This window comes from Podarcis filfolensis (assembly GCF_964270895.1).
Source record: "Podarcis filfolensis genome assembly, chromosome: 8".
Classification (NCBI taxonomy): domain Eukaryota; kingdom Metazoa; phylum Chordata; class Lepidosauria; order Squamata; family Lacertidae; genus Podarcis; species Podarcis filfolensis.
In genome coordinates this window covers 4,720,075-4,790,308 of record NC_139611.1, presented here as the reverse complement: position 1 = coordinate 4,790,308, position 70,234 = coordinate 4,720,075, and the positions used below count along the sequence as shown (strand labels likewise).

General features: G+C 45.7%; 4 protein-coding genes across 14 annotated transcripts in view; 1 reads left to right on the top strand and 3 right to left on the bottom strand.

Annotated features, from left to right (window-relative positions):
• TIA1 (TIA1 cytotoxic granule associated RNA binding protein) overlaps window positions 1–11,966 on the bottom strand; it is a 24,742-nt gene extending 12,776 nt beyond the window's left edge. For 4 of the 9 annotated variants that reach the window (XR_014551821.1, XR_014551822.1, XM_083629564.1 and 1 more), the window contains exons 1-6: window positions 11,576–11,926; window positions 3,468–3,564; window positions 2,948–3,046; window positions 2,491–2,545; window positions 2,285–2,317; window positions 980–1,067 (exon numbers count right to left, since the gene is read on the bottom strand). Coding sequence is in view for 4 of the 9 variants with exons in the window: in XM_083629564.1 (XP_083485690.1) it covers window positions 980–1,067; window positions 2,285–2,317; window positions 2,491–2,545; window positions 2,948–3,046; window positions 3,468–3,564; window positions 11,576–11,601 (398 nt within the window). In the remaining 5 variants the exon portion in view is untranslated. Of the gene's footprint in view, window positions 1,068–2,284; window positions 2,318–2,490; window positions 2,546–2,947; window positions 3,047–3,467; window positions 3,565–11,575 lie in introns of those variants that run through there. The other 5 variants (XR_014551820.1, XM_083629566.1, XM_083629567.1 and 2 more) reach the window with 5 other exon arrangements.
• A 5,260-nt stretch (window positions 11,967–17,226) lies between these two features.
• On the top strand, window positions 17,227–30,726 carry PCYOX1 (prenylcysteine oxidase 1). Its single transcript, XM_083629499.1, has 6 exons — window positions 17,227–17,345; window positions 20,194–20,400; window positions 22,413–22,587; window positions 24,129–24,340; window positions 26,986–27,141; window positions 27,454–30,726. Exons 1-6 carry the CDS (start codon window positions 17,243–17,245, stop codon window positions 28,101–28,103), a joined length of 1,503 nt encoding a protein of 500 aa, XP_083485625.1. The 5' UTR covers window positions 17,227–17,242; the 3' UTR covers window positions 28,104–30,726.
• On the bottom strand, window positions 29,264–32,159 carry SNRPG (small nuclear ribonucleoprotein polypeptide G). Its single transcript, XM_083629793.1, has 4 exons — window positions 32,026–32,159; window positions 31,655–31,677; window positions 30,936–31,060; window positions 29,264–29,423 (listed from the first exon to the last, which is right to left on the bottom strand). The coding sequence occupies exons 1-4, from the start codon at window positions 32,055–32,057 to the stop codon at window positions 29,373–29,375; spliced, it is 231 nt and encodes a 76-aa protein (XP_083485919.1). The 5' UTR covers window positions 32,058–32,159; the 3' UTR covers window positions 29,264–29,372.
• Window positions 32,160–33,274: 1,115 nt separating this feature from the next.
• On the bottom strand, window positions 33,275–39,326 carry FAM136A (family with sequence similarity 136 member A). 3 transcript variants are annotated; one of them, XR_014551827.1, is made up of 4 exons: window positions 39,165–39,326; window positions 37,004–37,144; window positions 34,513–35,686; window positions 33,275–34,448 (listed from the first exon to the last, which is right to left on the bottom strand). XR_014551827.1 is itself a non-coding variant. In XM_083629762.1 (3 exons), the coding sequence occupies exons 1-3, from the start codon at window positions 39,249–39,251 to the stop codon at window positions 35,498–35,500; spliced, it is 417 nt and encodes a 138-aa protein (XP_083485888.1). In that variant the 5' UTR covers window positions 39,252–39,326; the 3' UTR covers window positions 33,275–35,497. The 3 variants fall into 3 exon arrangements, 1 of the variants encoding a protein (XP_083485888.1); XR_014551828.1 differs by having other exon boundaries at window positions 37,004–37,750; window positions 37,891–39,269; XM_083629762.1 differs by having other exon boundaries at window positions 33,275–35,686.
• Between the last annotated feature and the right edge of the window lie 30,908 nt (window positions 39,327–70,234).

The window sequence follows — 70,234 nt, the reverse complement described above, 5'->3', positions numbered from 1 at the left end:
TAGTGACAGATAAGAACAAACGTCCAAGAGATACACTACATCAGGGGTTGCCAATATGGTGCCCTCCAGATATTGGGACTCCAACTTCCACCAGCCCCAGCAGCCAGCATAGCCAATAGGACAGTTGTAGTCCAACAAAATCTGGAGGACACATTATGTATCCCTGCACTACATCTTGCTTCCATTTAAGCAGGTCTGGCTGCATACTAAAACAAGTAATTCATAACATGCTGCACTGATCTCCATACAGAAATCTTGTTCTCAAGTTGCTGCAATTATAATTCAATCACTGATGAGGATTTACATCAGATCTATCAGGAAATGCTACCAATGAAGTACTTACAATATACAAATATTACCTTGCAACTCAGCCTAATTGGTCATTGCTATCAACAGCAAACTTCCAAGTCCTAAAACTAAAAAAATGTTTCTCCACGGAAACAATACAGCTGGTTCCCTGGTATGTTACACACTTTCACATGCCTTCCAAACTAAGACAATGACTGAAACCGAGAAACTATACTGGAGGCCGATTTCTAGTTTATTTTATTTAATAGAGCACCCATTTCACAAAAAGCCAAAATCTTATAGGCCATAACTTCTATGAAATCTGATATTTATTAAAGCTGCTTTTATAAGACTATGCAATGCCTTTTCATTGGTGTAAGTCACCCAGAAATCAGCTTTCCCTTAGAAAACCCCTTCTAGATTATCTAGTAATTGGATAATGAAATGAATCAATACTGTTTTTAGAATTAAGTTGCAAGTCTAAAATACAGAAATATAAATCCAAAGTCTAGAAATTCACATTCAAATAAAGCAAGATGAACTGTTTGATAGCTCTGAATAACTACAAAAAGATACAACTCTTTAGAGAATATAGGTATCCTTAAATATACTGACACTCTTAATCAGCACATTTTCCTTAGTTTTAGCATCAAATTCTTGCCCCCATTATCTTTCATAAGGCATTACTTACGATATTCTTCCAAATGGTGCAAAAGCTGCTTTAATATCTTCAGTTGTAATTTCTGGGCTGAGGTCTCCAACAAAGACATGGAAGTGGTCTTACCAAGAAAAAGAAAAAGAAATGTACAAGTTTGCAGAGAACTCATGGAAATACAGGATAGGTTTGCTTTTTTAAAAAAATAATATTGTATCAATTTCCATACATCTGGAAACTACATGAGAACTAGAATGTTTTTACCTAACAGATAACAAAATACATTATGGTTTAATATATAACCATGAACAGACATGATAGTACACAATTATAGAAAATTACATATAACTAGAATTTTTCATTAAATTATATCTGTAGTTATTCATAACAGAAGCTATACTTCCATGAGAGCTAAGTCCATTTAGTCCAAAGCCAAAAAGTTATATTACAGCCTTATTTAATTATGCTAGAGTTTAGCCTTAATTATACACAAGTTTAACAACAATGAGCTAAATATGTCTACTGGTTCTGTGAGCAGAACAGAGTAGGATTTACACAAACCAGTATGGACAATATAAATTACAAGCAACTCAATCTTAGTCATATTTGGTGAAGAACAGTCAAAAAGATACCTTGCATTGCAACAGTTTGATGTTAAAGTATTTGACAGTTTTCTGAAAAGCCAACAGTTTTGGTTGCCCAGCCTTTACACCATGTGAATCCATGTGAATTCAAAGTATGTGAAATCCATGAGCAAGTGAACTAAGACTGAAGGCAACAGAACGGAAACAGTAATCCCTTCACAGTTTGTTAGAGCCATTTACATAAGAACTGGTTGATACAAAGATCTCATATCTAAGGACTTTCTTCATACTCACATAAAGCCCATTTTAATTATCATCACCTCTAACTGATTTCAATGCACACATGACACTTTACATCTCCACCTTGGAAAGTCTACTTTAATCCTTCCCCAAAGTTTTAAAGTTCTAAGGCCAGACAAGTAGAGAAGCAACACACTGGGTTGCATAGGAGCAGAAGGGAAAATGATCCAATTGGAATAGCAATTTTGATATACCACAAGGGGGGCTTATGGCCCAGCACAGCCAGCAGCCTTGAAGGAAGCTGGTTATCTCACCCTCACAGAGAGGGAAAGAATTCTTACAGCAATAGCAGCTTAATGGGGTCAAAGGGCTTAAGAGTCAGCAACAGTCCACATCCTGATCCATTGAGAGAGGAGGGAGAAATCTTGTGACAACAGAACAACCCCCCCAAATAGCTTCAGGCGGTTAGTGAATACCCCTGAGAGATTTCATTTTATGTTTAAGAAGATACAATTACCTTGTGAACGCAGTGTGTTGACAACGGTACTACCTGATGACAAAGATTAGATTTGTTCTTAAGTTTATTAACACAAACACATTAAATAATATCTTAGGATAATGATCAAAACAATAGGGCAAATATTTGTATGATGCTTATTGCTTAACATTTAAAACACTTTTGTGCAAATAAAGAGTAATTACTAAGAATTGTAAGGAACTTACTGCTGGTATCTTTCTTCTGGCTGCTGGGGGTTGTTGCCCAGTTCACTTTGACCTCCTACAAATAATATTTGCTAAAATTATATTCAAGGAAGTTATGTTTAACCCACAAACCCTCAAAATGTAGTGTGTTTGACAAATGTGATTTATGTTTTATATTATTTTGCCATATTTAATGCAAAATATGTGCCCACCCTAATGAAGTTGAGTGATATTAGGTATTAAATAACCCTTATTACTTTGCCGAGCTATTTTATTTGCAAAATGCAAAGAATTTCATGATAACTTTCCACTGTACTTGTATTTATTTATATGGTGTTTTTTTAAAAATTTAAAGTTCTACTATATACAACAGGATAAAAGTTTACCTTTAGATCTTCTTCTTTTTACAAAAGCGGTTTCATCCACAACCTAAAGCCACACTTCTGCTCCAACTCACCCTTTAGACCTGAGAGCTTACCTTACCCATTATCTTCCGTCCATTCATAGCCGCTAAAGCTGCAGCTGCATGTCGATGCTCATAGAACTCCACAAAACAGTATGGATCATTTCCAGCTGTCTGTGTAACACAGAAGGAAAGCTATCAGAAACCATTGCTGAGCCATCTCAATGTCTGTGTTGATTTTGTTTTATGATATCTCCCAAGCAAGCAGCATCATTTAAGTCCGCAATCCTAGGTACTATTACTATTATTTTGTGTTTAGGATTAGCAGGAAAAGAGAGTTCCACAGCAATAAGTAAGATTTTATGCCTAAAGTGTTAAAAAAGTGGATTGAATCTTTAGACCTTGTAAATTATACACTGATTATTTTTAGTGGAAACAGAGTAATTTGAAAACTACTTTTAGCTTACTACTTTTTTCTTAGTTCTTTTACTTGTTATTTACCTTAGTTCTTTTACTTGTTATTTACCCTCAAAACCACAATTTTTATATGAAAAGGGTTTTTTTTGTGCAGAACATAACCACTGCATTAACTTACATCCATGATCATTTTGCAATTTTTGCATGGTCCAATCTGGCTGAAGAGCTGGAGAATTAGGGCTTCGGTAACATCTCTTGACAAATTCCCCACATACCTGCAAAAATTATCCAAATTTTAGATCCATGGAGGTCTGAGTCTCAAACAATGAAGACCTGTTTGCCCCGAGGGAAGGGAGAAGTGAGGAAGTCTAGGCCATACCACTAGCTCCTGACAGAACTATCAAGGAGAATTGTTGGGTTAGTCCTCACCCATCTTCCCTGGAGCTACCTAAGAAAGACCTGTGTGAGCAACACATAGCCTGAAGGACTCTGTCACACTGTGTTTTATTTGTTTTTGTATTTCAAACCACTTTGGATTCCTTGGCAGAAATGCAGTAAGTAAACTAACCAACATAGTCAGACTTCCTTAATAAAAGAAAAGTAACTGTACCTTTCAAAGCTAAAACAAAAATCAGCACTCAATCACAAAAACAGGAAGCTCAGAAGTTAACAAAAGAGGGAGAAGCAGGCTTGAAAATGTGTGCAGAACAAGGGAGGATTTTTTCACTGTTACTAAACCTAAAGGCTGAGAACAGGTGAAACCACAATACAGTATTACTCAAGATATTTGCTGCACAAATTACAAATGCTATAAAAAAGTTTGCAGAGCAGTAGTACAGTGCATTTATAAGAAAAGTAAGGTATTTGTATCCCTTTCTCCATTTATATCCCTCCACAAAATCCTTCCTAAGACTCCAGGTTTACCTAACCGCTATCAGCATCAAGTGACCAAATTTAAAATTCAGCACCAAATGCAACCCCATTTTCAGCACGCATCAATTCAATCCGGGCTTACCAAGGAAGAAGAGAAAAATAGACAGCGCACTTAATAATGTGCACTTGATTCTTCTTTTGAAGTATGAATCATGTGATGTCAGATGACTGACAGCTGTCAACCCCATCAACATGTCAAAAGTGACCTGGGGTGGGTGGGCCAGATCCATCCACCACTGTTTATGCTTAGGTTGCCTCTAGACAACAGGCAATCCTCGTTCTGCATGGGGGTTACGTTCTGGACCCCCACACGTTGGCGGGGCCTGCGTAAAGCATTCTGCCCCTACTCCATGCTGCCCTTTTAGTGACATTTTAGGGTCACTTCTGGGTTTGACCCCAGGCACACGTGTGCAATTGCGGGTCAATCAAATGCACATAAATCGACCCTTGCCTGTACAGGGGTACCTCTGGTTACGTACTTAATTCATTCTGGAGGTCCGTTCTTAACCTGAAACTGTTCTTAACCTGAAGCACCACTTTAGCTAATGGGGCCTCCTGCTGCTGCCGCGCAGGATTTCTGTTCTCATCCTGAAGCAAAGTTCTTAACCCAAGGTACCATTTCTGGGTTAGTGGAGTCTGTAACCTGAAGCGTATGTAACTCAAGGTACCACTGTATATGTATTCAACACGTAATTGCCTTTGAAGATGGTTCAGAATTTTCATGTGGTACAAAATGCACTGTCTCAATGGTCAATGGGATCAAGACAATTTTCATATCTCATATCTAAAGCCTATTTTAAAACAGTAGCAGTGGCTACAGAACCAAAATCACAGTATTGATTTTAAGCTTTAATGACCAAGATAGTATGAGTCCTGATTATCTCAGAGGCCACCTTGTCTGTTATGTGCCTAACCTGAATTAAGAACTACCAGTGAGGCGCTGCTAAAACATTCCACTATATGGGGGGGTTACCGGTAGTTTAAGGAGGTCAGAGCTGAAACATCCTCAGGAACGTGGTATGATTTCCATTTTTACTTCTTTATCAAAAGGCAAGTTAAAGCTTTCTCTTTTTCATTCTGCCTTTGCGAGTTGAATTATTAGCCTACACTGCTTTATTATCCGATACACACTTAAGCTGGTGTATATTATTTTGTTCACCATTTTGATAATTTTGAATTGAAAAACTGCATTAAAATGTTTTAAAAATCAAGGGTGGAAAACCAAAAGTTGCATTCCATCTTTGCCAACCCTCCCTGGGTCTGCAAGCTGATGGTGGGCGAGACCAAAACAATAATGAGCAGGCCATTGCACCCTCTCACATGCACACACTCCAAGTAAACCCACCAGCACACGGTCTTAATCCCCAAACAACTGTCCAAGGGGATATAATATTTATGGGGATTTTGGCTAGGGAGGGTTAACCCTTTTCTTACCAGTTACACAAAGATGATCCACCTGCATTGCAATTAGGCTTGAAAACAACCTTCCAATGGTACCAACAGAAGGTTGCTTTCAAGCCTAATTGCAGTGTGGATAGGATGGTTAACTCTTTCTTCTGCAGCTGGAACCCAACCCACAGAACAATCCCCAATGCCACAAATAGGCTTTCAAACCTGCCTCCTACTGGCACTAATAGAGCAGCAAGGCAAGTCCCAGCACCATGGAGAGCTCCAAGTGAACATTTTGCTTCAAAAAGAGCTGCAAACCTTCTGGGGAACTTTGAGCCACTGCTTTCAAACCTGCCTCTCCTCCTGGCAACCCAGTGTCTCCTTAAGGGCCAACCCTCTGGCAATTCTCCCGTGCTCCTGTCTCCCACCTACTGCATCAAGTAGCTTAGGTCCTCAGGCCCAGGGGGAGATTCCTGTGAAAGTCCTCTATGGAAGCTGGTGCTGTGGGAGCTGGGTCAGTTGGCTCCTACCTGCCAGGCTCAGTGCTCCCCTGATCTCCAACATCAGGCTCATAGTCTGGACTGGCTCATGAGCTAGACACTGTAGCCCCCACTTGGCATCCTGATCACAACACACTTGAACTTTCATACTCTTCTCTCAAATGCCTTAATTTGTACTTTCCCTGAAGTGGGATTCACAATTAATCAACTATTTGAAGGCCAATACTTGTCATATAACCTAATCTTCTTTTCAGTGTTGAATGTTTAAGAAAAATAAAAGCAGTTTATTCCCCCCCCCAGTTCAAAACAGATGGCTTTGCTTTTTAAAATGATTAGGTTAATATTAAATAAACTGGATATAAGCATGTCAGTCATACAATTACTCTCTTAACCAAATCAATGCTTCCACCAAATATATTAAGTTAAATGAGGCTTTTTTATATAGAGAATCAATATGATCAATCCTAAAATTTAATTATTTATACCTACTAACATAGGCATTTCATTTTCGCCTTGTGAAAACAAACTGCTTTAGTCTCTCTAGTAACTACGAGGCCTTCATTTGACCTAGGCATTTAACTTTTGTTGCTACAGAGTGAAGCAGAAAGGGGCGCCACTGGAAAGAAGAAAAGACAAAAATGTCCAATGCAATGGTTCCTGCATTTCCTCACAATGTGCTAGTCATAAGAAAGACATTGTTATGAACCTATTTTCAATACACCCCCCAAAGGTAAAAAACAGAAAAGTGCATAAAATGTGTAAAAAAGTAAGGCAAAGGACCATTGAAATGGGACATACAGTCATGGGGGGGGAGTACACCCTCTTTGAATTATGTAGTTTTACATATTAGGACATAATAACAATCATCTGCGGCCTGACAGGTCTTAAAATTAGGTAAAAGAACCTCAGATGAACAACACATGCCATTACACAGTATCATGATTTACTTAACAAAAATAAAACCAAAATGGAGAAGCCATGTGTGAAAAACTAAGTACACCCTTACTGCTTCCATAGGAATAAAGAAGCTAAGTAGCAGAAGGTGCTGCTAATCAAATGCACTTGCTTAACTGATCATCAGTAAGTGTGGCCGCCTCTATAAAAGTCAAAGTTTCAGCAGTTTGCTGGTCTGGAGCACCCAGGTGTGTTTTCACACAATGCCAAGGAGGAAAGACATCAGCAGTGCTCTTGGAGAAGCAATTATTTCTGCCCATGGAACTGGGAAGGGCTATAAGGCCATCTCCCACCAATGTAAAGTCCATCATTCTACAATGAGAAAGATTATTCAAAAATGGAAAATAGATGCCCCAGCAAATTCACCCCAAGGTCAGACCGTGCAATGCTCAGAGAAATTGCAAGAAACTCAAGAGTTAGGCTCTACAGCCACAGGAACTGGGAGCCTAGCAGTCACTGAGTTGACCATGAATACTGTATACCAAAGTATTTGAGAGTCAAATATGAGGCCATCTGCCCAACAGCTGAAGCTTGGCCGAAACTGAGTCGTGCAACTCTACAATAGAATGGCTGAAAAAGAAAATAATCAAGGTGTTGCAATGGCCCAGTCAAAGTCCAAACCTCAACCCAATTGAAATGCTGTGGCGGGACCTTAAGAGAGCTGTGCATTGACAAATGCCAGCAAACCTCAATGATCTGAAGCAACGTTATAAAGAAGAGTGGGCCAAAATTCCTCCACAATGATGAGTGACTGATGAAGTCATACAGAAAACAATTACCGTACTTAAAGTTATTGCTGCTAAAGGTGGTTCTACAATCATAGGGTATTCACACATGGCTTCTCCATTTAGGCTTTATTTTTGTTAAATAAATCATTACATGGTTTAATATGTCATGTTTTGTTCATCTGAGGTTGTATTTACCTAATTTTAAGATCTGCTAAGGAACAAATGTTTATGTCCTGGTATGTAAAACCACAATTCAAAGAGGGTGAACTTTCTTTTTCCCATGTTGGTAGCCTGAAGAAGCACCATCCACCTTGGGCCTGCCTATAAAAAGAAAGTCTTCTAGAGTGACTGACTAAGGCAATGTCCACTGTTTCCAAGAACTCTTCTGGTTGTGAGATTTTTGTGGGTGAACTAAGAGTTTGTTTTGGACCCTGGGTGAGAACTCAAGAGGCTGTTAGGGAGGGTGTCAGAAGGAAAATGAAATGATATTGATATATATTAGGAACTTTGTATTAATGTGACATTTTTATACGTAACTATTTTTGTAATATTATAAAGTTGTCACTTCAGTTTTCTGTACAATGCTTAAATATATTTTTAATATATTAAGCGGTCCAGAAACTGTGCAAGCAAGCAAACGGTCCAAAGGGCTGAGGAAGGCAATAGAGCTGCAAAACAGAAAATGGTGATGGTGGAGAAGAGGGCTGATATAGTACAGAGGTTAAAAGACAATAAACAAGCCACTAGTAGTTCAGCCACAACCCTTATCCGCAGCATGAAGGTAATACAGATCTCCTTTACAGAGTTAGTCTCTAAGGATTATTCATGTTATTTAGAAAATATAAATATGTCCCTTCAGTATTTATTGCCAGAGTGGCTGACAAATTATAATAACAGAATAAGCTACCAAAACAAACAGCAGACAGCGTAATAAAATAGTTGATTAACAGAATTAGCAAAATTCATATGGTATTTCATAACACCAAATAAAAATATAAAAGGTCCTGACACTCCGGGAACAGTGTACCAATAATGGTGCAGAACTGAAATGCGCCCCCTCTATGGCCATGACCTGCCTCACCCTCAAAAGGTGGGGGCACCCAGAAAATATCATTACATTAATAAACAAGCAGTAGGGGACACTTCCCTGCCATTCCATTGGGGAAGCCCCAGTTAATAATTGATCAGCTACATTTTGGACTAAAGAAACACCTTCCATTGGTGGTTGCATGCTGTTGGAGAGAGGGAGATGAAAGATGATGGTCTGCTCTACTTATGCAGTAAAATGAGGCCTCTGCCACTCAGAGCTACAAGTGGATAACACTGTATCACTTTTGAATGCTGCTGCATATTTTGTTTTTAAACTGCAAGTAAAAAATCAATTACTGTACCCAAACCTAACTATGGGCAACAGATTCAATCTGACATTCTTCCTCCGTTTACTCCTGCCTTCCACCCCCTTCATCCACTGGCTCTCTATCAGAAAATATAGTCTGTTTACTAGTGCTGTAGCCACAGGAGATCAAAAAGTGCAAGTAGGTGAATGGAATTCCATGCAAATAAGGAGTGGGCTAGCAAGGGAGGATGGAGAGCTCTGTCATGGGAACACAGGCTAGCGCCTTATATAGTCAGACCACTGGTTCACTTCGCTCAGTACTGTCTACACCACAGGTCTTCAAATGGTGTGTCAGGACCCTAGTGGTTTGTGGCCTAATTGAAGATGGGTCACAACAGTAGCACTGCCACCCTGCAAATATATTGTAAAAGATTAAGAAATTGGTCCCCAAAGGCATGTTTGAGATAAAAGTGGGTCCTGGGTCTTAAAAGTTTGAAGATACTTGGCCAATACTGACTGGCAGTTGCTTTCTAGGGTTTCAGATGCTCCACCTCTGTGTCCACTATAGAAACCAAGCAGGCTATCAGAAGGAAAACCTCCTCCAATGTATTCAGCACAGAAATGAAGCTGTCCATGGTGTTATGAGGTTTTGGGAGGTGGGTAAGTTGCACGCACCACTAAAGATGGGTCCTTAAGGGAACAAAGGGAGTGGCTCTGTGCCAGAGGGGAAATGGGGGGGCGCTACCTCCCTCAACTGTCTCTTTCTTAGAAAGACAAAAGGCCAGAGTTGAGAGTGGAGTTATGTGAGCTTAGAAACTGGATGCAAAAGCTGTAAACTGGAAAGGCAGAGAGAGCCAGGCCTGATTTCTGCTGAGAGAGAGCCATGTTTAATTTCTACCCACAGGCTGTGGCTATGGGAGAAGCAGGACTCTCTTGGGATGTTAATGCTATGAACCCCTCCATCATAGGCTCAGGTTGTATATTTGCGTAAATAAAGCATAAAGATGCCACTGTCTCTGCTGTTCCTCACTCCAAAAGGAAACACGAACTCTGAATAAGCGTCTGGAACCCCTAGAATCTCACACCACTCACGAGATTGGAGTAATATGCAACAATACGTTCTCTGCAAACCCTCAGGCAGGCCTATAAGACATTCTAGTCACTTCTTTAAGTTCCCTGGGGACCAGAGACTTGCCTATGGAGCATGCGGTGCTACAGAGATAATAACCAGTGCAAGGATTCTAGCTATGCACACACTCATTGCACTGCTATCAGCTGTTCTGTTTTTCACAAGGAATTGTTTTTTCAAATCTGAAATGGAGACTAGATTCTATCCTAGAACCGGGAGATGTAGGTTTAAATCCACACACTCCATCAAGCTTCACTGAGCGATCTTCAGCCAGTCACACTACATGCACCCCAGGCTCTCTCTCTGAGCCCAGCCAACCTTACAGGGTTGTTGTGGACAAAATGAGTGTGCTGTGTGGGGGTGGGAGAACCCTATCTGCTGCCCTGAGCTCCTTTCAAGAACAGCAGAATAAAATACTGTATATATATTAACAGTCATTAACATAAAAGAGCAGGCCAAAGTGGGCCCATCCAGTCCAGCAGCTTGTTCTCACAGTTGCTAACCGGATGCCTCTTTTGGGAAACCCACAAGCAGGATTCAAGCAAAAGAGCAACTCTCCCTTCCTGTGGTTTCCAGCAATGGGTATTCAGAAGCACTGCTGCCTCCAACTGGGAGGCAGAGCATGGGCTGGTTAATAGCCATCTATTGCCAGCTCCTGCCAGAATTTGTCCCACTCTTTTAAAGCCATTTAGGTTGGTGGCCCTCAGTGCCTCCTGCGGGAACGAGTTCCGTAGTGCCAACATTAGGCTTCACTGGCTGTACACGAGCTCTCCGTGTTGAGAGAGGGGGAAAACTTCCCTCGGTCCGCTTTCTCCACGCCATGCGTGGCTTCATGAACTTGTCGCTTCTTTCCTTCTCCTTTCCGCCACAAAGCTAAAAAGGCTCAAACGCTGCAACCTTTCTTGGGGGGGGGGTCGCTCCACCCTCTTGATCATTTCGGTTGCCCTTTTCCATCCTTTCTCGAGTTGAGGCGAGCAGAACTGTGCACCAGAGTCCCACTGCGTTCGCCCCATAAGATCCATCTAACAGGATTTGTGGTACTAGCGATTTTCAACACAGAAGCTCGCCCCGCTGCCTGAGAGGAGAAAAGGCCAAGGCCACCCCCCAAAAAATAATAATCCAGGAGGGGCGAATGCTTCCCCCTTCGCCTCCCCCCGCCCCGGTTTTTATGGGGAGCCGAAGGGTTTTATTCGCCCGCACAAAGGGAGAAAGAGAGGCAGCGGGGGAGGGGATAGCAAGCGGGAGGGGGCGCAACGTGGCTCGACCCCTCCCCCTCACAATAGGCCTCCTCACAGCCTCCCTGCCGGCCCAACTCACAGCGTCTTGGGCATTTCGTCCTCCATGGCGGCGGCGGTTCCTCTCCCTCCTCAGCCCTCCAGCCAGGCCCGGTCACAGCCGCGCCCGGCTCGCCGCAGGCCAAATCCGCGCGCGGGTGCGGCGGGGGTGCGGGGCGGGAGGCCTCCGGGGAGCCCCGACGACGGCGCGGCGGACAACAAACCCGCCGCTGGCCTCTCAAGATGGCGCTGGTGGGCAAAGAGAGGGCCCGGGCCGGCCGACGGAAAGGACCGTCGGCGCATGCGCCGCAAGAAGGCAACCGCGACGCCGCCGACAAGCGCGCACGCGCGCTGGCGCCTCCTCGCCAACCGCGGCCGCTCTCCCGCGCCCGACGTAATCCTCCGCCGGCCTCTTCGCGGCTTCGTCTCCTTTCTCTTGCGTACTCTCGCGAGATTTTTAAGCCAGTCCGTGCGTCTTAGGTGCGGTTTAAATCTTAGGAAAGCTTAACCCTCAGCCCCGCGCGCGCAAATCCGGCTTCACGTCTCCTGTACAAATAAAAAGAAATGCAGCTCCGCCCGCCCCGCCAAACTAGGGGAATACTGAATAATAATATTGCTTTGATTAGTTGTGGTGGTGGTTTGTTTTTGTGTGTTTTTTACACAAAATGCTTTTGCGCCGCCCGGGAATCGAACCCGGGTCGCAAGAATGGGAATCTTGCATGATACCACTACACCAGCGGCGCCGACGAGAAGAAGGCTGGGAAATAGACCTTAGGAAGCAAAACATTTAACAACAAATCACAGGTATGCAAAGGAGCGGTGAAAAAGATGGCAATGGACACGCGCCACTCTCTTGCCAATACTAACCCTTCTGAGCCTGCGTTCATTGTACCTGGGAATAAACCTCGCTGAATTAAATGGGACTGACTTCAGAGCAGACATCTGCAATCCTACATTTGGAGTAAGATCCAGGGGGGTCTCGCCCCCCCCCAAAATGAGGAAAACAGTGTTTATCTGGTTCTTTGATTATTTGCAAAATGCATACGGTACTTTTTATGCAAATCCAGTAGCATAAGCTCTCTGTGCAGCTTCCACTGACAATCAAAACAAAGGAATGCAAAGCAAGGTAAAAGACTATGAAATTAAGACCAGCATAAAATCCAATACTGTACACTTTTCAAAAACAGCATGAAACGAGCGCAGAAAATTAAACTAGTACGAGGAAACTCTGAGTAGCACCCAAAGGAAATAAATCTTAAAATTCTAAGAATACCCAGAATATTCTGAAATCACTAAGTTTTCCCCATTTATTTCAGTAGGTTTCATTAGTAGAACCTTCAACAGTCAACATTACTAATAGCCACTATGGTTCATCTTATTCAAACTTGTTTTCACTGAGTATGCAGAGTAGTTTAATATATTACAGCAATCTCCGTTGCAGGCACACACTAAATATTTTAAATTTTCAAAATGTGCCAAGGGCTGCAATCCTATGCAGAAGTGGGGTCTAGTGGGGCTGAAGAAGAATTGGTGATACGCAGCTTCAAATCTTCATTCAGCCATCAAGTTCACAGGGGAGACTTGGGGCTAGTTGCTAAGTTTCAGTCTAGCCAGGCCTACCCTATAGGGTTGTTGCTCAACTGAGATGTCCCCAATATGTGTGTGTCTCCATTTCACCAAACCCAGGGGAGATAGTTGTGCAGTTCTGTTTTTGTTTTTTTTTAAGATATTTATTGAAGTTTTACAAAAATATAAATTTAAAAAGGTCATATAAAAAGAAAGAAATACAAAAAATAATAATAGAAAAATACATAAAATAGAAAAAAGAAGAATAAAAACAAATCCATTTTTTGTAACCCTAACTCATTATCTTATTTCCTTGGCCTCCTCACACCTCCCCTTTTTGTATCCCCATTTAAATAATCAAATCAGCAAATCCTTACCCTCTTTCGTTTATCTTAACTCTGTATCTTAACATATTATAACTCTATATTTTCATCCATTATCCATCCCTTTTTGCATATTCTTATTAACTTTGTTGCTAATGCCACTTATTTTCAATCCAACATCATTTTAACATTCATTAATTTTACAGTGTTTCTGCAGATAGTCTTTAAATTTCTTCCAGTCTTCTTCCACCAGCTCTTCTCCCAGGTCTCGGATTCTGCCAGTCATTTCCGCCAGTTCCATATAGTCCATCACCTTCATCTGCCACTCTTCCAGGGTGGGTAAATCTTGTGTCTTCCAATACTTTGCAATCAATATTCTTGCTGCTGTTGTTGCGTACATAAAGAAATTTCTGTCCTTCTTTGGCACCAATTGGCCGACTATGCCCAGGAGAAAGGCCTCTGGTTTCTTCAGGAAGGTATATTTAAATACCTTTTTCATTTCATTATAGATCAGTTGTGCAGTTCTGGTCCCCTCATCTGAAAAAGGAGATTGTCGAGCAAAGGAGATTGTTGAGCTTGTGCAGTTCTGGTCCCCTCATCTGAAAAAGGAGATTGCCGAGCTGTCGAGGGTTTGGAAAACGGCAACCAAATTGGCCAAAGGGATGAATCAGCTCACCTAGGAAGAAAGTCTGTTCCGCCCGGCCTTTGGTTTGGACTCGGTCTGACTCTTATGTTTCCCTCCCCTTATGGTCTTGATTTATCAGCTATTTTAAAATGAGGCTGCATTTTAAATTGCATTTTAACCTTGTATTTTAAATTGGTTTGGGTTTTTCCTCCCTCTCTTTTCCCCCTTTTCCTCATGGGCATCCAATGAAGCTGAATGTTGAAAGGTTTGGGACACCTAAAAGAAAGTCCTTGAGCAGCACACAATTGATTATTATTATCATTATTACTGTGTTAATTTATTATTATTATTATTATTATTATTATTATTATTATTATTTATACCCAGCCACTCTGGACGGCTTCCAACAGAACACTAAAATACAATAACCTATGAAACATTTAATATTATGATGATGATCTGGGGAACTCGCTTCTGCAGGAGGCAGCGCCGATGGCCACCAACTCGGCTCTGCTCTGCCTCCAGGGTCTGGATCCCAGGAAGGGAGATTCCAAAGAGCTGCTCTTGCGCTGGAATGCTGCTTGCGGGGTTTCCCTTGGGAACATCTGGCTGGGCCCCGATCCAGCATCCAGGCTCTCCTTATGGAGCCTCCGGGCCCAGAGGCAGTCTACCTAGACCCCTAGGTCCTCGCGGGTATTTGGCCAACTGAGAGAACAGGAGGCTGGAATAGAGCGCCCACTGTGGCGCATCTAAGGGTGATGACTGAGCCAGCCGAGATGAAGCTCCTCCTCCAGAGGCAGTCTACCCGCAAAGAGCAGATGCTTGTGTTGTAAACAAAAATGCCCTTTTCCCTTATGGGGTATCCAAGAGCCCATATAGAGTCCTTACATTAGGTTCCCTATTGGTAGGAGAAAATAAGAGGCCAACCAGAGAATATTGAGAAGCAAAGCAGCTAGTAAGCCTGATCTTTATTGATCTTTTGCAACAGGGTGCTCCCCTAACCACATGCAGGAGGGAGGAGGAACCCAGAACAATGATGCACAAGGCCTTATAAAGACATTTGAAATTGCCACCCTGTAGATCAAGACCACCCCCAGAAACATCATACCTACATCACAGAAAAGGCGGTCTAAAACATAAATTTGAATGTTGTTTCCTGTTTGCCATGTTAACTGATTGCCTTTCCTGGTTGTCTTTCCTGATAGTCTGTCACCCATTAAAATGCTGATTACTCAATTCCTGAGACAATGGGAAGGCTCCCTGACCCCCCTCCCTCCTTGCAGGGAAAACATTTGGTCAGTTTGGGAATCAAAATGGTTCCAGATCGGTCTTCCTGTGTTGATCTATGTACGTGCTTGGTTGGTACACTTATGAACATTACCATATATCTAAGCAGAGACATCACCTTGCCAACAAAGGTCCGTCTAGTTCAAGCTCTGGTTTTCCCAATAGTGATGTATGGAAGCGAGAGCTGGACCATCAAGAAGGCTGATCGCCGAAGAATGGATGCTTTTGTTGTTTTTTAAAAAAAATATTTATTGAAGTTTTACAAAAACATAAATTTACAAAATGTAAAAAGGTCATATAAAAAGAAAGAAATACAAAAAAACATAGAAAAATACATGAAAAAGAAAAAAGAAGAATAAAAATACAAAACACAGAAGAGAAATAGCTAAAAAAGAATTAAAAACAAATCCATTTTTTGTAACTTTAAACTCATTATCTTATTTCCTTGGCCTCCTCACACCTCCCCTTTTTGTATTCCCATTTAAGTAATCAAATCAGCAAATCCTTACCCTCTTTCATTTGTCTTAACTCTGTATCTTAACATATTATAACTCTATATTTTCATCCATTATCAATTCAATTTTGCATATTCTTGTTAACTTTGTTGCTAATGCCACTTATTTTCAATCCAACATCATTTTAACATTCATTAATTTTACAGTATTTCTGAAGATAGTCTTTAAATTTCTTCCAGTCTTCTTCCACCAACTCTTCTCCCAGGTCTCGGATTCTGCCAGTCATTTCCACCAATTCCATATAGTCCATCACCTTCATCTGCCACTCTTCCAGAGTGGGTAAATCTTGTGTCTTCCAGTACTTTGCAATAAGTATTCTTGCTGCTGTTGTTGCATACATGAAGAAAGTTCTATCCTTCTTTGGCACCAATTGGCCAACCATGGCCAGGAGAAAGGCCTCTGGTTTCTTCAGGAAGGTATATTTAAATACCTTTTTCATTTCATTATAGATCATCTCCCAGAAAGCCTTAATCTTTGGGCATGTCCACCAAAGGTGAAAGAATGTACCTTCATTTTCTTTACATTTCCAACATTTGTTATTGGGCAAATTATATATTTTTGCAAGCTTGACTGGTGTCATGTACCACCTGTATATCATTCTCATAATATTCTCTCTTAAGGCATTACATGCCGTAAATTTCATACCTGTGGTCCACAACTGTTCCCAGTCAGCAAACATAATGTTATGACCGACATCTTGTGCCCATTTAATCATTGCAGATTTAACCGTTTCATCCTGCGTATTCCATTTTAACAGCAAGTTATACATTCTTGAAAGTATCTTAGTTTTAGGATCTAACAATTCTGTTTCCAATTTTGATTTTTCCACCTGGAAGCCAATTTTTTTGTCCAAATTATAGGCCTCTCTTATTTGATAATAATGAAGCCAGTCTCGCACTTTATGTTTTAATTTCTCAAAACTCTGCAATTTCAATTTATCTCCTTCTTGTTCCAGTATTTCCCAATATTTCGGCCGAAGAATGGATGCTTTTGAATTCTGGTGCTGGAGGAGACTCTTGAGAGTCCCATGGACTGCAAGAAGATCAAACCTGTGTCTTCCTGTGCTGATCTATGTACGTGCTTGGTTGGTACACTTATGAACACTACCATATATTTAAGAGCTCCAAATTCCTATCGCACCTGGCGGCAGGGAGCCACCCCTTGCGGGCTTTCTTTCCGCGGGGTGGGCGAGAGACACGTGCCACAAACGCGCGTCCGGAGGCTCCTCGCCGCCTCGCGTTGCCGGAGGAATCCTCCCGGCGCAGCAGCAGTCTATCCTCTTCGCGCCGCGCCGCCTCCCTCCGACGCGGCCTCCCGTTTCCTCCGCCGCCCAGAGGCCGCGGGGCGGGGCGCGGGCCCGGGAGAGTCCCTCCTTCCCTCCTTCCATCTTCGCCATGGCCGCCCGCTGCCTGCTCCGCGCCCTGCCGCTCCTGGCCGCCCTGTGGCAGGGAGTCGCGCGGGGGAACCAGGAGCTGCGCCCCCCGCCCGCCAGGATAGGTAGGGAGGGGCGGAGGGGGCTGGGGGGGGGAGGAAGGGGACCCTCGGCCGCCTCGTTACTTTTCGGCAAGGCGCTGAAGGGCAAAGACGCAAACACACACATCTTTCCAATTGCACCTACGCGCACACTCGTGCATTGATGCAAAGGTGCCTTGAAGCATGTGCAGAGCGCTCAGCTTCCCGAGTGCTACACGCATAGAGGGGAAAGGCGCTCCGCATCTTGCCTTTAGGATCTTGATTGCAATAGCCTTTGTTTTGTTTTTGAAGTTGGGGTTCTCCACACGGATTTTGACAAAGATGAGATATAACAGAGTCGTCCCTTCATTTCAAAGGGGGCTGGCTCCCTGGCCACACATTCGTCCTTTGAGATGGATCTGCTTTCAGGAACACCCAACTCAGTTTGGAGACTGAGTTTGAGATCCTGAGATGGATCTTGAGGAGAACTTCAAGAGGATGCAAATTCTCTGCCCTGTGTCCCATTGTGATAGGAAAAGCTCTGTGGGGTGAATTTTCACATCCATGCAAAATCACAGGACATTCAGCATACATCGCTTCAGCATCTTATTAATGCAGACAAAATGCCACCTTTAAAATTCTAGTTTCCTTACTAGGAGACCATGGGCAAAAGGAGAGGCCTTTTTACTGGGCCATGGCAACCAGCAGAAAATAGGGAAGTGGGTTTTTCTTGCCCCCCCCCCTTTCTCTTGAGCCTGGCATCATGTACTTGGGAGTTCACCCTTTGAGGAAACTCAATTCCCAATAACCGTGAGCTGCTACATGTGCTTGTGCAGACATGCATTTCACATGAAACTTCAGTTACGGTAGGTGTAAAGTTTGTATTGAAGCAAATAAGCAAATAATTGAAGCAAATAATGCTTTGCTACACAAAGTTCCGCCAGCCCTATTGGGACATGAGTTTCTGTGCACCATTGACTCATGGGCTTGTGAAAGATGTGCTGACTCTAGTTGGAAACCCACATGTGGCTTTTTGAAACAAGCTAGTCCAGTTTTTCCTTTAGAAAATGCTTACAGCAAACTGCTTACAACAGTTGGACAACTTATATGGGAGAAAGAACTGCACGTGCAAATAAAGGATTCTAAATGCTATGTATAATAATAATAATAATAATTAATAAGTTATTTATACCCCGCCCATCTGGCTGGGTTTCCCCAGCTACTCTGGGCAACTACCAACAAAATTTTAAAATGCAATAGTCCATCAAACATTAAAAGCTTCCCTAAACAGGGCTGTCTTTAGAGGTCTTCTAAAAGTCTGGTTTTTCGCTTTGACATCTGGTGTGCGGGTGCCACTACCGAGAAGGCCCTCTGCCTCGTTCCCTGTAACTTGGCTTCTCGCAGTGAGGGAACCGCCAGAAGGCCCTCAGCGCTGGACCTCAGTGTCCGGGGAGAACGAAGGGGAAGTTTTTAAAGTTTAATGTTTTATCATGTTTTTAATATTCTGTTGGGAGCCGCCCAGAGTGACTGAGGAAACCCAGCCAGATGGGCAGGGTATAAATAATAAATAATAATAATTATTATTATTATTATTATTATTATTATTACTCTCAGGAACTCCTGGGACGTACCTTTATGGTAGATTGGTGATGCTCTTAAATGGCATGCAAGTTTTTCGCAGTGATCGCACAGTGCCCTTGGCATTAAAATGCCAGTCTGTACCCCTCCCCCTGCTATTTAATCTAGATCTACTTTTTCCTTGAAATATCCAGTAAGTTTTTTAAACAAATAAACTGTTGTCAGAGATCTTTTAATCCGTTCCGGAGGTCCGTTTGTAAACCAAAACAGGTTGTAACCCAAGGAGCACTTTCGCCAAAGGGGCCTTCAAAAAAAATTTGTTCGTAATCCCCCCAAAAATGGGTTGTAATCCAAAAAAAGTTCGCAAACCAGGACACGCATGTCCGGGTTTGACGTATTTGTAATCCAAAATATATGCAAACCAGACTGTTCGCAAACCAAGGTACCACTGTATTAAACCTCTGTCTGGACTTCATTGCTCATTACAGTTTACAGTGGTACCTCGGGTTACATAGGCTTCAGGTTACAGACTCCGCTAACCCAGAAATAGTACCTCGGGTTAAGAACTTTGCTTCAGGATGAGAACAGAAATCGTGCTCCAGCGGCGCGGCGGCAGCAGGAGGCCCCATTAGCTAAAGTGGTGCTTCAGGTTAAGAACAGTTTCAGGTTAAGAACAGACCTCCGGAACGAATTAAGTACCACCTTGCCCAAATCTTGCAGGACAAGGATACCCACACGACCCTGAAGGTGGCTAGGTTCCTAGTTGCTGTCCTTTCCCAAAAGCGACGCCAAGGAGCTCTACAAGCTAATTAAGGCGTAGCATGCCTTTCCATTTTATAGTATTTTATTGTTATAGTGGTGTTTTAGCGATCGTTGTTTTTTTTTTTTCCTCCTTACGGCACAAACTGTTATTTATGTGTTGTTTTTACCTGTATGGGCCTATGGCCGTAATAAATGATATTAAATATTACTTAACCCAAGGTACCACTGTATTTAAGTGGTTCAAAACTCTTTCAGGCCACTGTGCCCTTGCTTTCAAAAACACATCCCTTGGGCCTGATCCAGCAGGGTCTTCTGATGTTCTTATAGAATTACAGAATTGTAGAGGAGGAAGAGATCCCGAGGGTCATCTAGTCCAGCCCAGTGCAATGCAGGAATCTCGACGGAAGCATCCATGACAGATGGCCCTCCAACCTCTGCATAAAAAGCTCCCATGAAAGAGAGTCCACCACCTTCCGAGGGAATCTTATGCAGGTTACCTTATTCTGAGTTCTGTTGAAAGGAATTAAATACAGGAAAATTAACTTTATTCCAGGTGTGATTGGAGCTGGCGTCGGGGGCACATCTGCAGCCTATTTCCTGCGCCAGAAGTTTGGTAAAGACATCCAGATTGATATCTTTGAAAGAGGAGAAGTCGGAGGACGTGCAGCTACTATCAATTTGGAAGGGAAATACTACGAAGCAGGAGGATCGGTCATCCATCCCCTTAACCTGCACATGAAACATTTTGTGAAAGAGCTAGGTATGGACACCTTGTTTTCCCTAGGAGCAGGTTTCATTCCTGCTCCTTTGTCCTTATGCCAGTGGAAACTGTTTTGGTTCCATTTCACGCCAATGCTTGCTACAGTACAGCCTTCTCTGCCCACCAGATGTGTTGGATTACAATTCCTATCCACACCAGCCGGTTATAGTCTAAAACATCTGGAGGGCCCAATGTCTGGGAAGGTTGCTATAATTAATTTGGAGGAAATGGGAGGGGCGTTTTCTTTCTGGGGGTGCTTGTGCAGGGCCGTCTTAAGCATATCTGGCACCATGGTGCAAAGATCCCTCCTGCGCCCCTTCCTTCCCAGAGTTGACCTTTTTTAGGGCTGGAGGAGGCGGGCAGCGGCTGGAGGGTGGCTTCTCTGGCAGGGAAAAGGCGGAGGCTGGACGCGGCGCCTCCTGGCTCAGCTGGACGCTTAGTGCCGCGGTGGCCACAGCAGGCAGCACAACGAGCAAGCGGGTGTGCGCCAAGCGAGCGAGGGCGCATGCGCCGCCAAGCTTCGGCTCGGTTTTTTCCCCTTTTAGTCTTCTGGCGCCCCGCAGAATACGGCACCTGCAGGCTAAAAGGGAAAAAACCGAGTCGAATCTAGGCGGGAGCGACGCATGCGCCCTCGCTCACTCAGCGCGCTCATTTGGTGTTCCCCAGACTCTCGCCTAGCGCCTTCCAGAACTTGGCGCCCTGGCGCCCTGTGCCACTAGCCTCAATGGGTAAGACGGGCCTGTGTTTGTGTGTGTGACAAGTCTGGGTATCGCTGCTTTACTTCCTCTCAGAATGTAAGCTGTAAGCCACAGTCACAAGAATAAGATGGGTACATCTCAGGTGTCAAAAGCCAAGGTAAAGAGGTGTGTCTTCCGCACTTGCCAGAAGGTGTATAATGAAGTTGTCTTCTCCACCACAGAAAAGGCCCTTTCCTGGACTGCACCCCCCTATGCCATTCTTAGCACCCAAGTGTGTCAGTAGGGAAGGACACAGTCTTTCATGTACCTAGGGTTGTTTAGCTTTAAACACTCATGTGAGCACCTTGATTTAGGCTCGGAAATGAACCAGCAACCAGTGCTGTTGTTTTAAAACACTGGTTTTATGAGATCTGAATCAGATCTACGTAAAGTGTGACAAGTTCCGCAATACAGTTGTACCTTGGATCCCGAATGCCTTAGTGCTTGGACGTTTTGGCTCCTGAACACCGCAAACCTAGAAGTGAGTGTTCCGGTTTGCAAACGTTCTTTGGAAGCCGAACGTCCGACGGGGCTTCCGCAGCTTCCAATTCCTGCAGCCAATCGGAAGCCGTGCTTTGGTTTCCAAACATTTTGGAAGTCAAATGGACTTCCGGAACGGATTCCGTTTGACTTCCAAGATACGACTGTAGTCACATACCAGAAAGGAAATGAACACTCCCTACCGATTTCCGAAAAAGACACAAGTGAACAGCAGACTTAGGTAAAGGTAAAGGGACCCCTAACCATTAGGTCCAGTCGTGGCCGACTCTGGGGTTGCGGCGCTCATCTCACTTTACTGGCCGAGGGAGCTGGCGTTTGTCCGCAGACAGCTTCTGGGTCATGTGGCCAGCATGATTCAGCCACTTCTGGCAAACCAGAGCAGCACACGGAAACGCTGTTTACCTTCCCGCCGGAGTGGTACCTATTTATCTACTTGCACTTTGACGTGCTTTCAAACTGCTAGGTTGGCAGGAGCAGGGACCGAGCAATGGGAGCTCATCCCGTCGCGGGGATTCAAACCGTCGACCTTCTGATTGGCAAGTCCTAGGCTCTGTGGTTTAACCCACAACGTCACCCGGGTCCCAGAACAGCAGACTTACTGGAGTTCAAATTTAAAAATATGGGTTCCCACCAAATCCTGTGTCTGATAGAGAGGCCTGTGTGCACCCATCCATCACCCACCAAATCTCAAATGGATGCAGAGTTCTCACCCTGCTGCCCCAGTGTCAACTCAGACTTTCTCCCAGTTCACAAGCTGTGCTTTCAAACCTGCAGGTCTTAACGTCCATCAAGGTCAAGGTGGCCTTTTGGGCATCTACAATGGAGATGAGTTTGTCTTTGAGGAGAGCAGCTGGTACGTTTGGAATTTTCTCAAGCTCCTCTGGCATTACGGACTGAATCCTGTGCGGATGTACATGTGGGTAGAGGATGTGCTAGACAAATTTATGAGGTAAGTCTGCCTGTCTCAATGTAGGCCCCCTCCCCACCCACCTTGGCAAGGCACCTACAGCCACTGCACCTTTTTCTGACACTTGTGGGGCTCCGGCCCTTGCCAGTACTTTTGAAACATCTGGAAGGCACCAGACTGGCAAAGGCTGCCTTAACCCCAAACTGGAATGGTTTACTCATTCTGGCTAGGAAGTTAGATGTTGCCCACCTTTTACTAAAAAATAATAATACAGTGGTACCTCGGGATAAGTACTTAATTCATTCCAGAGGTCCATTCTTAACCTGAAAATGTTCTTAACCTGAAGCACCACTTTAGCTAATGGGGCCTCCTGCTGCTGCTGCACCACCGGAGCACAATTTCTGTTCTCATCCTGAAGCAAAGTTCTTAACCCGAGGAAATATTTCTGGGTTAGTGGAGTCTGTAACCTGAAGCGTATGTAACCCGAGGTACCAATGGGGTAGGCAACCTAAGGCCCGGGGGGCCAGATGCGGCCCAATCACCTTCTCAATCTGGCCCGCGGACGGTCCAGAAATCAGCATGTTTTTACATGAGTAGAATGTGTCCTTTTATTTAAAATGCATCTCTGGGTTATTTGTGGGGCATAGGAATTTGTTCATTTCCCCCCCAAAAAATATAGTCCAGCTCCCCCCCCCCAAGGTCTGAGGGTCAGTGGACTGGCCCACAGCTGAAAAAGGTTGTTGACCTCTGCCATACTCTCAGCGACCCTGTTAGCTAGCCAAGCTAGGAATGTTATCTCATAGGTTTAGCCTGTGATCAAGAGGATTTATTGATTACACAAATGTAAAGGATACTGCCTGCCCTCTACCCCCAATGCACTCTAGACTATGGGCTTGTCAAGCTGGTTTCCCCAGCCACTCTGATACCTGTTTCTGACAGCCATTTCAAAGCTTCAGGAGCAAGCAGAAGAACAAGTCTGCAAAATGATTATAACCACCTGAGATGCACAGTGAAGTCTGTCTTTACCTGAGGCCCCAAATGGAAGAAGCCTACAAAGAAGAAATTATATATATAAGAAATCAATTGCTTTACTCCAGGCCTGTTAAAATATGCTCTCCCTTAAGCCTTGATTCACTGCCAGTATTTTCTGTCTCATTAAGCCAGTGTGCATCAGCATTATTAGGACCCCTTTTTTATTTGCTATTTACAATCAGGTACAAGGTGGGAGAAAGAAAAAAACCTGTCCTATCAACACTGCACACAGATTCCTAAATAAATACCTGGAAGCACTAGCAAAGCAATCTGGGGTGCAGGCTTCTTAGCTATCAGTCCTGTGCATTGGAATAAGTTGCAATTAAATTAGGGTCCGTATTCTTACGTGGTTGTGCATACTGGTGGCACTCAGCAAAGCAATAATGAACGTCAATTTATTTTCTGTTTGAAAACAACACAAAGCTTCTGAAAGGGCACCATCCAATAGAAGTAAAGTCTTATCAAAAACAATACCAGTCACTAACTTTGTCTTCCTCCTGCACAGTCTTTGCTTTCCCATATCTTAATTCTTTCCCCCCTTTTGCACAAAGGATCTATCGGTATCAGGTTTACGACTATGCCTTCAGTAGCAACGAGGGTTTACTTCATGCCCTTGGAGGGGCTGACTTCGTTCAGATGCTGAATGTTACCATTGATCAGGCCTTGCAGAAGACCAGCTTCTCTCAGAAGTTCATCAATGAGATGGTGACTCCAGTTATGAGAGTCAACTATGGCCAAGGTGCCAACATCAATAGCTTTGTGGGTAAGTGGCAGTGCTTGTTTGCAGATTTGTACCTTGCCATATCTTGAAGGTTCAAGGAATTGAAAATAAAAGCTGCTGATTTTCATAATGCTGTTATACAAATCCATATGGTGTGTCTGCGTTTGCAATTCTGGTCACCTCACCCCAAAAAGGATGCTGTAGACTTGGAAGAGGTGTTGAGAAAAGGCCAACCAAAATGATCAAGGGGATGGAGTGACTCCCGGTTCCAGCGTTTGGGACTTTTTAGGTTACAAGATTATGTAGGGCACAGAGAAAGTGGATCAAGAAAAGCTTTTCTCCCTCTTCCTTCCACAGGGCCTGTAAGACAGAACCATTCTGCCTGGCTTTCAATTTGAACTTAGCCTAATCTTTTATTCCCCTTCCTTCCCTTCCCCTCCCCTTTTTATGAAGATTACCCGCTCTGGGATCCCACAGCTAATTCTCCCCTGGTCTTCTCACTGGCCCAAGTGGGTCTAATTTAGCCAGCTAGCCCTGGTGATCATCTGATGTTTATTGGATGGATTTTCCTCCTAAACTGATTTTTGATTTTATTGTTATTCACGTTTTATACCGTATTTTATGCTGTTTTTTGTAGCATCAATTAAGTGTTTTAAATTTGTTTTTAGCCGCCCTGACCCCAGTTTTCTGAACTGGAAAGGGCAGAGTATAAATAAAAATTTATTATTATTATTATGCTAGAACTTGTGGACACCCAATGAAGCTCAATGTTCTTTCATCTGTCCTGAAAGGACTTCCTCATGCAGTGCATGGTTAAACTGTGGAACTCGTTCCCACAGGGATAGCCACTATCTTGGATGGCTTTAAAAGAGAATTAGACAAATTCCTGGAGGAGATTGGGACGCGGGTGGCGCTGTGGGTTAAACCACAGAGCCTAGGACTCGCTGATCAGAAGGTCGGCGGTTCAAATCCCTGCAACAGGGTGAGCTCCCGTTTCTCGGTCCCTGCTTCTGCCAACCTAGCAGTTCAAAAGCATGTCAAAGTGCAAGTAGACAAATAGGTACCACTCCAGCGGGAAGGTAAACGGTGTTTCCGTGCGCTGCTCTGGTTCGCCAGAAACTGTACGCCGGCTCCCTCGGCCAATAAAGCGAGATGAGCACCGCAACCCCAGAATCGGCCACGACTGGACCTAATGGTCAGGGGTCCCTTTACCTTTACCTAGATGGGCTACTGGCCTGATCCAGCAGGCTCTTCTTGTATTCAGGGATAGATTACAATTACTCAATATGTCTGCAAAGCACAGCCTTTAGATATTTCACTGAAAGAGGATATTTGCTGGAGGGCCAAATTCTCACGGGGACGCTTCTGTAATTTTTAACAAAAAATACCCAAATTCCTCTTCCTGATGGCCACAACCAAATGAAAGGCATTTTGCTGCCTGGAATAATCTGCATGAAGGGGATGTTTGAATGATGATCTCACGGACAAAATTCACTTTCTAGTACCGTATTTTTCTGTGTATAAAACTATATTTCCCCCCTATTTTTTCAAGTTTAAAATTGGGGGTTGTCTTATACACAGATAGTGCATATGGGGGATTTCTTTATTTGGATTCCCCCAAAATAGGGGTGTGTTATACACAGGGGCGTGTTATACACAGAAAAATACAGCATCTGTCTGCCTCACTATCCGAGTCAAGAACAGACCTGCTGCAAACATGTCCAAAGTACATGAGGTGATTTGCATGGCAACAGGGGGCTGGCTATGTGAGCAGAGGTTTTGGTTGGAGCCAGCCTGCCTGCTGTGGCGTCTTGGTGTCAAAAGCACGAATGACAGAGAATTCAGCAGGAGTCCTGTGAGTAGGAACAGAGGCCTGATAAGACACAAGGCCTTGTTAGTCATTCTAGTTTTAGTTAAATACACACAACTTTCTACAATCCTCTTTCTTCTGCTCTCCCATACATGGGATATGACTGACATTCTCTTAAGCTGGCCTTCACGAGCCTGGTGCCTTCCAGGTGTTGCTGGACTGCAACTCCCATCCACCCCAGACAGCATGGACCACGGTCAGGGATGATGGAGATTGTCATCCAGAGGGCATGAGACCCAGGAAGGCTGCTCTGTGAGTTACGCTCTCTGACTGGGCCTGCTACATTGTGTTTTCCCCAAGGACATCAATACAGGGCCTGTGTGCCCGTGAGGTGGGCTGAGGCAGCCGCCTTGAGTGGCAGAATCTCTTGGGCAGCAAAACCCCTGAAGGTATCCTGCCCGCCCCTGCCAGGGAAGCAAGGAGCAGCAGCAGCGGCTTTTGAAGACACTTCACTGGAAGCCCCTGTGCAACCTCAGCGAGCGAGGCTTTGGTGGTGGTGGCACCTTCCCATGTTGCCTCAGGCGGCAAAACAGGACGGGTTGCCCCTGCTCATTTCGTTTTTTGTCTGCCTTGAATTATGGCTTATTGTAGGTTACCTATTGTGTGTGTGTGCGTGTGTGTGTGTGGTGTACTATATACGTTGTGTAAAGTTTTAGTCACACTTTTGTATACACACCCCGGAATCTTCTGGTGATAAAGAAATAATAAAAAGAAATACTCTAATATTAGATATACAATCTTCAAATGCTTTTTTCTTCACTGTTAGTTTTAGAGTTCTGCAGGTTTGTGTGAAATTTTATTATTGCCTCCCTGGTAGGTGCCGTATCTTTGGCAGGCGCCGATTCTGGACTTTGGTCAGTAGAAGGTGGCAACAAACTTGTATGCACTGGCCTTGTTTCTGCTTCTAAAGCACAACTGATTTCTGGCACTGTTATTGCTCTGGAAGAGAAAACGCTGAAAAGGGGACGCTTAGGTGAGCTTGCTACAACATTCTTACACTTGGGATGCAGTAGAAAAAAATAATTGCATTAGAATCTGCTGGTTGAGATATATTGGTTTGGACAGGGAAGTCAGCACTGGTTGGGTAGATGAAAGGAAGGGCATAGATGTAGATAATAGAAGTCAGAAAGACTACTTGTAGTTGAAACTACAACTTTTTTCCTCTTCAAAGCCACCTGAAATCTGCTGGAAAACTGTCCTAGTGCTACATCAGGCAGATTACTCTTGATTATGTTTTAAATAAATAAAGTGTTGCTTTTTAAAAAGTACTTTCTTTGTCTCCCAGGAGATACTGCGAAGCTGTATGAAGTCACCTACAATTCTACATCAGGATTAATGTCAGAGCTGTACGACATCATTCTGATTGCCACCCCGTTGCAGCGTAAAATTGCCAACATAACTTTCCGCAACTTCAAGCCACCCATTCCCGAGTTCTCCCAGCCCTACCATCAGACTGTGGCAACGTTTGTCCATGGGCGCATTAACACTTCCTACTTTGGCTACCAGGATCCTTCAAAGTTCTCTTTAACTGCCATTTTCACAATGGAGCACCCAAAGTTGTTTATCAATTGTATTGGCATTGTCTCTCCAGTTGAAGATAAAACTAAGCCGCTTCTGAGCCCTGCTGTTTGGAAAGTGTTCTCACCCAAGCCTCTCACCAAGGAGCAACTGAATTTGCTTTTCTCATCTTACGATTCTGTTGAAGCGAAGACGTGGCTTGCCTACCCACACTACAGCCCCCCAGAGAAATGCCCCCCTATCATTCTCCATGACAGAATGTACTACCTCAACAGCATCGAATGGGCTGCAAGTGCCATGGAAATGAGTGCGATCGCAGCCAAGAATGCTGCTCTTTTAGCCTACCATCGTTGGTATGATAAGGCAGACATGATTGATCAAGAAGATTTGCACGAGAGACTCAAAACAGAACTCTGAGGTAGAATACACACGGCTGGGGAGGAAATCTAGGTTGGTATACTGTAGTTGGTGGGGTGGGGGAAGAGAAGAAAGTGGATCTGAGGATTTAGCAAGCTGTATCAGACCATGTGGTGCATCACCTACTGAAAACTCTTTTACTATATTTACAGGAAAAGATAGCAACGAGGCACAGGGGAGTGAAAGAATAGCTCTTTGAGCCATGCAGCTTAATTCAGGATTTTACTTTGTTAGCAACATGCAAGAGCCATCAGGTGCTGGGATGGGGTGGATTAGCAACTGACAGCAAGTAGCTGAAAGAAAAGGAGGGGTGACATTAAATGAAATTGTTATGATTTTTCCCATCAGTATACTGATGCCCACGAATTGTGTATTGTCATACTGTCCAAATATGTATGTCCCTTTCAGAAGTCCCAATCTTATACACTGTGATAATGGGTAACTCAAGCCATATTATTGCTAGACAAAGTAAGATTTCTGATGTTTAGCTGTGTCCGATATAAAATACAAATGTAGCCCAAGAGAGGGGATTGTGTGTATTTAGTTGCTTACTAAGGGAGGCTACTTACAGTTGATCCAGTTGACAGCCTTTTGCCATGAGGCGCATGACTGCTTTAAGCACAATCTAAATCCACTAAAAGTACGTAGTAGGAAATTGATTATCTTAAATGCACCTACGGCATAGATGCAGTTTATCTGATTCTATGCATTTCAGACTGCTTATGCTGTCCACTATTTGCACATCAGGCACAATAATGTCGCAACATGCCTGGTAAAAGAGCACAAAGCTAGCACTGAATACCATTCTATAAAATTATGTGCACTGACCTTTTGCTAGTATTCAGAAATTCTGAATGAAATCTGGCAATTTCTTTTAGTCTCTCAGCAAAAGGAAGTATGTAATGAGTTCATCTTCGTTATCCCAATGTGCTCTAGTACAGTCTCTTCAAAAGGGTAAGGTGCCTTAACTGATGAGCCTTACTGCCAAAAGTTTAGTTTACTGCTACATGCTAGAACAATTCATTCTGTTTATCAAATGAAAGAATTACACGGAGAAAACAGAAGAAGCCCTCAGTTTTATCCTGTTAATGCACTGAGAAATCAACCATGTAGACTTCAAACCACCCTGAATTTACTTTCAAAAAAGTAGAGTAAGTTGATCCAATTTTAACGATTTATTAAAAAAAAAATCACAAAGAGTGTGTCATGCCTGCAAAATCTACAGTACAAAAACAAATGTCCACATTGTAGCTTGTTCCACTGGTTTGTTTATACTCGTTCCAACGCTTCTAGCATAATGATGCTGTTTCCACGTATTACCTAGAAATAAAAACACTGAAAGTTAAACACCAACCAAATACTGCCAAGTGGCTTAAGGAAGAGTATTATAGACTCACAAAAGGGACCTGTTTCCCACATCACGAAAGACAGCTGCAGAAAGTCACCACACTTCAGTGCTTAAGCTTTGTTATTATTATTCCTACATTATTTGCTCAAAGCCTTTTAAAGGGCAATAACAAATAATAGTCATACTCGGGAGTTAACCCACTGACAACTCAATTCATTATAATTAGTCTATTTATGATTATGACTAACAGCGAACATCACCCAAAGCACCTTAATCTTCTAACGTAAAATACCAAAAATAAAAGGCAAGTCATCACCTGGTACTGAAAGGACAAACTGCGTGCCAGATGAGCTTCCTTAGGGAGAAAGATCTGAAACTGCAGCGCAACCACCAAAGTTTATCTCACGTGTTCCTACCCAGTTAACTAATGGGAGGAGAGAAAGCCGAAAAGGGTGCATCTAAGATTTGACAAGTTCATGTGGAAAGAGGCAGTTCTGAAGGAGTCTAGACACAAACCATACACCTTGGCCAATCTCAAGGTACCAGCTGTCCCAGGAACATGGGACAAGAAAACAAGGGGTTATGGAGAAGTCAGAGAAGAGCCTTCTGCAAGAGTTAAAAAAGATCCACAGCTACACTTAAGAATGTAAGAAGAGCCTGCTGGTTCAGGCCAATAGGCGTCTGGTCCAGCATCCTGTTCTCACTGGAGCACAAGAGCCCACTCCTCTTCTGTGGTTTCCAGTAACTTGTATCCAGGATTGCTGCCTCTCATATTATTTTAGGTTGGTCTCTTTATATTCCTCATAACTCTTAAGTACACACACTTACTGCTCTAGGTGACCTCATTTTAAGAAAAGGATGTTGCCAAAGATTCAAAAGTGCTGTAAAATCCTTGGGGCTAAAAAGATCATTTTCATGAAGAAATGCAGTTTGAATAGTCACCCAGAAGAAGCCTTTCAAACAGATCCTAAAATTCTTTCTTTGATGTATGAGTTCCAAAGCCACTGTACCACTTTTTGCCAAGTATGAGTAGAGCTTTGGTATACTCTATTGTGAACAAGTGTCATTTACAAAAGAATATGGATATTCCCTGCCTTCAGTGCAAACATGCCTTTGGAGCAGTATCCTGGTGTTCTTCAGAAGTGTTCTGTGAAAGTGGGTGGGATGGGGGACTTAGGAGGTTTATTTTGTCTACCTCTTTAGTTTAATTCTTGTTCTTTTTATTATAGTAGCTTTTGTAAGCTTTGAAAATTAATAAAACAAAATAAAAAAGTACTGCAAGATTTTGGATTATAGTTTGATATAGGACCAGGCAAAAGTGCAAAACCATATAGATGAACTCCTGCATATTAAAAAAAAATCTAACTCAAAGATAATTTTCTAGAAAATGCTTTTGATAAATTCTCAAGTACAATGGATGACATTAGCTTAGCTGCCTTTCTCAGTTTCAACTATTTTTAAAAGGTTAATTAATTTCTACTTACCACCATCCCTATGTTGTTCTGTTGTCCTCCTGGTGCCATTTCCACACACTCATCTATTACAAGATTCATAAATGGATCAAATCCTCTTAAGATTCCTTGGACATGCCGGCCACCATTTAATTTCACTGTAAGGAACAGTCAGGTTAGTTTACTTCTTCTTGGTACTTTATCTTGACTGTACGTTTGCTATGTCCAAGGCAACATTTAAGGAATTAAGATGGACAGATATGTAGGTAGTCTGTCTTTATCCTTTCTTGCTCACAATTGTGGAACCCAGTTTAAACCAGGGGAAAGATGTACTACTCGCTTTCATACGTTTGTTTGGCAGCTGGCTGTGCATCACAGGGAATCTAGGCTACTTTCCTGACTAGACATACGGGATGCAGTCATACCTCGGGTTGCGAATGTGATCAGTGTGGGAGACACGTTCGCAACCCGCAGCACTGCGTCTGCACACACGCATGACGTGATTCGGCGCTTCTGCGCATGTGCCAAAACCCGGAAGTAACCCATTCCGGTACTTCTGGGTTCGGCGTGGTCCGCAACCTGAAAACGTGCAACGCACAGCGTTTGTAACCCAAGGTATGACTGTACTGCTACAGAAGCAAAGAATGGGGGAAGTGAGTGCAGGTTGCCATTCAGCACAAGTTAGTATGGTAAGTCCCAGTAAAGTTTTCCTCCCAAAATGCAGCAAACAAAAAAAAAGCCATTCAACTTACATGACAGCTTCTTGTCCATAAATCTGAAAATTAAGTAATAGTGAATAATTAAGCATCACTGCAGTCAAATTCATCTCAACACAGGGAAAGGGTGAGTTATATGTCTTTAGAAAGAAAGAAAAATAGATATACGGCCTCCCTAGTTCTATGATCAATTCGCCCTAAGGAGGAAAACGACGAAGGTCCCGAACCACGTGCTGCTCTAATTTTTCGTAGCTCTATGACACACACGCACGACGTGCGGTGCATGATGGGAGCGAAGAGGCCCAAGCGCTCGCTCGCGGACTAACGGCGGCCGCCCCCCGCTCTTCCTCGCCTCCTTCCCATCGGGCTCCCCGGCCCCCGCCGCCCCTGCCGCCCCCCGCACTCACTTCTTCAGCTCCGGCGGGTGTGCTTTGCTCATCGTGTCTCCTCACAAGCAGCTCCGGCGACGAGCGTCTTCCTCCCGCCTTAGCACCGTTCCGGCGTGTGACGTCACGGCGCCGCTTCCGCTCTACCCCAATCAGGAGGAGCCTGTTGCGCCGGCGCGGACCACTAGCTTAACGCAAGGGACGCCTGCAGGGCGTGGACTACCTCGTCCTCGCAACCAATCAGCGCAGAGTAGAAGGCCGCGGTCTGCCCTCGGTTTTCCGCCGCCAACCAATCAGCGGCCGAGCTGTTCCCTTTGCGGGTGGGTCTTATCGACTCGTTTCCACCACGTGTAAAGCAACAGGTCATGCTTCATTTGCATTTAGGGTTTATTTGCATATATGCTAATATGTTTATGTATAGGGTTTAAGTATTTTATTTAAGACTTCCCATTGCATCCCAACTAGTGGACAAATAAGGACTCCATTATGCCCTTGGGAAATTAAGCCACACGTTTACCTGAGAGTAAAACTCATTTGTGCAGTGGGTTTTACTTCTGAGTAGACAGGCAAAGAAGAGAGTCTGCCTAGAATCTTGAGTATACTCAGTGCTTTTTTCTGGGGGTATGCAGAAACATTTTGTGAATCTTTGTACTTTTGTCCATTTACTGTATTTATTTTTCCCGATTTGAACTAACTATAATTTTTCTTGAGTCAAAATGAGGGTACCCCTAAATATTTTTTTAGGAAAAAAATACAGAGTATGTTTATTCTGAAAGCAATCATTGACATCATTAGTACTTGATAGAAAAAGCACACAGGATCTCTGGCTGCATGCGGTGGAAGTTAAACTTAGAAGCAAATGTACTTACACGGAAGCAGTTTCTATTATCGCATCCTTTTACTGCTGCTGCCTGGAATAATTACCATGCTTAAAATGCTGTCCCTATTCCTGTGATTGTAAACTGTTTTAACTGTTATTAATTCTAGATTCTAAATTATTACAGCCTGTCCTGAGATCTGCTGGTGAGGGGTAGGTCATAAATATAATAATAATTCCCCTAAATGCAATCCTAGGCTACATTCACACCATACATCTAAAAGCATATAGCTTTCCCCAAAATAAACCAGTTCCCAGTCCCAGGCCTCTTTGTGGGGAACTGTGTGCTTTAAATGTATGTTGTGGATGTGACCATAGTTTATCTCCCATGCATCCACCTCCCCAGTACCCATACCACTTTTCCAACACAGCTAAAATACCTACAATACACAATTTTCATTTTTAAAAACCATTTTTAATTCAACTTTAAGAAAATAATTCACAGTTTAAAGAAAGGAAGGCAGAAATAGGGGGCCGGGGCTTTGTTAATTCTTGGAACAGTATTCCTGCAGCCCCAAAGGGTCCTTGTCGTTGGAATGAGCACAACCACATTCACAGTAAATGCTGTTTGCTGGTCAGCATTTTTCTGGTTGTTGGGTCTAACCCAAGCACTCACAGCTCTACCTCCTACATCCGAAGGGGAAAACATTACTATTGGATTGGAAGGATGTAGTGCTAGTTGGCTCTGCAGCAGGGAATCCAAACCCTAATTAAAATTGTTACAGAATTCAGACGCAATTGAGGAGAAACCGTTTCAACACAGCAGCAATACTGTTGATCAGCACAGATAAATTTAATCACATATATAATGCATTAAACAAAAAAGTATGTTTTCAATGCAAGGGTAGGAAGGAATTATTGTTTTGCTTGCTGAGGAGCCAGGTGGGGCTTTTATATGTCACATTGTACTTGTCCCACTGACATCTTTTAGTAGAATTGTTATGCATAAACCTGAACGTGACACCTGAGTCTTCAAAGGCTGTTCCATAAACAAAGCTTCTCCATCAAAAGTTTACAGCGCTCCAGCCAGCTACAGTTCCCTGCATCCCTTAGAGGAAGACACAAAAAGCTGTTGGCCCCTAACCTTACCTCCTCTTTACCATGATATACCTTTAAAGTCATATATCTGAAGTTATTTTAAATATTTACAAGATAGCAAAAGCAGCCATGGGAACTTCCTCCCAGGGACAACTTTGTCTGCTAGATGCCTTATTGTAACATCTCACAGGAGTGTACAGGGGCAGCCTGCCTTTCAGATGTTTTGGACTACAACTCCCATCATCCTTTCGGCTGGGGCTAATGGGAACTGTAGTCCAACAACATCCAAAGGGTACCACGTTGGCTGCCCCTGCCTTACCACAATACATTCACTGCTTCTACAGCACACAGGTCAATAGCTGCCAATGAAAAAAAGGATGGAATAATTATTTTGCTTGGGTTGGGATCCCACAGTAGGTTCCACTGGGGAAATGTTCCTCACAATTGCTGAAGGTCTTTGAGCAGGGAAGAAGAGAAGGGAGTTGAAGGACTGTGGGTGCTTTGTGGCCAACGAAGGATTTCCCCCCGGCTGAAATGAACTTGGGAAATGGCTCAAGCATTCATGCATAGACTTCAAAATGAAACTGAGAAACAATACAAGGTTTTAATTTAAGAATCAAGTTTTATAAGTGTTTAGTTTGGGGCTGACTTTCAGAGTGTGGAGTGCCCAATAAAAACAAAAAAACAAATGTTGCCGTGTCATTCCAATGCCCAACAAAACAAAACAAAACACACAGAGGTGTTTAAAAATCCATTGAAAGCCACATTTCTGATTTAATTAGCAAAATCCAAGTGGTTTGCTTTGCAGGCTGCATTTTGCATGGTGGGGAGGTGTCATAAATGCCCCCTTCCTCACTGGGTCGGTAGAACTTCCCCTGCACACTGAAAACTAGCATTTCAGTGAGAAAAATTGAGCCTAACCTTCTCCCAACCTTCCCCATATGCATGGTTCCAATTTGCTCTTCTTCCACACTGGAAGCCTTTGAACAAGCAGTCTGAAGTGGTAATGTCCAGAAGAAGGATTAATACTAGATTCTGCGGAAGGCATAAGGATCCCCTCAGCTTTCGGGAATTCCTATTTGGGGGCAGTTTGGTTTCAGCACTGCTATTTCAAAAAATGAAATATCAAACCATCTCCTTCCGAAGAGACCACAGAGACAGAACTTCTGTGTGTCTATATTTGTAAGGCAGCTTAAGAAAGAGGCGGACAGCCAGTAGCTCTGTCTTGTTGAGACACCAGGTAGCACCTTCCGGATTCCCCTCCCCACACCCAACTTTGCTACCAGGTGGGGAAGAACCAGAACAAAAGGGTTTGACACGGGTCTGTGCACACACACATCACTGATGCCAAAGGAGCCTGTTTTCTTTTACACCATCTGACAATCTGCAGCCTTTCTCCCAAACCAAACCCTAAATTCTCAAGCCCTTCAGGAGGCCACGAGTATACAGTCACACCATAAAAAAGTCACTCTGGACACACCCCATGTTTTCTTTCTATGTTTCCAGAAAGGGTAATCAAGCCCATCTTAATTTTAATTGATTATCTCCCTTTCCCGTTCCTCCGCAAAGCCAGGGCGTTTACTGGGCAATGCTGGCCAAGTTCTCCTTCATCTTTTTGGTCATGCTGGGGATGAGGTGCATGTGGTCGTCCACACACTTTGTCACGCAGTTGTCCAGCTGCAGTTTGATCTGCTTCTCTTTGCTCCCTGAATCTAAGGAGTCCTTGGCTTGGTCATTACAATGCATCGTGCAGCGGGCAAGGCGGTCCTATAATTAGCAAAACAAACACAGAAATCAGAGGTGGGCAAGGCTAAGAATAAGTTACATTAACAGCCTTCATCAGTGGAACAAAATAACTTGAAAGCTGCCATCCAAACAGGACTCTGAAAGAGCTTTTAAATGATTGTTTCAACAACAACAATAGATTTGTAGAATTGGAAGGTATCTCCAAAGGTAATCTAGTTCAACCCCCTGCAATGGCAATGCAGGAATAAATCAAGGCTACATTCACCACTTTAAACAGTCCTGCCTCCCCCCCCTCCTGAATTCTGGGTGCTGTAGTTTGTCAAGGGTGCTGAGAGTTGCTGGGACACCCCTAGTCCCCTCCCAGTGCTACAGTTCTCAGGGTGGACCACTTATCGGGGAACTCTGGGAACTGTAGCTCTCCTAGGGGAATAGGGGTTCTCCTAACACAGGTATCCAGAAGGCCAGATTTGATAAAGTAAAGGGCTGTGAGGGCCGACCAAAGTTATCAACCATTTGTTGTTGTGTTTTTTTAAGGACTGAAGTTGTTTTCTGATTTTACCCCAAAGTCATTGAGCTTTTTTTAGGATTGAGGTTGTTGAGGTTTCTTTTTAGGATTTTACCCCAGGAAATAAGCTGCCACAGGGGCCAGATTAAACCAACCAGCAGGCTGGATTAGGCCTCCAAAACAGACTTTGGACATGCCAAACTCGGCCCTCCAGATGTTTTGGGACTACAATTCCCATCATCCCTGACCACTGGTCCTGTTAGCTAGGGATCATGGGAGTTGTACAGTGGTACCTCAGGTTACATACGCTTCAGGTTACAGACTCCGCTAACCCAGAAATAGTAATAGTACCCAGAAATAGTACCTGAACTTTGCTTCAGGATGAGAACAGAAATCGCGTGGCAGCAGCAGTGGGAGGCCCCATTAGCTAAAGTGGTGCTTCAGGTTAAGAACAGTTTCAGGTTAAGAACAGACCTCCGGAACGAATTAAATACTTAACCCAAGGTACCACTGTAGTCCCAAAACATCTGGAGGGCCAAGTTTGCCTATGCCTGTCCTAGCAACTCAGCACTTTAAACAAACTACAGATCCCAGAATTCTTCGGGGGAAGCCATGACTGTTTGAACTGGTATGATACTGCTGCAAATGTGACCCAAGACATGCATTTGTTTAAGATGCTAAGCACATGAATCTGGTGGTTGAGCAATCCAGACCATTGCCCTCTCGAAAGATAAGAGTGCAACCCTGGAGGGTCTGGCAGATTGAGACCAAAGTCCAACTTCCCGCTGACCAGCTACTCTCCCACCTACACCCACCCCCACTTTTCTCCTCACCTGAAATCTCTCCAGCTCTTGGGTGACCACTGCCTGCGCCTGAGCCAGAGGCGCATGGCAGCGCTCAATGCACTGGTGCACTTGCTGCATGGAGGCCTTGTTGTTCTCACAGCAGGTCGCGCTGCACCGGAACATGATTCCCTGGAAAGAGCCGGGTGTCAGTAAGATAACCTCAGAAGAGCCACGCTGGGTCTGGCCCTGCCACCCTCTTTTCCCAGCCAGTGGCCAGCCAGGCGCTCCTGGGAAGCTCACAAGCAGCAAGGGATGTGGGCGACGGCCCTCCGCTGTTTGCCCCCCAGGAACTGATATTCAGAGGCAGACGGCCTCTAAACATGGTGGTTCCATTTAGTCATCTCTTGTCCACAAGATTCTCTCTCTAGCAGCAGGGAAGAAGAAAATCCTGCTCCGTAGCCCAGTTTTCAAAGGAACAGTCCAATGGGAAGGAACTTGTGGAACATTAGGGTCACAGGGTGAGCAGAGCGACTACTAGCAGGGGTCAGCAAACTTTTTCAGCAGGGGGCCGATACACTGGCCCTCAGACCTTGTGGGGGGCTGGACTTCATATATATTTGGGGGGGGGAATGAACGAATTCCTATGCCCCACCAATAATCCAGAGATGCATTTTAAATAAAAGCACACATTCTACTCATGTAAAAACACGCTGATTCCTGGACCGTCTGCGGGCCGGATTTAGAAGGTGATTGGGCCAGATCTGGCCCCCAGGCCTTAGTTTGCCTATCCATGGACTAGAGCAGTGTTTCCCAACCTTGGGCCTCCAGCTGTTTTTGGACTACAACTCCCATCATCCCTAGCTAGCAAGACCAGTGTTCAGGGATGATGGGAATTGTAGTTCAAAAACAGCTGGAGGCCCAAGGTTGGGAAACACTGGACTAGAGCAATGGTTCTCAGACTTTTTTCAGGCCACAGCCCCCTTAGTTCCTTGGTTCAATCCCCTGTGTCCCCTACCCTATAAACTGGCCTGTATTAAAATCTATCCCCAGCAGGGAAGCTCACTGAGGCCATCTGCGACTGGGGAGCCTGTTGCAAGGTGTAAGGGGGGGCAAACAGACCACCACAACCACTCTGGAGGAAGGGCAGGGTTGAAATTGTCAGGAGCTCACCCTACGCTCAAGTAGGACCCTGGCAGAGACACATGCCTGACTGGCATGTTCTCTCCCTCCTGGTCGATCGTTCGGGAGCTTCAAAAGCTTTCTTCTGCCCGAACATCACAGCGACCGATGCCAACAGACATCTTAGGCATCTGCAGAGTCTGCGCAGTTGCGTAACAGACCTCAGCAACTCAGCATTTTGGCTAATCTACTTTATTTACATATAAACACACATGGAGCACTGCACCATGGCTCCCTCTCTCTCTAGCATCAGAAAGCAAAGAGAAAAAGAAAAAAGGACAATAGCCCCACTTCACGGAACACAGTAACACAAACATCCTGTCTCCATCACTTCCCACTTTGTGGAGTCAAAACATACATTGCCATGTGAAAGACAAAAATCCCATGACTGCAACCATGGAGCAGGAATTCTAACAGAAATGTGGCAAATAATGGCCCATTCTTGCTGGGGTGCCTGCCTAACCTGGCGCCCTCCAGCACTTGCAGACTACAGCTTCCATCTGGAATGGTTCAGCCACACTTGTTGCGGCTGATGGGAGTTGTAGTTTAAAACACCTGGCGGGCATCAGGTTGGAAGACTGTTGCTTGGGAATTGCAGAACGCCCACCCGCACCCTGCCTCTCTGCCCTCTGACCCCTTCAAGTAGATGGGAGGGACCTAAAATCAGCACAATATCTATTATGCATCGCATGTACACCCCCATTTCTGAACACAGATGATTTGAGAGCCTGCTGGATCAGGCCAAAAGGGGCCTCCTGTTCTCACAGTGGTCAGCTCGATGCCCCAAAGGGAAACCCGCAGGGAGGACCCGAGCACAAGGGCACCCTCCCCTCCTGCAACTGGGGTTCAGAAACATCGCTGCGTCCTACCCTGGAGACAGCGCAGCCTCCCTGGCTAGCAGCCCCCGACAGCCCCCTCCTCCTCCTCCTCCATGAATTCGTGTAGCGCTCCATTAAAGCCCAGGCTGGTGCCCTGAGGCAGCGCGTTCCCGCGGCCCGCATCCCCACGTGCGCTCCAAGCGCGGCCCGACCTGCATCTTCCGGATGTTCTCCCGCTCCAGCCCCTGCACCATGCCGTCGATGGCCTCCTGCACGCGGAGCTGCTGAGCCTCGGCCATGCCGCCTCGCCCCGCGCATGGAGGAAGGTCGCCTCGGCGGCAGCCCGGCCCTCTCCCCGCCCCCGGCCACTGCTTCCCGGGTCAAGGCGCGCCGCGCTTCCGCGGAGCTCGCCCGCCTGCGCAGCTCCGCAGCAACCTCGCGCGCCCGGCGCCCGGCACTGCACGGCCCCGGGGAGGGAGGAAGGCAGGCAGGCAGGGGAGGCCGCTCGCCTGGCCCAAAGCCGCGCCGCTTGGATTCCTGCCAGCCGGGCTTTGCTGCCCCAGGCAGAGCAAGGAAGGTCCGGGCGAGGCGTTGCCGCACCGGGAGCGCGGTGGTCCGATGGCTCCGCTCCGCATCCGAGGTCGGAGGCAGGAATGCTTCTGAATCGCAGTTGCTGGAAACCGAAGCGGGGCAGAGGCCTCTTGTGCTGGGACCCCGCTTGCAGGTCTCCTCCCATTGATGCATCTGGCTGGCCCAGGGTGGATAAAAAGCAGCGGTTTTTAATATATATATATATTTAAAATCAGATATTTTTATTTTATTTAAATCGGATTTTTATAATAAATGCTTTTGGAGGAAAAATATTTCTGTTTTCTATTTGAGTTACATTATACAGTGGTACCTCGGGTTAAGTACTTAATTCGTTCCAGAGGTCCGTTGTTAACCTGAAACTGTTCTTAACCTGAAGCACCACTTTAGCTAATGGGGCCTCCTGCTGCTGCCGCGCCGCCGGAGCAAGATTTCTGTTCTTATCCTGAAGCAAAGTTCTTAACCTGAGGAAATATTTCTGGGTTAGCGGAGTCTGTAACCTGAAGCGTATGTAACCCGAGGTACCACTGTAGTCCAAAGGCTATTCATCAGGAAATAAGGATTTGTTTTAAGTTTTTCATGTTATTATTGTTATTAAGGAAATTATTGTTTTTCTCCTTCCAATAAAGTACAGCAGAAAAGTTGTCCAAATATAAACAATTAACTCAATAAACCTCACCACAATTTCATAATTATCTATGTATTTCTAACAGTATAACCAAATCAGTAGATTTTAATATAACTGTAAAAACTACTCTGGAAATTTATTGTTTCAAAAATGAAACCTTCACCTGGTTGTAAATATTAAGATTCTACCAGCAGGAATGTCTTTCTGTTAAAAAAAGTATAAAAAAAATAAAACAAGTCTTACTGGCTAGTGATTTAAATCGTGATTTAAATTGATTTGATTTAAATCAAATCCACCCTGGGCTGGCCACTGTGAGAATGGGATGGTTGCACTGTGCATAGCAACCATGGCTAGTAGCCATCAATAGCCTTCTCCCCCCCGCCCCATTTGTCCAATTCTCTTTTAAACCTCTCCAAGTCATTAGCCATGCTTAGCTGCTCAAAAGGAACTTCTGTGTGTGCGCGTCGAATGGAAGTCGCATCCTCTGGACCTCTCACAGTATCATTTGCACAAGACTGCACATGTGCACACTCAAACACACAGGATGTTTCACATGGTGCAGAGCGGGGTGCAGTGGCCAGAGCAGCCTTTGCCAACCTGGTGCCCTCCAGAGGCTTTGCACTGCAATTTCCACCAGCTCCAGGTTGGCAAAGCCTGGTTCAGTGTCACGCGGACAGGGAGATCTCCACCTAGCCATGAACCTGACTGGGGCGACCTTAGGCCCATCGCGTCTCACACCCTAAGCTACTTTGCAAGGTTGTGGTGAAGATGAGCAGTGAACCCACTCTTGTCTTGGACAAGAGTGGGTCCAAAAAATGATTGACTATGCTGAATTAGACAGCCTATCCGAAAAATTAAAGAACAAATCAAGGAAAGAATTTATTTCAAAATGGGAAGCATTTAAAATATATCCGTTGTGGCATTTGAATAAAAGCAGCAATAGGTGTATGATATAATACATTTTGAACTGATTTGAGATGATAGCAATAACATGTATTGGCAGCAAAGAATGGTAATTAGATTTATGGAGTAGATAGGAAGTCAGATTTAAAAGTAAGAGACCATTATAGTTTATGGATTATGGAATTTATATTCTTTGTAATGTGCGACTGATGATATTCTTATTATGGTGTAATATGTCTTTTTGTTGTTGTTTTTGTTGTTATGTGTTGAGCAAATAAAAAAATTAAAAAAGAAAAGAAAAGAAAAAAGATGGACAGTGAACCCTGTGCTTGAGCTCATGGGATAGAAATGTATGAACAAATAAAATGGATAGATAGCTGCAAATAAAATAAAAAAACATTATTGGTGGAGATGGCAATGACTGTCCCGTACATTTGACTGGTGTTGATGTTCTAACTTTTTAGTTTTATCTTTGTTATGTTTTGTAATATGTATCCAGTTTTTTTAGAGATTACCTCCTGCACTATCTTTTGACAAGGCATCTGGTAGGCTCCCCACATACACTGGAAAAAGGGTGGGTGTGTTTACAATGTATTACAGTAACACGTCTCTCTTAGGACTCATCCACACTTCAGTTTCCTGCTGAATCGGAACAGATGGCAAACAGGTTGTCCATGGATTGTTGTTTCTTCCAGTCGGACCGCTTGGACCCGACCCTAGGAAGCATGGGACAAGCGGGGATGTGGATGAGACCTGGATGTCTGTGCTTAGACCCCTGTGCAAATGACCCCTTGGAGATCAGGTGCAAAGCCAGTGGCTGTGACCTAAATTCTGCCCCCCAAAAAACCCCACCAATTTAGGCACAGAAATAAATATCTGGCTGCAGGGGGTGAACTTCCTTTCTGTTGGTGCCAGCTACCTGATGGAGCCAAGCCTGAGCGCAGGACTGAAAGTACATTGTACACCAGTCTCCCACTGGGGGGCAGGATTGACCTGAAATAGGCACAGAGCGGCTTTCCTCTTGAGTTCCTACCATAAACTGCTTCCCAAGAAGAGGATTAGGCTGCCCTGGGAATAAAAAGGTAGAAAAAAAACGAGGAAAGCAAGCAAGGGCCAGAGACCCAGCCTCTTCCTCTCAAGTATTTTGGAAACATCCTCTCTGTCCAGCTGCAAATGCTTTTTACACATATATTGCACCTCACAAGTTGTGTGTGCCCATATTCATTCAACTCACACTGATTTGCCAGGAGTTATTTATCTACATTATTATACATTTATTATTTGCTGCATCTATAAGCCCACCTTTTTTCTCCAAGGGGCTCAAATGGGGTGTGCATGGCTATTCCCCCCAACACACACTTCATCCTCACAACAGCCCTGTGAGGTAGGTTGGGCTGAGAGGCAGGAACTGGCTAAAGGTGAGCTTCATGGCTGAGCAGGTCACCTAGCTCCAATACTCTAACCATAACATTTCCAAATGGCGGGTGGTTTATACTATAATAGCGCTCCTGATTTCTTTTCTGACAGTCTAGTTTCTAGCCCTCATGGGTGTGATGCTAATAGACCTGAGAGTGCGCATGTCAAAATTTCAGAAGCTGGAAGGTTGGCTAAATATTATTTCCAGTGTGGTGGGTGGGTGGGTTTTCCTGCCATGGGGGCAGCACTGTAAAACAAAACAACAAACTCAGCAAATCTGATTTGCAAAGATGTTGCAGGTTAATTTCTGTAAACTGCAGAGGGGATGGCATGTGTGTGCTCTTGCTGCAAAATCTTCTCCAACCTGGTACCATGGTTCACATCAGCCCCAGCAGCATTAAACCTGGAGGGCACCAGGCTAGGGAAGGATTATAGTCACAAGGAATTTGGCCTGGTCTGATTCCCCTGGGCCAGGGGGCAACAAGGAAGGTCAACTGCCTAGGCACCATGGAGAACGCCAAGTGATCCACCTGCTCCTACAAGAGTTGGGAGTGAACTGAGGCCTTCTGAGCCCCTACCTCCTACAAATTCATCTCTCCTAGTTTCTGGAGAGCAAGTCACAAGCCTGGTCTGATTCCCCTGGGCCAGGGGGCAACAAGGAAGGTCAACTGCCTAGGCACCATGGAGAACGCCAAGTGATCCACCTGCTCCTACAAGAATTGGGAGTGAACTGAGGCCTTTTGAGCCCCTACCTCCTACAAATTCATCTCTCCTAGTTTCTGGAGAGCAAGTCACATCTACACTGTACATTCAAAGTGCCTGCCTTCCCCGAAAAAATCCCACCATGTGCTTTACGGTGTGGATGTGACTACTAGAGTCTCCTAGAGGGCATGTCTCCTGTACTCCTGGACTCTTGCCTGCCGCCCTCCAGTTCAGGGGTTGCCTGAGCCTCAGCATCCAGGGCAAAGGCCAGAAATGATGGAGCCTTCGATCCACTGTCCTGGTCACTGTGAGACTCCAGGGTCACAAGAGCCACTCATGCAAAATAATGATTCTGCTCAGGGATTCTAGTAGTGGGGATTTCAGGAAAGGCATTAGTCAGAAAACTATGTGATAGGCAGAGGAAATGAAGTCAAAGGCAAAAGAACCTGATACTACAGAAGGGGATGAATGAATGAACGAACAAAGGAAGGAATGAATCACAAATGCATGTTTTCATGATCAAATAAAGACTTAACTAGGAAGAGGTGGATGCCCCACATTGCGTCACAGACTGAGCAAGACTAAAATAGAGACGGGTTGAATCAGCTGCCTAAATCTAGAGGAGGCTTTCCTCTCTCTAGGAACGGTTTTGGTTCCTGCTTCAAGTGAGATGAGCGGAAGAGAAGAAAATGTGAGCCATGCAGAATCGCAGGAACTCCTGAATCACACTCCTTAGCATAGCAGGAACTCCTTAGCATACTCAAGTTCTTCCTAATATTGTCTTCAATACTTTCACTTCTTGCCTGCCCTTTGTATTTGAGGCTCTCAAATTCCAAAAAAGGCTGCTCTGTGTGCACCCTGATACACGCAAGGGGCAGAGACTGGAGGTGTTTCATATCCTCAGTGATACACTGGGCCATAGATATTGGTCATAATATAAATATGAAAGGGTTTGTACCAACACCTGACCAATGAAGAGTTTGTCAGCAAATGGCAGAAAACCATGGCTAGAAAAGCCACCTCTATTGGTCTGTCACCCCCCCCCCCACTTTATTACCTGGGTTATGAAGGAGCCCTAAAGACGTTAAAGCAAAGATTATGGGATAATACACATAGTGACTTGCAATCTCGATCACACACAGTCTGTAGTCTGCTAGCAGTAGGAGTACAATATGGGCATGTCTTTAAGTTAACACCTTACATTAAAAACCTGACAGTACCAAATTATCAAAGGTTATTCAACAAAGCCAGACTAAGCGTCTTTCCTCCTGCAGTGTTGGATGGCAGGTTAAGAGGAGTTCCCTACCAGGACAGACTTTGCTCATGTGCTCAAGACATCGATTCTATAAAACATATTTTGCTACACTGTGTGAAATATGAGCAAGCCAGGGCTGAACTGGTATTATCCTTGCTGGTACCTTTCCTGGGAAAACCAGAGGCTCACTATGTCAGGTTCCTATTAGAAGACCGGACAAACGCTAGAACATTAGCAGTGGCGAAGTTTTTATCAGTGGTTGCAAGAACCAATGATTCCTATCTTTAAGTCTGAACAAAATGCTTGTTTAACCTGGAGGCAGGCTGTCTGAATTGTGCATTGCTTTGTAACAATTCGTTGGGTCTCTGGAACGTAATAAAGATTGATTGATTGATTGATTGATTGATTGATTGATATGGAAGCATGGGGACAATTGTAGAATTTGGATATAAAATTTACAGTATGTTATGGTTTAAGAGAAAATTATATGAAAATGAGATATCATTGGTATCTAAAACCAAGTAAATTGGCAAAAAAAGTATAAATCTATATCTAAATCAAACAAATGCTGGAAATGTAAAGAGAAAGAAGGTTCTTTTTATCATATGTGGAAGTCTTGTAATAAGGCTAAAGCTTACTGGGAAATGATATATAATGAATTGAAAAAGATGTTCAAAATAACTTTTATTTTAAAAAAACCCAGAAGCTTTTATTTTGGGGATTATAGGGGCAGAACTACCTAAATTGTATAGAAATTCATTTAGGTATGCTACTACAGCAGCAAGAATGTTACTTGCCCCAAAATGGAAAGAAGAGGAAGTCCCTGTAAAAGGAGAATGGATACAAAAACTTATGGAATATGCAGAAATGATGAAACTTACTGGAATAATAAGAAACCCCCACCCCGCCCTGCCTCCCTCCCTAGGGCTCCCTGCTGGAGTGGAGAACCTTGCGGTGTGACCAACATCTTCCATCACTTTGTGTAAAGGGGGTGGTAGCACAACCAATGCAACAATTTAGCTGTGTCTGAGCTCTTCCTCAGTGCTCCACACCGCTAAGGATAAGAAGCTAAGAAGAGCCTACAGGATTAGGGCACTGACCCATCTAATCCTGCACCTTGGGCTCTCCGTAACCAGCCTGATGCCTTTGGGAAACCTGCAAGCAGAATTTGAGCACAACAGCCCTCCTCTGCGGGCCTCCCTGTGGTTTCCAGCAACTGGTCTTCAGAAGCATTGCTGCCCCTGACCGTGGAGCCTTTAGCCCTCTCCTCCTCCACGAATTTGTCTCATCCTCTTTTAGAGCCATCCAAGTTGGTGACCATCACTGCCTCCTGTGGGAGCAAGTTCCATATATGCACTGTGTGTAGAAGCACTTTTCTTTGATCTGTCCTGAATCTTCTAACGTTCAGCTTCACTGCATGTCCATGAGGTCATATGTTGGGAGAAGGGCAAGGAATTTTCCACCGCCTCTCCTCCTCCCTGGGACACGGGTGGCGCTGTGGCTTAAACCACAGAGCCTAGGACGGAGTGAGTTCCTGTTGCTCGGTCCCTGCTCCTGCCATCCTAGCAGTTCGAAAGCACATCAAGTGCAAGTAGATAAATAGGTACCGCTCCAGTGGGAAGGTAAACGGCATTTCTGTGCACTGCTCTGGCTCGCCAGAAGCGGCTTAGTCCTGCTGGCCACATGACTTGGAAGTTGTACGCCGGCTCCCTCACCCACTAAATCGAGATGAGTGCAGCAAACCCAGAGTTGTCTGCAACTGAACCTAACGGTCAGGGGTCCCTTTACCTTTACCTCCTGCTCCCAGAGGGGAGGGGTTGGGAGCGGGAGCAGCTTCCCGCAGGGGCAGAGAGGCGTGCTCAGCTCCCTGCTCCTGATTGCTTCTGCTGCCGCGGCCAAGCCTTCCAGCTGACCAATAGGCAGGGCTGGTGGGCGGGGCTAGCCGCATTTAAGCAGCCTCGACAGCGCTCAGCTCCCAGTCTGTTCCTGCTTTCTTCGGATCTCCTGCCCTCCCTCTCTCTTAGGTCAGCTTCTTTTGCGTATTGACCTTGCTATGGACTTCGGTTGGTTGCCTTGGTTGCCCAAGGGGCCTGGTAGGACCTTTTTTATCCATTTGGCAAATTGGCACCAGCCTCTTGGTTTTTCCGCCTACCTCGTAGCAATTCGTCACAACTTTCTGGTATTGGCGGTTAGGCACTGGAATATGTGTGCTGTGTTGGAGGATTGGGTATGCGCCATCATCTACCCCTCCTCTTTTGGGTATTCCGTTAAAGGAATCCGGCGGTCGTGGATCCTGTCCGATGCCCTGCTGGTGGCCAGGGCCATGGCATGACCCCCGGTGATGTCATGGGGGAGCTTCCAGTTGTATTTGCATCAACAAGCTCCTGGTTGTTAACCCTGTTATGACTCCCGTGGAGTCATGTATTGCTGTTTCATCCAATGCCAATATTGGTCACATGCTGTAACCAATAAAAGTTGTGGCCTAATTTTGCCCATTAACCTAAAATAATGTGTCTTTGTGTCTTATTATACTGCTATGCGGGTGGCGGGTCCTCGACTCACAATCTGTTGTATAGCAGCCCTTCCTGCCTTTTCAAAGGTTATTTTGCCTCCCATTTGGTACCCTTCTGTTTTTATTTTCTTCCTTCTCTGTAATATTTAGTCATATATCACTTATGAGTCACTGATGTCATTCAGGCCAGAGCCATCTAGTGATTCTTGTTTCACTGGAATCAAGTGCTGCTTCTTCTTTGGTTTGTGACATTTTAGTTCTTCGGGTGAAGCTGCTTCCCGTCCCTTTCCCACATCATTGCCAAGTGTTTCCTCTTCCGTTTCCATTTCTTCCTCCTCCCACGGAACGGGCAGTTGCAACAGGGTGAGAATATGAATCAGGTCTATTTAAAAACCAGTGCTTTCTGTCGTACATTATCAATTCCTAGGCAAAGGGAAATTCCCGCCTGGATTTCATCCCAGCTTCTCTGATTAGGTATGGAGTTGCCTTGAATAATTTTCCTCACCTAAGAAAGGCTGTTGTAGAGTTGGAACAGGTCCAGAAAAGAGTGGCTAAAATGATCAGGGTGTGTGTGGAGCAACTCCCACTACAAAGAAAGGTTTCAGCACTGGGGACATTTTAGATTAGAGAAAAGGCAAGTAAGAAGCAACGTGATAGAAGTATGTAAAATTATGCCTGGAATTGAGGAAAGTGAAGTTTTTCTCCCTCTCTCAGAACACTAGAACTCATGGAAATCCAAGGAAGCTGAATTTTGGAAGATTCAGGACAGATAAGAAAGTCCTTCTTCATACAATGCATATTTAAGCTTCCCAGTTTCCCACGGGAATCTGGTTGGCCACTGTGAGAACAGGATGCTGGACTAGATGGGTCTCTGGCCTGATCCAGCAGCCTCTCCTTATATGTTCCTCTGCTTACAGTTTCAGCCCTTAAGCCATTGCAAGAGCATTGTTTGTTTTTTCTTCATATATAACTTGTCCCTTGACTCTCACTGCTTTCACCTTGGTTTACTGAGGAGCTCCGGAAAATGAAGTGGGATCTCAGACGGCTAGAGCGAGTATGGCGACGGACTCGTGACGGAGCCTCAAGAACATCTTATAGGACGCTTATGAAAGCCTATGAGATGGCTATGAAAGCTGCTAAGAAATCTTACTTTGCAGCTTCCATTGCATCTGCTAGCTCTCGCCCGGCACAACTTTTTAGAATAATTAGGTCAATAACGTCCTTAGGAGGACAACCAAATTTAAGCACAAATTCGACCCACAGCTGTGAGGCATTCGCGAGCTTTTTTGCGGAGAAAGTCCTGTTGCTCCGCCGTGACCTCCCTGCCAATTTAGATACAGTGACTGAACTGGAGGCCCCTCGACTGACTTCAGGTCCAGTGTTGGACCATTTCAATCGGATACTCCCTACTGATGTGGATAGATTCCTCCAAGTTGGTAGGCCCACCACCTGCCTCCTTGATCCGTGCCCGTCTTGGCTGATTAGGGAGTGTCCAGATGTTGCGCGGACCGCCCTGGTTGAAATTATCAATTTGTCCCTTGACACGGGGACATTCCCAGGGGAACTGAAGGAAGCAGTGGTGTGTCCACTCTTAAAGAAAACTTCATCAGATCCCTTAGACCTATCCAATTACCGCCCAGTTTCAAATCTTCCATACCTGGTTAAGGTAATTGAGAGAGCGGTTGCTGAACAGCTTGGTAGGTTTCTGGAGGAAACATCAGCATTAGATCCATTTCAGTCCGGTTTCCGTCCTGGTTTTGGGACGGAGACAGCTCTGGTTGCCCTAACAGATGATCTCCGTAGACAACTGGATCGAGGCGGGTCAGGACTGCTGATCCTTTTAGATTTGTCAGCAGCCTTTGACACGGTCATGATCTTCTGGACCACCGCCTCGCAGACGTGGGGATACAGGGCATAGCCCGTAACTGGTTGTGCTCTTTTATCTCTGGTCGGGGACAGAGGGTGGCACTAGGGAGGGAAATGTCGTCGTGCCACTCCTTGGTGTGTGGAGTGCCGCAGGGCGCAATTCTCTCCCCGATGCTTTTTAACATCTTTATGCGCCCCCTTGCCCAGATTATCCGGAGCTTGGGCTGGGCTGTCACCAATATGCTGATGACACTCAGCTCTATCTGCTGATGGATGGCCACACCGACTCGGCCCCGAACACACTGACCAGATGCTTGGAAGCCGTGGCTGGATGGTTTCGTGGGAGCCGATTGAAACTAAATCCTTCGAAGACAGAGGTCCTATGGCTAGGTCGGGATGGCATGGGGATGAGGGACCAACTCCCTTCTCTTGCGGGGGCCCAATTAGTGCCATTGCCTTCCGTTAAGAGTTTGGGTGTAATCCTTGACGCCTCCCTTTCCATGGAGGCGCAAGTTACAACAACAGCCAAGGCGACATTTTTCCACCTTCGCCGCATCAAGCAGTTGGTCCCTTACCTTTCCCACCCCGACCTGGCCACACTGATCCATGCAACGGTCATCTCCAGGCTTGACTACTGTAATTCGCTCTATGCGGGGCTGCCCTTGAAGCTGTCCCAGAAACTCCAGCGGGTGCAGAATGCTGCAGCAAGGCTCCTCACGGGGCCTCTGCCATGGGAGCATATTCACCCAGTGCTTTTCAAGCTGCACTGGCTCCCGGTGGAGTACAGGGTCAGGTTCAAGGTGCTACTTTTGACCTTTAAAGCCCTTCACGGCCTAGGACCCTCGTACCTATGGGACTGCCTCTCCTGGTATGTCCCATGGAGAGCCTCAAGGTCCATAAATAACAACACCCTTGTAGTCCCAGGCCCTAAGGAAGTTAGATTAGCCTCAACCAGAGCCAGGGCCTTTTCAACTCTGCCTCCGGCCTGGTGGAACGCTCTGCCTCACCAGACCAGGGCCCTGCAGGATCTGATTTCTTTCCGCAGGGCCTGTAAGACAGAGTTGTTCCGCCTGGCCTTTGGCTTGGAGCCAATTTGATTCCCTCCCTCCCTCCCTCTCTTTCTTTTTTCTTCTCCTTCTCCTGCGATGAGGCTACATTTTAATGTTTTAATGTTCCATTATTTTAATGTTGTTTTTTATTTTTGTTTTTAAGTTGTAATCATTCATCTTGTTTTTATTATTGCTTATAAGCCGCTCTGAGCCCGGCCTTGGCTGGGGAGGGCGGGGTATAAATAAAAATATATTATTATTATTATTATTATATCCTCCTTGAAGGCATGGTTAGCAAAAGTTTTTATTATGTTCCCAGGGAACATTTTTTTATGTTCCCTTTGGTTTTGCTCCCTGAATATAGTGGGCTCTTTCTCAATCTGGACTCATTACTTATATATCACAAAATATTTCCCTCCACCAGTTGATTGGAAAACCAATTACCACAAGTCCTTGCTCTTAATGATTTTTATAATGAGCAAAAAAATTAACCAGGAGGATTTCTCATATTAACAAGGAAATCTGGGGTCTCATAGCTTAAGGTAGTGATGACCAGACTTGGCCCTCCAGCTGTTTTGGGACTACAGCTCCCATCATCCCTAGCTAACAGGACCAGTGGTCAGGGATGATGGGAACTGTAGTCCCAAAACAGCTGGAGGGCCAAGTTTGGCCATCACTGGCTTAAGGGGGTGTCCTTAGCACAACCTTAGCAAGTTCCTGGAGACCCAGTTCTCATATTATTACTTTTAAACGTGGAAAAATAATCACAAAGCCAACTGACATTGTTGATTACTGGTGATGGGCATCAGGTCCAAATGCACAAATTTCATGAACATGGGGTTCATATGCATTGTTAAGTGCATCCCGCTTCCTTTGGGTTCCATGGTAGAAGAAAATTACAGAAATAAAGTGACTATGGAGGCCAGTTCTGGATCCACACATCCTTCCACAGAGGGGACATAGGTTTCTGGGCGGGAGTTAATCATGGTGAGGGTTTGCCAAGCGTGCCTTCTTCTTAATACATTTCTCCCTTTCGTTCTGAGTTTGAGCGTCTTCAAAGCCCATGACACCTTTGGTAAAGGCTGTTCTCCAACTGGAGCACTCGCAGGCAAGTGTTTCCTAGTTATACTACATTTTTTTAGATTTGCCTTGAGAGAGTCTTCAAACTTCTTTTATTGACCACCAGCATTACGCTTTCCATAAGGCGATCTCATGGGTAACCTTGTCCCAAGTTGCTAAGATCTTTATATGCTAATAGTAACAGCTTTGACTTGGCCTGGGATCAAATTGGCAGCCAGCACATACTTCAAGGGTGAAGGCAACCAATGAGACATCTCCAGACAGAATTCAAAGGCTGGTGATCATGATCCCCAAGAGGGTCCTCCACCATCACTTGAGACTTACAGGGAGAGATCATCTCCCAGTGCCTCACTTCTTGCTTGTTATCTTCTTTGGATGAGCTGTTGCTCTTTATCTCCCCAGGAGGCTCTGAAGGAAGATGCCAAGTGTCTCCCTGGGCCAGAATGATATGAAAACTGATAATTCTGCTCTGTGGGACCTGCCAACATTGACAGCATCTTAGTCAATATTAGTTGAGCACTTCATATTAAAAAAAAGATGAAGGGGGCCAAAAGCAGCAGCCCTGAGAGGGTTCATCAGGTCAGGGAAACATCTGGATGGAAGTCTTCCCGGGGGATCCTTTGAAGATTAGATTGCCTCTCATTTCTTGGGGTTACAAGTGGTGGAAAAGGACCGAACTCCAAATTCCACCCTTTGTACGTAGCGGCTGAGTTGTTGAGCCCAGATGTTGGGTTGGATGCGTCTCGGAAGCTGTCTAGAGAGAATCGTTTTGATGTGTGATGTTGTTCTGCTGCTGCTTGTCAAATCAAAGGTGCATTAACTGGGAATGTCCCCAAGGCATCAGGTATACAATGATCATCACACATGGGCGATCCAAAGATTCAGTGCCCAGAGAAGAAGCCCAAAGACTGGAGACACATAATCGCTCAGGGGAGGGGGGAGTTGAACAGGGCTGGCCTGAAGGGCGAAGCAGTTGCCTCAGGTGGTGGAAGCGGAAGAGACTGCCACCCAGGGCCGGATTTAGGTTTGACGAGGCCCTAAGTAATTGTGGAACTGAAATACAATTAAGAAGAAGTATATTAATAGTGAAATACAGATAAGAAGAAGTATATTTTTGGGGGGCCCCAAGAGAGTGGGGCCCCAAGCTATAGCTTGCTTAGCTTATACGTAAATTCGGCACTGCTGCCACCCCACCCAGTCACCTCCACCACTGGTTTCTGGGAAGATCTCACGCAAAACCAGCAGCATTGCTGGTTTTGAAACTTGGATCACCACTTCCCCACCGGTGACGCTGCTTCCTCGGCTTCCCAGGTGAGGGTGGTGCAGGGTGGCAGCAAAATGGGACACACTGCCTCTGGAGTTGAAGGCAGTTTGAAATGGGGACCACCTCTCACGACTTCATAGAACTGTGGAGTCCCAAGCTCAGCTGACTGAGCTAGGAAGAGAGGCGGCATCTAGTGGTGCTGCTGCAGATGCACCATAGCGATTCTTCTCTTTGCACTCTTCCCGGTGGGGTCATTCCTCCTCTGGTCTCTTGTACCACACGTTCAAGTTTGCCCCTTTTAAGTCCTTCCTGAATGTGGCTATAACAATGCGCTGCCAGTACGAGAAATCCAATTACTGGTTTACCCACCAAGTCCTGATTCTCATTTACATATAGATTCAGCAAAGCAAGCCCTGGAGACTTCGTGATATGTTGAGGTATAATTTTATTTATCTTAGACCAGGGGTAGGCAACCTAAGGCCCAAGGGCCAGATCCAGCCCAATCACCTCCTAAATCCGGCCTGGGAATCAGTATGTTTTTACATGAGTAGAATGTATGCTTTTATTTAAAATGCATCTCTGGGTTAACTGTGGGGCATAGGAATTTGTTCATTCCCCCCCCACCAAAAAAAATACTGTATAGTCCGGCCCACCACATGGTCTGAGGGATGGTGGACCAGCCCACAGCTGAAAAAGGTTGCTGACTCCTGTCTTAGATACTTGTTCTCCAAAATTTGCCACCTTTAGTCTTGCCCACTGCAAGTGCCTTGGGCTGCCCCTGTCCCCACACACTCGTCAGTGCATAGAATCATAGAATTGCAGAGTTGGAAGGGACACTGAGGGACATCTAGTCCAACCCCCTGAAACGCAGGAATACATAGCAGAGGTGTGTTAATGCATATATGGAAGTTTAACTGCTGTTAAGTACCATTTCTGCATTGTCTTCAGCACTGCTTCTTTGAGGCTGGCTGAGATGGTTGGCTGCTCCAAAGTGCTTTGGAATCTGATGTGGTCTGCAGACAAGCAGATTGACATCCCCGCCCCATGCCTGCCTACTGGGTGGGAGGGTCCTAAAGACTTCAACAGGGAGGTGAGTTCCCTATGCCTCCTTCCACAGCAAATGTGCTTGCTTTCTGCTGAAAGAGATGCACGGATCAGGGATCTGACTGACGTCAAGCACTTTGCAAACAAAGGCAATGCCCTGGTGTTCTCCTCCTCCTCCAACAAGACTGCTCATGTTGAGTTTCGGTGATGCGCAGAGGCTTACATGAAGGTGGATCAAATGAGGGTTAAGTACCAGTCACTCTGGTTCTCACCCCCTGAAAGGCGTTGCTGCTTACACTAGTTATTTTGGGACTGAGCTGGAGCAGGGGGCAAGCACACCTGAAGAGGTGCTCTCCTGTTACATGCGTAAGTTTTTTTTGGATGCAGGTATTAATTCTACTGGAAGACACACTATTGAAATCATAGCATTACAGTCATACCTCGGGTTACAGATGTTTCAGGTTGCGTTTTTTTGGGTTGCGGACTCCTGAAACCCGGAAGTACTGGAATGGGTTGCTTCGGCGTTCTGGCGGTCGCACATGCTCAGAAGCGCTAAATTGTGCCTTGCGCATGCGCAGACACACCGAATCGCAACCCACACATGCACAGGCGCGCCGCTGCGGGTTGCGGATGCTGCGGGTTGTGAATGTGCATCCCGCACGGATCACGTTCGCAACCCAAGTTCCACTGTATAGGAATCAGGATACCAGTTTGGACCACTGGAGCATCCTGTTCAGTATTGTCTACGCTGACTGACAGCAGCTCTCTGGGATTTCAGACTGGAGGCTGAAAATCCCCAAACTTCCAATCCCACTTAGACCAGGCATCCCTGCCCACCTCCAAGCCAGCAGCCTGAAGCTCCACTCCCACTCTGGCCTGGAACGCACTGGTTTCGAGGGGCGTCTCCCCTCCCCCCCCCAGGACAGGAGCCTCCAACTTGTTGAGCATCCTCTCTCCAATGCTTATAAACAGATGCCGGTCAGTGGGAGTCCAAAGGCATGAGAATTTCCAGCAGACCTGTAGGAGGAAATCAGATGCACGGCTGATTTAATAGCTGAGCTGCTTACAACAACAGCTTTGTGCTGCCCCTCTCTGAGGCGTTCCTTGGACATTTTCACCCACTGCAGCCTCTGCAGGATCTCACAGGCCCCTTCCCAGCTGGTTTTGCTCCCGTTCAGGGAAAAGGTCAACCAATTCTGGGTCGAAGCCTCCCTTCTTTTAAGAATATGGGTGGCATGCAACTAAGTTTCACTCAGAGTAAACCCATTCAGATTAATAACTGTGACTGAGTTAAGTCCATTAAGTTAGGTTTACTCTGAGTAAAACATATCTGAATACAGCCTACTCAGGCGTATTATTCAGTCATCTGTATTTGGTTGTTCTTGTTTTTTAAGACTGCTGCCTTTAACTGTGCTTTATTGATAATTATTTTATTATTTATTTTACTCTCATTAGATATTCTTCTGATTGAGCAGCCTAAATAATAAAATTAAATTAATATCAGATCACCTTCCAGCAAGACCGAATAGAAGTTTCTTTCTGCAAAGCTTTGACAGAGAAAGCAATTTCTGAGTCTCTAACATGAACAGTTTGCTGCTTGAAAACACATTACATCTTCCAAGTACTTCTTGCAGACATGAACTAATTCATGATATTTGCAAAAGTTCCATCCCGGTAAAATAAAACAAGGGGTGACAGCTTGGAATGGATGGAAAAGTCCCCCATTCAAAGGCCGCAGTGTGTGAAGGTAGGGTCAAAGAGTTTAAGAGACTCCAGATGTACACAGCTCGCTACACACTGGAAAGACTCAAAGGGAGCCAAGGAAGAAGGCTGGTCGGCTCGAGAGAACGATTTATATTGATTCTGTTTGAAAACCCTGCCTGGGAGACTCCAATGAATGCAATTCTTCTGAACTACCAATGTGAACACTCAGTGACTGATCTTCAAGCAAACATGCCGATTCAAGCGAGGCGTATCAGTGTCAGAAGTGAAGGGTGCTCCCATACTGGTGCAAATATAATTGGCTGGTTATATTTTGCTCCTCATCCAACTAAGCATTGCTAGCTGCTTAAAGGACTCAGGGCATAAGATTGCGGCACAAATCTGCACAGGGCAGTGGATGCCTCTGGACAAATTAAGGTGGCAGGAGGCTGATGAGGCCTCAAAACCGTTGTGCTTCTCCGTGTTCCCAGTGTTGTAAACAAAAACTGCTCCCTTTCCCTTATGGGGTACACAAGAGCCCTTATAGAGTCCTTTGTATGTTCTCCATCGGTAGGAGAAAATAACAGAGGCCAACCAGAGAATATTGAGAAGCAAAGCAGCTAGTAAGCCTGATCTTTATTAGAGCTGTTGCAACAGGATGCTCCCCACACACACAGGAGAGAGGAGGAGGACCCCGAACCAAGCCCTTATATAGACATTTTAAATGGCCCACCCTAGAGCCCAAGACCACCCCCATACATCATACATACATCAGAGAAGGGGCGGTCTAAAACAGAATCCTGAGTTTGTTGTTTATCTCCTGTCTGCCAGGTTACCTGACTGCATTACCTGGGTTTTGGCCACTCTTTTGTTATGATAACTACTTAATTCCTGAATCCAGGTCACAGGTCACAGGCTCACCCTATTCACACCTTAAATGTGCCCTTGAGGCAGGATTTGTGAGCAAAGAGACAATGGGGAGGCTTCTCATTTCCTTTGGCCTTGCAGAGAAATATTTGAGGTCAATTTGGGGAGAGACAAAATGGTTTCAGGACTTTTTCTGTGGGTTTCAGACATGTAGTTCATATATTTATGTATGTGTTTGCTTGGTACATTTATGAACATTATAAATATGTGTGTGTGTGTGACCTTAACATTTTTTCCCCTGTTGTTAGAGTGTTTATTAATTTTCCAATAAAAACATCCAATTAACATATCAAATCACAATCCAATAAAAATAAAAAACTAAAATAAAAAAGTCCAATTGTCTTCAAATTGTAATCTTATTTTTACGACTTCCCACGGTCTGAATTCCGAAGCATTTTCCAAATCACAGTCCTGCCTCTCATCTCTCCTAGATGTTTCCATAATTCCATAGCACGATTTTATCCAAGACCTTAACATTCTTATAACACCAGCAGCAACCCTTTAAGAAAAGATAATCATGAATAGTCTTTTCTGCTCTCTCGGAATCTCTGTACCTATTCATGTACACGATGACAGCAGTGAGGATACTACTGGCCCAGAGATGGAAAGAAGAGAAAGTTCCAGCCAGAGAGGAACGGCTGATGAAGGTGATGGACAACGCCGAAATGGAGAAACTGACTGGGAAAATCAGAAACCAGGAAGAGAAGAATTTTAAGAAGGAATGGGGGGTGGGGGTGGAAATCACAATGTATTTAAGAGAACATTGTAAACAACTAAAAAATTTAGCAGGATTTGAGTAATGCTTGTACAGTCATACCTCGGGTTGAAGTAGCTTCGGGATAAGTATTTTAGGGTTGCATGCTGCAGCGACCCAGAAGTAACGGAGCGCATTACTTCTGGGTTTCGCCACTCGCGCATGCGCAGACCGTCAAAATGACATCACGCGCATGCGCAGAAGCGGCGAATCGCGACCCGCGCACCTGCAGACGTGGGTTGCGTTTGCTTCTGGATGCGAACAGGGCTCTGGAATTGATCCCGTTCGCAACCAGAGGTACCACTATAATGGACCAAAAAAAAGGAAAAATGGACAATATTCTTTTACCAACTTAGAGGAAATAAGATAAGCAGGTGGAAAATTGGATTGACAATGGTAACCATGGAAGGGAGCAGGGAAGTCAAGGGATTCAGAGAATCCTAAATGAGGAGGTGATTGATGTGTCTGAATTTAAATTTGTCATGTAAAACTTAATAAAAAAAATTACAAAAGAAAGAAAGAAAGAAAAAGAAAATATAATTGTTGTATGAGGAAAGAAACCTGGTATTGCAGGGGGGTTGGACAGGATGACTCTTGGGGTCCCAATTCTGTGAAAGGAGGACAAGATCCATGGCCTGGCATCAACGGTCTGGGGCTTGGACCCCCCCAATAAAGCCTTTGATAAACTGGCAGGGACTGCCAATTGCCTCTTTCAGAACTGGGACCAGTCCACCTAGCTGCAGTGGAGGGGGACACGAGACAGCAAGACCCCCTCCATCGGTCTGGCCTGCGATCAGCCGCCACTGAGGCCCCCCCTCTTCTGGAACTGTCTCCTGCAGCGACCACTCTGCCTGGCCGTTTGCTATTCCCAGAACAGCTGCATGATGGGAGTCGTAGTCCGGAAGGCTGCTGTGGGTGAAAGGAGATGAAAGGGCATGAATGAGGTCTCCCCCAGCGGGAACTCAGGAAACGGAGATGTTGAAAGCAAATATTGGACAACAACTTGGCTGCACGAAGGGTAGGCGATGAGTCAACGATGACAGCAAGGCAGTATGGCTGTGAGACATGAGAGGGGAGCCCCTCCAGGAATGAGTGGCCAAAGTTGCGAATCTGTATCGAGCAGCAGGTATGATATACACACAAAGGAAATGGTGGTTGAATGCGCCCACATCCTTTCTGCGTAAGTGTAAGCTTGCTTTGCTAATAGAATTGTTACGGCAACCTCCTTCCTAAACTAGAAAGGTGGAAATTAAGCGGAATCCGTGGCAAAAGGCAGTTTGGGGAGGCGGGTCTTAGCCCGACTCTGTGGTGGAAATGACCTTTGCAAACCAAGTTGCTCCTTGGGAATGTAAAGCAAGGATGACTGCCTTCTGGCATTTCCTTCGCTGCGAGAAGCCAAGTTACAGGGAACCAGGCAGAGGGCCTTCTCGGTAGTGGCACCCGCCCTGTGGAACACCCTCCCACCAGATGTCAAAGAGAAAAACAACTACCAGATTTTTAGAAGACATCTGAAGGCAGCCCTGTTTAGGGAAGCTTTTAATGTTTAATAGGTTATTGTATTTTAATATTCTGTTGGAAGCTGCCCAGAGTGGCTGGAGAAACCCAGCCAGATGGGCGGGATATAAATAAATAAATAAATTATTATTATTATTATTATTATTATTATTATTATTATTATTATTCCTCAATATTAGGGGGGGGGCTGAGTGTGGTGGTGAACACAGCAGCCCAGAGTGCACCTCGTGGCCATGGACTCACAGAACTGTAGCGTTGGAAGGGAACCAAAGGATCATCAAGTCCAACCCCTGCAGTGCAGGAATCACATACCCTCCAACTGCCCCATTGCAAGCGGGACACTCCCGGAGTCATGGAAGCATCCCAGCTTCCGTTTGGATGCGGGAATGTCCCACTTCTCCCCTCCAGCACCACTGCTGCCGAGCTCGGAGAGGAGGATGAGCCGGCCAGCCAAGCCTCTCCATGGGCACCACTGGCAGCCTTGAGCAGCTCATAGCAGCTCCTGGAGAGCGGGAAGAAGAAAAGAGACAACTGCTGCCGCAGCCCATCCCCAAATGATGTCCCGGAACCAGCAGCTCCAGCTCCGCTGTGTTGCAGGAATCTATGTAGAGGTTGGGGGTGGGGTTTGCCCCTCCAGCAGATATCATGCACATACAGCCCACTACCAAAACCAGCACAATCGCTTTTGTGACTTTTGTGATTTGTCACCACAAAACACTTCATCACAGTTTCTTCCTATCCATTCAAAGGGCCTTTGCTGCACAATACCAAATGTAAGAATTCACTGCTCAATGTATCTATGTACTGGCTCACTGGGAAAACTTCAGAAATTCCTATAGACATGTGAGCTCAGCTACTCAGCAGCCCCTCTGCCTGAGTGATAATTCCTGGCATCCTGATACCTGAGGGCCAGACAGGTAGCCATTCCAGAAATAACAAACCCAGATGAAGACAAAAGGGTGTGATTAACTTGGCTGGGAAACAGGGAAATGTAGATATCTCTTTTGTTTCACTTGAGGGGTGTTTGGTGGAGGGCAAGGGGAACCATGGGGCAGGGTCCAGGATGCTCAGATTACTGCCACCAGACCTCCCCTTTCAGGATGTATGAGTGATGTAGTTTGGGGGAGGTGTAATATGGGGATTAGCAGCTAATAAAAGTTTGGGGGCTCTTTGGTTTGGGGCTTCCATCTTGTTTCACCTTGTGGCAGGTGGAGTCCTGTCACGACAGTCTTCAATAAAGACCAAGCATACTGGCTGCTGTTTTGCTCTGGTATTCCTGGCTGGTGTCCTTGTTTTTTGTCCAAGGGAGCCCTCAGATTTCTCCATTAACACCTGCTGTAGGTGCTGCCGGTGATGCAAAGATTATCTCCCTTCAGGGGATGTCCTTACCTCCCGTGTGCCCGGCGGAGGAGAGTTGCAGCCCTGTTCCTCCCACCGCTGCTTCTCCCTGTCGCTTCCGCCCCCAGCAATTTGAGGCAGGCATCATGCCTGTGTCCCAGATCCAAAGGTAAAAATGTTGGCGGGTATGGAATCACAGCTAAACGGTAAAAGTCTGGCAAACTGTGCTGATCTTGCTGTTCTCCTCCATTGCTAGCAAGTAGGAAGAAACGATCCTTGACTTAGCACTGCGTCCTGGCCAGGGGCCAGCATTTGTTTTCTTCAAACGAAGACGGCCCTGTGTCCTACTTTACAGAGGGCAGCCCTCTGTTTGAGGGCTTCCCAGTGCAAGTCTGGTTCAAAGATGAGGAACTGTGAAAGGGGAGAGCAGCTGAGACTTGAAGTGTCCCACAAGTGGCAAAACCTAGAGGGCATCCAGGGCAGCCCACAAGTCACCTGGAGTCTTCCTCACTATGGGGAGATGCATTGGATTGCTATTTAAATAGTAGCAACGGCTCAGAATCGTAGAATCTGCATTTGTGTCGATACTGTATTGGCCTGAATATAAACCTCACTCCCCCCCCCCAATTCCGACCGTTAAAAGTTAAAGCGCGGCTTAAATCGCGACCTTACAAAAATTGGCTTTTATGATATCACTGCTGAAACAAATATACAGTAAAACAGAATGGGTGTGAGTGCCTGTGGAATTTTAAAGGAGCGGCTTATATTCAGGTGGTATTGTCTTTTTTTTTCTTTTCCCCCCTTGAATTTTAAAGGTGCAGCTTATATTTGGGTGCAGCTTATATTTGGGCCAATACGGTACATCTAAATCACAGTACAGTATACAAATACTATGCAAGAATGGCATCTTTGTTGGTAATGCATCATAGATCAAGCAAATCGCAACCACTAAGCCAAGAGCAAAGCACAGCTGCAAATCATGGTTGGTTCAGAGCGGCACAAACCCAATGCCCAGTTTGGATGTGATGCTAAGGTGAGGATCATGCTTTGTGTCTGCTATATGCTAGCAGGGAGGAGCAGTTATCATAAACAGTGAACAGTGGATCTACCATGATGTCCAAACAAGGCCCTTCTGTTAAGGCTGAGCTAAGATCACAGACTCATAGCTCATGCTCTTAACCTCCCTGTGGCACCAGCTCTGTTGCTCAATGAAGTAAATAATCCCCGCTGAAAAAAAGTACCAAGGCAGGGTCCTCGCAGAAGGAAAGGGGAAGGAAGAGCCATCATGCTGCAATGACTGAAGCAACAGCAAATCATACCGGATAGTTTGCTGATGAAACGTCTCCTGTGTGATCTCGGTGACACAGGCCCACACAAGAGAAATCCCATCACAAGATCGTAAGAGGATCCCCGCAAGCTCAGACCAAAGGCTTACCTCAGGTGTCTTCTTCTTCTTTGGCGATCACTCGTAGCCGAGTAAGATTGTCTTCCATAAACATGGTTTTAACAATGAGTCCGTAAGTGACTGTGGAGGCCAATTCTGGATTCACACGTCCTTCCACAATGGGTTTGCCAAGCGTGCCTTCCTCCTAGCACGTTTCTCCCTTGCGTCCTGAGTTTGAGTGTCTTCAAAATGTACAGCTATTAACCAAATGAAAAACAACAAGGCCAGTGGACCTGATGGGATACCTGCCGAAATCTTCAAAGTGGGCAGAATTGAACTTACACAACAACTTCACAAGCTCATCGAAAAAATCTGGGAAAGAGAAGAGATCCCAACAGACTTTAGGGGTGCCAAAATTATCAATCTCTTTAAAAAAGGTGACAGAACTGATTGTGGAAACTATCGAGGCATTTCTCTATTAGCTGCGTCCGGCAAAATTATTGCAAGGATCTTAGCAAACCATCTCTTAACAATATCCGAGGTGACCCTTCCTGATGGTTTTCGGCCTTCTAGGGGGACAGTGGACGTGATTTTCACCGCTCGACAGCTTCAAGAAAAATGCAGAGAGCAAAACCAACCCCTGTATATGGCGTTTATTGACCTGACTAAGGCTTTCGACACTGTAAATCGTAATGCTCTGTGGACTGTCCTTCTGAAAAATGGCTGCCCAGATGAATTTGTAAACATCATTCGGCTCCTCCATGATAATATGACAGCAACAATCGCAGATAACAATGGCTCTCAAAGTGAACCATTCACAGTGGGATCAGGTGTTAAACGGGGTTGTGTTATTGCCCCAACTCTATTCATTATTTTCATTGCCATGACCTCAGGTGTGGGGAACGGCTGGTCCTCCAGACTTTGTTGTTCCCATCAGCTTCAGCAAGCTGAGGGCAAGAGATGTAGTTGTATCCTAGCGATATCTGGAAGGGCAAAGGTTCCCCACCTAGCCCAGCATTCTGTTCTCATCACGGTCAGCCAGATGCTACGCTCAGGGGGCCCGAGCACAACAGCAGCCCCCTCCCCACTTGGGACTCCCAGAAACTGGGATTCAGAATCATCGTGATCCTGATGGAAGCCCCCAACTAGTAGCCACTGATAGATTTATTGTCCATGAATTTGCCCACCCCCACAACACCCACTTTGAAGGAAGCTAAGCCATCATCACATCCTGCAGCAGCCAATTTTGTGGATTAATGGCGGGATGTGTGAGAGGAAGAGCTTTGGCATCCGAAAGGAGCAGACAGACTCTGAGTGGCTTCTCCATTTCCAGCAAGGGGAACCACATCACAAAGCTATTCTGTGGAAATAACGGTTAAGAAAAGATTTTTATTTTTTTATAGCAGCAGAACTCCTACTTGATTTGTCCTAGTGTTTTATTTCCGTCATGCTTTACACTGAAGAATTCAGGGCCGCAAGTTCTGTTTGTGGCTGGGCAAATCTTGCCTCCAAATTGCTCAACAGGAGCTATATGGGATTCAGGGTTTTAAATTCCCAGAAATGAAGTCAATTATATCAGATCCCTCTGAGAAGCTGCATTAAAATTATTATCAATATTTGCTGCATCTCTCTCCCACCTTTTTCTCTAAGGAGCTCAAGTTGGCACACATAGTTCTCTCTCCCTCCTCATTTAATCCCCACAACAACAACCCTACAAGGTGGGTTTGAGTGACTGGCCTAGTGAGTTCCATGGCTGAGCGGGATTTGAATCCTGGTCTCCCATACAGGAGGGAAAGGGCTCTGCTCCCCTGGTAAACCACCATTTTGCATCAGCATCTACCTCCCAAGTCACCATTTCCCACCTAATCTCAGTTGCTGGGCCTCAGGATTCTAGTAAAAATAGAATCCCAAAGTAGATTCCACAACCTCCAAGTCTGTCCTTTGGCAGAGGTGAGAAGCAGACAGTCCGCGATCCAAGGTTCACCACTGCTGTCGATTCAATAGGGGGTCTTGTGTAGGTCTCCTCTTTAAAGATCACCTCTCTTGTCCAGCAGCAGGTGCCTGGTGGAAAACAGTATGTGTGGTGCTGCTGGGAAGAAGAGAGCCCAGCGGGACAGAGGCCAAAACCACACGTTTGTTTGTTTGTTGCATTTATATCTTTGCTGGCTTGGCCATGTCCACAGAATGGGAGAAGGCAGGATCCCCAAGGATGTGCTCTAGGGGGAGCTGGCTTCAGGCACCAGGCCTGTTTCCAGACCAACTCTATGTTACAAATGGCAGTGAACAGAGGAGGAATGACCAATGGGAGGAGTGCAGAGAGAAGACACAGCACGGTGCATCGGACACCTTCATCTGCCCCAGCTGCAACAAAACATGTCTCGTCCGTGTCGGTCTCTACAGCCACAGCAGGGGCTGCAACCTTCCAGTGGTTTGGCTTCACCTCCAAAGGCACACTCCTTCATTGTCTCCCGGGACAGATGATGCCAACCAACCAGCAGTGGCGTCGCAACAGGGGGCAGAGAGGGCAGTGTGCCCTGAGTGCCATGCCTGGGGGGGGGGTGACGACAATAAGGCACCCCGCAGGGGCTCATGACGGCACGAGCAGCCATCACGCCGCTGCAGCCGCATGTGGGGGAAACTCCGTTCACTACTACAGCTGCGAGCAGAGGATCCCGGTGCTGGCGGCAAACTGCTATGTACAGCACATGTGCGGCGTCACATTCATGCGCCGTACATAATACTGCCGCACATGCGCTGTACATAGCGGTTTGCCGCCGGCGCTACTGGAGCACCATACAGAAGGTGGTGGGATCCCTCCATCGCCACTACAACTGTGAACGTAGGATCCCAGCACCGTCCATATGGCACTTGCGCACTGCCGCTGGCAAATGTACAGCGCATGTGCGGCATTGCTATGTACGCCCCGCCCCGGGTGTCACGACGCTTGCCAACCAGCATTTATAGCCCACCTTTCCTTCAAGAGCTCAATACAGCATGCGTGGTTCTCTTCCTCTCCATTTTATCTTTGCAACATTTTATCTTTGCAAGGGAGGTTAAGCTGAGAAGCAGTGGCTGGCCACCAAGGCCACCCAGAAAGCTTCCGGGCCAAGGGGAGGGTTCAAACCCTGGTCTCTCCCAGGCCCTGGTTTGACACCATAACCCCTAGGCCATACTGTCACCACCTCTCTCTCTCTCAAGACTCAAGAAACGAGAGCCGCAGAATCTCTCTGGGGAGCGTGGGGGGCGGGAATAGTTAATTTCTCGTGATATTTGGATTCTGCAAACTATTATTTGAACCAGAATTATTCTTTTGGCGGCCAGCAAACCAAAACCAAAACCTTTTGGGTGCCAATTTAGCAAACATGCAATTAAATCTGGGCATGCAGTGCTGTTCCCTGTTCTTGAGCATCCCTTTAATGCTCCATCTCTGGGCCACATCTGACTTGAAGCAGCCTGCAGCCTTCTATTTCTGAGCCATATTTTCAGGCCTGGAAAAAAACCATCCCTTGCCTCAAAGGTCCAGGGAAGATTCCAGGAACGGGGCTTATAAAACTGCAGAAAGAGAAAGCACACACACACCCTCTCCACGTTTGTTCAAGTGCTGCGGTTTGCTTTAATTCCGTGCAGGCCATTTGAGAGAGATGAAGTTCCACACCTGCTTGTGGGATTATCACCCAGCTCTTCTGGGGAACCAAACAATGCCAGATCTATACATTTTGCCATAGGGGCAGAACTCTGCAACAACACCCCACTCTCTGATGGTGAGCAAACTCCCACATAAACTTTTTACAATTGCAGCCAATCACAAAGGATTTCTGACTCAGAATGGTTCCCAAACTTTTTCAGGACCGCCCCCGCCCTGGTTCCATGAACTCATCCCAAGTGCCCCTGCCCTATTAAAAACATTATTCAGAATAGTGGTTTGTATGACCCCACTAAGGAAGATGATAAAATTCAAAACAGTTACAATGAGTTGCGCATTTATTCAACATCCAGTTAAAACCAAGTAATTTAATTAATTCAACTCGTTAACTTGGTCCAGTGAGACCATCTTTTCAAAGTCTGATAGTCTTTTGCAGTGCTCCCCCCCAAAAAAAACAACATTTAGGGGTACTCTCATTTCGACTCAAGAAAATCTCCATTTTATAGTTCAAATTGGGGGAAATAAATACAGTAAATGGGAAAAGTACAAAGATTCACAAAATGTTTAGGGGTATGCATACCCCTGCGTACCCCCAGAACAAAAGCACTGGTCTTTTGCATCTCCAGCTCCCCCTACCATCCACTTGCCTCTTACCAACTTCTCCTAGGTAATCCCACTGCCCACTTTGGAAACCACACTGATTTAAATTAAGACCTTCAATTGAACGAGGCTATTACCCACCCAGGGCTTCTGAAAAGGGCCATCAGATTTGGACAGGCTTAGGGTGGGGAAGAGGCAGTTGCCAAGCTCTTCAAGGCTTCCAAGAGCCTCTTGGAATTGCGTGGCGAGTTCCCGCCCCCCACCAGGATAAATAAAGACACGAGACACCATAATTTAAGGTTAATTGGGCGAATTAGGCCACAACTTTATTGAATTCAGGAATGAGAGGCATTGGCTTAGGCATTGGTCCTATCGACTATCTGGCTCCAGCCCATTTGCTGGAGACACGGGGAAGGGTTAACACTATATTGGGGGAGTCTCCTGCCAAGGCACGTGGACTAGGAGCTCCCCCGGGTCACCGCTTGGGGGCGAGCCTTTGGCCCACACCTCCATAGGCTTCGGACAGGGCCACACATCCCGGAGTCCTTTAACGGACCTCCCTTCGCTCACTGGGGGGAGGTGATGGCGTTCCTCCCCCCCCCACAAATCCTCTTAACCCCTTCTTACCAATGCCTACCGCCACTCGAGCAATCGCTCGCTGAGCGAGCAGCGTATAACGAGAATCCTCAGACGAGCTGCAGCGCTGAGGGGGCAATCACGGCTCCGATCGGAAGCAGTGACCGGGGAGGCGACCGGGACCAGCCACTCCGCGTCCAATAGTGCTCCCTGGAATTTTGCAGGCTAAACGACGGGATCGGAGATTACCTGGAAGACCTTGACCCTGCAAAACAGAATCCTGAAGAAAAGGTAAGCCAAGGAGCACGAGTCAAAGCAACAATACAAACCTGAGCACCTAACAAAAATGTGAGGGCTAGCCGGCGAAAAGAGGGCGAGCCCCCTCTGCGCCGGCCCTAAATAGGGCAGGCCACGCCCCCCCCAGCCAGCTGATTGGCTGGCTGGGGGGGCAGACCCGGCCGGGATTCCCCCGTTCTCGGGGGGCTGAAACCAGCCCCCGCTCACGTGGGGGTGGGGGTGAAGCCCGCAACCCCACCTCCTGGGCAGGCCGGAAGTGGCTTTGCGGCTGGAAATGGTCTTTGACTCCAAGGCTGGCCCAAGACATTTGGCTGCCGGAGGCCGCATGGCAAATGGTCTCCCCTGTCCTCCAGTCAAGACTGCATTTTATTGCATTTGTTATCTACATGGTTCTCCTCCTCTTTCTCATTGTTCTCTTCACAACAACCCTGTGAGGTAGGTTAGGCTGAGAGGCTGTGACTGTCCAAGGTTGCCCAGGGAGCGACAGAACTGAATGGGGATTCGAACCTTGGTTTCCCAGGTCCTAGTCCAGCAGCCTAACCACTACACCATCCAGGCTGTCCTAGATTTGGTGCAATATACCTTCTTGTGCCCAAGATTGGCCCAGCTAGTCTGGCATCTGAAGCAGAAAATCCCATGAGTCGTTCTCCCTGGGAGGAATAAGAATAAGAATAAGAATAATAAACTAAAAGCACTCAAAACCAGCTGCCTCACCCCATCTAATGGCAGAGCTGACCCTGAAGCTTCTCCCTGCTAAGAGGGTCCCAGCCTTTTTAACGTAGCAGGTTCTTCTCTGTGCTTCTGGCAGTTGGGTTGATTCTGCAGCCCTTTTGTATTTTGCACAATTTCAGGTGCTTCCAGACAGGTGTTCATTGGGCCAACTGTGCTTCTCATGCATGCATGTTGTGGTTTCAGAATGCTGTATTCCACCCTGCTCCCACATTTAATCCAGATTTACCCTTTCCAGGGGAAATCTGATGAGTAAAAACAAAAAAACCCTGTTGCCCCATATCCATTTGTGCCGTCTCAACAACCTGTTTGCAAATTAATCCCTTGCTTGGAAGGCCCCCTTATTCTGCTGCTCCCACGCATTACAGAGTTGGGGGAGGGCACTGTGAAATTTTATTCAGCAGCTCTTATATCTTGAAAATGCAAGAAATAATAAATATTTTATTTAAAACAAAACAAAAAGGGCTAGAAACTTGTTTTCAAAGCAAACATGAATGTGAAAATGCTCAGGAAACTAAATTCTGCATCCCTGCCCCAGAAAAACACCCTGCGCCCTTTCTGTTTTTTGCTGACTCGTGGTGTGCACTGAACTCTGTTCCTCGCTGTCCACAGGAATATATGGCAGGCAGCCATAACTGGAGGAAGAACAGCTGTGAAGCCACAAGGGAGAAGGGGGCAGCCAGATCCGTCCACAGACAGCCTAGCATAAATGCAAGAGACTGGCGGTGGCGTACTGGGGCTGGATCCTTACCCGAAGGAAGGAGGAGCGAACCCTCTGGTTACTCACCACCACCTCCTCCTGACAGCTACTGGTCATTAGCCGGGGTGAGGAGTGGTCTAAATTAAGGGCCGTGAAGTCATTGCACCAGAATCCTGGGCATTTACTCTGTCTGGGGAGACACAGGCCTCCAGGGCTCCCTCTGGCATCAATTCACTAACTGCCTGGCCTTATATGGCAAGATGCTGGAACGAGTCCATCCCAAGTGTGTACAACATCCCATCCTTTAGGGCTGCAGGAAGCAAAGCTGAGCTGAACCTGGAGGCCTGCTGTTTGGTTTTTCCCCCAAGGCAGGAAGCCAGGCTCTCGCATATCATGCCAGGTGTTGAGACCCCAACGCAAGGTGTGTGACAGGTGACAGGGGCCAGCTTCTGAAGGCCATTATGAGCAGCTATTCAGACCTAAGGTTAGGCCACCTGGCTGCGGCTTCTGGGTTCCTGCGACATCTCATGAGAGCTCCGCAAGATCTTGCCCAAACCTGGAAGTTGCAGTCACTTCTCCTTGCCTCTTTGGTGGCAGCAGCAGTGGGTGGTTAGGGCACCCCTTGCCACAGGAGAAGGGAGAAGTTGCAGCAGCTGTGGTGGCAGGGGAGGGTTTGTGCCACCCGAGGAGGCTGCCTCCATCCTCCTCCTGGGCGCTCCAGCCCAGAGTGTTGTTTGCCAGCACAAATGCATGCACAGATGTTAAATATTGTATGCAGTCATCCACATGCATCACAACAGACTAGGAAAATCCTTTCGAGTCCAGATTAAGCTCACAGCCTAGAGAGTTGAGATAATTTCTCCACAGTGGCTGCTGCAACTGAGGTGGCAGGGAGATGGCTGCACAACCCAGTCAGATGGGCGGGCTACAAATAATAAAATAATCATTATTATTATTACTGTGCTGTACTGTTGTTAATAAATGATATAAATTGAGAGCATATGGAGTCAAACCCATCTTTCTTTGATATCCCTCTTATCGCCCTCTGATGGTGAGTTATGCACGCCATAAATGCTGTATTCCACACTTACTGGGCCCAGGTTTCTGTGGGGGGAGGAGGTGTCTAACTGGAAGCAACTCCCTGCTGTTGTAAGTTTGCACATGAAAGGAATTTGCACATGTCTTCCCTGAGGAAAGCCTCCATCTGAAGTGCTGCTGTGCCCCTCAAATGTTGCTTGTCCGGATTAGGCCGTTATAGGATAAGTGATGCCTCCACAGAGCATCCTCCACAACAACCAATTTACCCTGCAGCACAGGAATGACCAAGATGGTCAACAAACTCTGTCACCTGTGCCACGCTTAAAAAAATTATAAGGAATTACTGTCTGTCTTGAGCCATTTTGTGGCAAAAAATCTACCTATGTAAACTAATTGAAGGAGCACATTGTTCCCGAGGAGGGCCCTGCATGGATAAATCCTGTTTCTGTGGGGTGGGGGCAGGAAGGATGACAGGTAAGGGGGGCACCGAAGGTGGGTGTCTCTGCGGCAGCTCAAGCTGATTCATGGGCTCAGATTGCGCATTTGGCCTGTGAGCTGCTTTTTCCAGCTAAGCCCTGGAAATGCAACCCCAACCGCCTCCCATCCCACTCCTGTCTTTGGAACAATTCCTGGCTTACCTCTGGGGAGAAACAGCCGGGCTCTCTCTGCAGTCGCTGCTCATGGCAAGAACAGAGGTGCAGAGGAGCCCTGGATTTCCTTCAGGAAGCAGCAATATTCTGTGGGAAATAAATGGTCCCCTGAGTCACTTCCGTGAGGATCCTAGCGTCCTCAGAAACGCTGCTTCTGTGGGACAGCATCTTATCTGCCACACTTAACCCTCCTTTCCTCTCTTTCATAGAATTGTGGAATCAGAAAGGACTCCAGGAATCATCTAGTCCTACCCCCTGCAAGGCAGGGATCACAGCTCAAGTATCCCTGACAGATGGCCATCATCTTTTCAAAAACCTCCAGTGAAGGAGGGTCCACCAGCTTCTGAGGCAGTTTGTTCCACGGTTGAGCAGCTCTTACGTTCAGAAAGTTCTTCCGGGTGTTTGTTTGGAATCTCCTTTCCTCCAAATTGAATCCACTGGTCCAGGTCCCGTCCACAGGAGCAGCAGAAAGCAGGCTTGCTCCTCTTCCATGGGGCAGCCTCCTTTGGAGGGAAGAGCCTTGAAATGAGACGGCAGCCTGGATGAGGGTTATAGGAGTCGCAGTCCAAAGCATATGGAGACTGACAGGTGGGGAAGGCTGCCCAGTAATAGGTGCATGAAAGCCTCTCCCCAGGCGTTCCTTAGCAGACAAATCAAGGTGGAAAGTGTTCTCTTACCAGAATAAGTGCTAAGAATACACCTTTGACCTGCAAGAAAATGCTGCCTTGTGTTCCTGTAAGAAGTGTGGGATGTGAAACACAGAGCAGTCAAATGCAACATTCCTAGAGTGGACATAAAAGGGGATGTCTGGACCAGCCAGTCGGAACTTCCTGCTTTCTCCTGGGCTGAGACAGACTTCCTCTGCATGTGACCAGAGGTGGGCGTGGCCTCACCTGTGCAGGTAACAAAATACCACAGGGGAGGCAGCCACCTCTCTCTCTGACTCCATTCCTCTAAGAAGCAACATCTCCTTAGCCTGAGATGCTCCCTTGGCTTCCAGCCAAGAGAGGACAAAGTAACTATCTCCTTATGGGATAGATTCCACATGTATATATTTTGTAACTTAAGTCTGCCTTCTGGGATCCATCCCTGAACAGGATGTGTGAGTAAACTACTTTATATA

Bases quoted from the DNA above. Each gene is read 5' to 3' on its own strand.
- SNRPG (XM_083629793.1), bottom strand. From the start codon at position 32,057: ATGAGCAAAGCACACCCGCCGGAGCTGAAGAA. The intron at 31,678-32,025 runs GTGAGTGCGGGG...CTTAATTTTCAG, and splicing joins CACCCGCCGGAGCTGAAGAA to ATTTATGGACAAGAAGCTGT. The intron at 31,061-31,654 runs GTAAGTTGAATG...TGTTCCTTACAG, and splicing joins TATGGACAAGAAGCTGTCAT to TGAAATTAAATGGTGGCCGG.
- FAM136A (XM_083629762.1), bottom strand. From the start codon at position 39,251: ATGGCCGAGGCTCAGCAGCTCCGCGTGCAGGAGGCCATCGACGGCATG. The intron at 37,145-39,164 runs GTCGGGCCGCGC...GGCTCTTTCCAG, and splicing joins AGAACATCCGGAAGATGCAG to GGAATCATGTTCCGGTGCAG. The intron at 35,687-37,003 runs GTGAGGAGAAAA...TGCTAATTATAG, and splicing joins AAGAGCTGGAGAGATTTCAG to GACCGCCTTGCCCGCTGCAC.
- PCYOX1 (XM_083629499.1), top strand. From the start codon at position 17,243: ATGGCCGCCCGCTGCCTGCTCCGCGCCCTGCCGCTCCTGGCCGCCCTG. The intron at 17,346-20,193 runs GTAGGGAGGGGC...ACTTTATTCCAG, and splicing joins CCCCCCGCCCGCCAGGATAG to GTGTGATTGGAGCTGGCGTC. The intron at 24,341-26,985 runs GTAAGTGGCAGT...CCTCCCTGGTAG, and splicing joins CAACATCAATAGCTTTGTGG to GTGCCGTATCTTTGGCAGGC.